Source organism: Hevea brasiliensis, chromosome 18 (assembly GCF_030052815.1).
Source record: "Hevea brasiliensis isolate MT/VB/25A 57/8 chromosome 18, ASM3005281v1, whole genome shotgun sequence".
Classification (NCBI taxonomy): domain Eukaryota; kingdom Viridiplantae; phylum Streptophyta; class Magnoliopsida; order Malpighiales; family Euphorbiaceae; genus Hevea; species Hevea brasiliensis.
The window spans coordinates 45,997,778-46,057,373 of record NC_079510.1 but is presented as its reverse complement, the minus strand read 5'-3'; the positions used below and the strand labels follow the sequence as shown (position 1 = coordinate 46,057,373).

General features: G+C 33.6%; 5 protein-coding genes across 11 annotated transcripts; 3 read left to right on the top strand and 2 right to left on the bottom strand.

Annotated features, from left to right (window-relative positions):
* Positions 1 to 6,857: 6,857 nt before the first annotated feature.
* Positions 6,858 to 9,140, bottom strand: LOC110668561 (PLASMODESMATA CALLOSE-BINDING PROTEIN 3). The gene is made up of 4 exons (XM_021829865.2): positions 8,946 to 9,140; positions 7,990 to 8,508; positions 7,561 to 7,603; positions 6,858 to 7,470 (listed from the first exon to the last, which is right to left on the bottom strand). Exons 1-4 carry the CDS (start codon positions 9,004 to 9,006, stop codon positions 7,257 to 7,259), a joined length of 837 nt encoding a protein of 278 aa, XP_021685557.2. The 5' UTR covers positions 9,007 to 9,140; the 3' UTR covers positions 6,858 to 7,256.
* A 2,652-nt stretch (positions 9,141 to 11,792) lies between these two features.
* On the bottom strand, positions 11,793 to 19,156 carry LOC110668565 (carboxyl-terminal-processing peptidase 1, chloroplastic). Of its 2 annotated transcripts, XM_021829881.2 has the most exons (12): positions 18,701 to 19,156; positions 18,453 to 18,572; positions 17,557 to 17,694; positions 16,683 to 16,787; positions 16,417 to 16,585; positions 15,829 to 15,905; positions 15,533 to 15,577; positions 13,392 to 13,475; positions 13,149 to 13,187; positions 13,004 to 13,066; positions 12,428 to 12,557; positions 11,793 to 12,339 (listed from the first exon to the last, which is right to left on the bottom strand). In XM_021829881.2, the coding sequence occupies exons 1-12, from the start codon at positions 19,088 to 19,090 to the stop codon at positions 12,269 to 12,271; spliced, it is 1,431 nt and encodes a 476-aa protein (XP_021685573.2). In that variant the 5' UTR covers positions 19,091 to 19,156; the 3' UTR covers positions 11,793 to 12,268. The 2 variants fall into 2 exon arrangements, with proteins under 2 accessions (XP_021685573.2, XP_057996686.1); XM_058140703.1 differs by lacking the exon at positions 18,701 to 19,156 and having other exon boundaries at positions 17,557 to 17,737.
* Positions 19,157 to 24,533: 5,377 nt separating this feature from the next.
* On the top strand, positions 24,534 to 33,856 carry LOC110668563 (uncharacterized). Of its 4 annotated transcripts, none has more exons than XM_058140756.1 (10): positions 24,534 to 24,946; positions 27,054 to 27,097; positions 27,363 to 27,477; positions 27,578 to 27,707; positions 28,706 to 29,346; positions 30,100 to 30,376; positions 30,462 to 30,738; positions 31,233 to 31,397; positions 32,524 to 32,988; positions 33,233 to 33,856. In XM_058140756.1, the coding sequence occupies exons 1-10, from the start codon at positions 24,736 to 24,738 to the stop codon at positions 33,518 to 33,520; spliced, it is 2,613 nt and encodes an 870-aa protein (XP_057996739.1). In that variant the 5' UTR covers positions 24,534 to 24,735; the 3' UTR covers positions 33,521 to 33,856. The 4 variants fall into 4 exon arrangements, with proteins under 4 accessions (XP_057996739.1, XP_057996741.1, XP_057996742.1 ...); XM_058140758.1 differs by having other exon boundaries at positions 24,537 to 24,946; positions 31,236 to 31,397; XM_058140759.1 differs by having other exon boundaries at positions 24,538 to 24,946; positions 31,236 to 31,397; positions 32,527 to 32,988.
* Positions 33,857 to 34,261: 405 nt separating this feature from the next.
* LOC110668564 (uncharacterized) lies at positions 34,262 to 47,950 on the top strand. Of its 3 annotated transcripts, none has more exons than XM_021829880.2 (8): positions 34,262 to 34,999; positions 35,419 to 36,326; positions 42,921 to 43,109; positions 43,228 to 43,319; positions 46,119 to 46,178; positions 46,266 to 46,335; positions 46,901 to 47,139; positions 47,221 to 47,950. In XM_021829880.2, exons 2-8 carry the CDS (start codon positions 35,628 to 35,630, stop codon positions 47,237 to 47,239), a joined length of 1,368 nt encoding a protein of 455 aa, XP_021685572.2. In that variant the 5' UTR covers positions 34,262 to 34,999; positions 35,419 to 35,627; the 3' UTR covers positions 47,240 to 47,950. The 3 variants fall into 3 exon arrangements, with proteins under 3 accessions (XP_021685572.2, XP_021685569.2, XP_021685568.2); XM_021829877.2 differs by having other exon boundaries at positions 34,266 to 34,920; positions 46,901 to 47,104; XM_021829876.2 differs by having other exon boundaries at positions 34,266 to 34,999; positions 46,901 to 47,104.
* A 4,548-nt stretch (positions 47,951 to 52,498) lies between these two features.
* Positions 52,499 to 53,950, top strand: LOC110668600 (transcription factor MYB41-like). The gene is made up of 3 exons (XM_058140786.1): positions 52,499 to 52,876; positions 52,965 to 53,657; positions 53,750 to 53,950. Exons 1-3 carry the CDS (start codon positions 52,614 to 52,616, stop codon positions 53,784 to 53,786), a joined length of 993 nt encoding a protein of 330 aa, XP_057996769.1. The 5' UTR covers positions 52,499 to 52,613; the 3' UTR covers positions 53,787 to 53,950.
* The last annotated feature ends 5,646 nt before the right edge of the window (positions 53,951 to 59,596 follow it).

The window sequence follows — 59,596 nt, the reverse complement described above, 5'->3', positions numbered from 1 at the left end:
AGTTGTACTTAACAAGGAAAGACACAAATTCATAGGTTAAAACATACTTTAAAAATTTTGCTCTGATACCACTAAAACATGCCACACCTTACCTCTTTGTAAGGCATAACATGATCTAGTAGAATACCTAATGAACTACCGAACTTCACCTACCGATAACTCATTAAGTACCCTACAAGGGATTTTAAAATAATTTTCTTATTTTTGATAAGTGGTGAGCATTTTCTAATAAGTATTTAAAACATTTAGTTAAAATTAAAACTAGTTAATATTTTTGGTCCATTTTATTTTTCCGCAAATTTTATAAAAATTTTGACAGAGTTTCCTCTGTATTTTGAGAAAATAGTTCTTTAAATACTTGTAAAAAGCACTTCTAAAATTTTTTCTCAACAACTGCTTCAATTTCATACTCAATCTCAATCAATTTCTTAACACATTTATCAACTTTCAAATTTCAAATCCACTATTCAATGATCATCAAAATACTAGCAATCCATTTCATTCAAATTAAATAAAATAGTTCCATTCATATTTCATTAGAGACAAAACAATTTAGATACATCATTACAAAATTTACATTAAGAGAATTTTAAACTACAATATATATTACAACTTTATACAAATTTTATACAAACTGCTCAAGACCCATTTTTACATGTCTATACATTTATGTGCAATATATACATCAAAAGAAATATTCACAGTTAGGGTATAAATTATACCCGAAGACTTCAAGCTGAATGATCCTCAATCTTCAGCAGCTCAGTCTGCTGCTCCTCTAGTCTCTAAATCTGCGACAGCAATAAAAGCTATCGCTGAGTACTAGGACTCAGTGGTGCACAACATACTAAAATAATCTTTATGCAGAATATAAATCACATTTATTCAAAAATTTGACTAAACATGAGCATTAAACACAAAATATGAATTATGAAATTTTAATGCAAACCAAGTTCATTTCGAAGTATCAAAACACATTTCATAAAACCCACAGTTAGATCATGCCATTCGAAACAAATAGAATCTCAATAACCAGAGGCTAAAGAGAAATCATATCACAAGGCTAGCTAGCTCAAATATATGGATATCCATTCACATCCTCTTCTACTAGCACACCTCAACACTTCTCCAGAGAAGGAATCAAAATTCAAAACTAATTACCCCCACTAGTCGTGCTAGTGAGGTGTTCAAATATATGGTCATGACACTGTGGTTTCAAAACTTATCTTAACAATTTGCTAAACATTGTCATTTCAATATACATAATAACTTTCAACAATTTAAATCAAATATCATAAGAATGTTATAATCCAATATTTCACATTATTCAAAACAGTATGCAAAAGATGATTATAAAAAGTATACGTTGTGCACAAACCTCAAACGAGTCGCCTGTTGGCCTTGACTCGACTCCTCGGGTTCTGTTCCGATATTCTTTTCAACTGAAACACACAATTTTACAGTGTTTCAGTACCATAACTTAGCATAAATCCAACAATAAATTTAACTTCACTTTTACCTAGCTCTAACGTGCTAAACTCGACATTCTTGAAATTTTGTGTTTTGGGTTACTATTCACTACACTATTTAAGTCAAATTGTTGACTTTCTAAGGCTTAATAGGTATGGGAATTCCAACTTCACCCACATACCACATTTTGGTCACTAAAATTGTTGGTTTTTGGTCATTTTCTAAAAACTTAGGTCTTTTAGGCAAAATTGCCAAATTTTCAGTTTTGGTGTCCCTAATTGTACTGTTTCATTGGTCCGTTTACTGCTGGAATTTGGCAAAACTTTCTTCATAGAAAATATTCCCTATTGTCTTAAGTTTATTCTCCTTTTTGAATCACTCAAATCGGAGTTTTTTAGCTCAAGTTATAGCCATTTGAACCATGGATGCTGGATTGGACTCAACCTAGTTTTCTGGGCAAATTTTGGTTCTAGCAGTTTTAGGTCACCAACTTTGGGTTGTCAAATGACTTGGTTAATGACATAATTTGAGTTGGTATTCTTCATGAAAGTTTTAGGTATATACCTCAACTATCCATTGGTAAAATTTCAAGTTATTTAGACCTGCCTAGCTCAAGTTATGGCCAAATAAACAAACACTGTTCATTTGGTCAGTTTGTACATGGCAGACTGAGATTTTCCAAGTTTGGTCAATTTGTTCACTAGGTTTTGGTCACTTTTTGGGCCTGCTTCCTAAATTAAAATTGTGTCATTTAGTGTCTATTTTCATTCCCAATTGGTCTCATACCAATTGGACTTGTAAATTTTCATTTTTGGTCCCTTAAAGGTAACTTGGTCATGCTGCATACTCAATCTGAATTTGTTTTTTATTCAAACACTCCTAACACACCTCATTAGGTCATAATTGACCATTTCTTTCCTTAAACTAGGTCCAAGACATCATTTATCAATTTTTCACTTTTTTTGGTCTCTAAACCCTAAGTGTCCAACCTGTTCACAATTTTCTTATATTTAGCTAATTCAATGCCTTTAATTATAATCATTCAACTAATTAAGGTTCATATACCCATTCAAACCAATCAAACCATGCCATAAAACTCCCATACACATGCTGGCTGAATTTCAGTCATGGTCCCTCGATAAATTTTTTCTTTTCATTTTAAGTTTATTTACAAGTTAATCAAGCTAAAAATGTAGAAATCAAACTAAATTTATCAAGTTTGCTTACTAACCTTTCTTAGAACTTCAATTCCTTCAAATCTCTATCTTTTGTATTTCTTTCCTCTTTCAATCTTTTTCTCAAGTGACTAAAACAAGCTCTAATGAGGATTTTATGGAAGTTATTAAGGTTTAGTGAAGAATTTCAAGCTTGAGTGCAAACTTTAATGGAGGTGTATCAATGGAGAGGAAGAGAGAGATGGGAGACGGCAACATGTGAGGAAGATGACTTTTTGTCTTTTTTTCTTTCTTTCTTCTTTTATGTATTTTGTCTTATGGAAGACCCAAAAATCCATTTAATCAAATTTATTAATTATAGGATTTATGGCATCATGCATGATGTCATCTCCCCTTCACTTTTTCATTTTCCTTCTTTTTTTTTTCTATTATTTCTTTAATTTAATTCTCGATTCTGAAATTTTCTTTTCTCCGATTTTATTTGACAGTTAGGTCAGGAGTCAGCTCTGGGGGTCAATTGACCAAATTGCCCCTTGCCGGTTCAACTCGGTTTGCAAATAATTCAATATTTCTTCCAGCTTACTGATCTAATTATTTGACTGACTTAACAATTCTTTTTCATGATTTTCTCTTTTCCACTGTGTTTGTAAGGGTCCTAAGGACCGCGGCGTCACATTTTACGGTTTGAAATTTGAGTTTAAAATGACTTCGCAGTCCTTCCCGAGAAGGTCACCCATCGCTGTGACTCTCGGCTCGTTTAACTTCTTATGTTCTGTTCTTCTTATTTATACTTAACTAATTGGCAATTACTAATTATTTGTGTTTATGGCTTATCTAGTTGTCTTAAGTGTAGTTCTAATCCCCTTAATTGTCCGAACCGACTTCGATCACCGGAACAGTGAAATATATCAGGCTATGCAAATAAGGGTGTTACACCACGTGGCAAAACTAAAAATATATTTAGACTCTACAAATTTTTCTGAGTTTTCTAAAATTTTTTGGAAATTTTTGGGCCTCATTTTTTATCTCAAGGCAGAATAAAAATTCAATTTCGGGTATCTTGAATCGAACTGAATTGAATCAAACCAGTCGAATCGAACCGATCCCCTTTCCTTCTTTTCTTCCTCTTCCTTCTCTCTCCCCGACGCCCACTTCTTCCTCCCGTTTCTCTCTCCTCCCTCTCTCTCCGCGCTGGCCATCGCCTCCCCTCCCCTCCCTCCCCTCCTCGCATCGCCAGTGACCTTCCCCACCCCTCCTCCGCCACCGATTAGCCTCCAGGTCAACCAAAAACCGCGCCAAAAACCCCCCCTACGCAAGCGCGCTGCTTCAGTTTCTCGAGCCAATTCCGGCCACCAATTGGGCTGGGTCTTGTCTGGGTCTTGTCCCAAAACCCATCTACACCTCGAGAGTTTTCCATAGACACCAAGAACACAAAAAATTCATCGAGCAGTTTATCCAATTTTTGAAGTTTTAGCTCATTTTTATTTTTAAACTAGATTTCTCACAAACCGTGAGCCCCACGAAAAATTTGAGAGTACCGGAGTGCTCTCCTAGACAAGAGTTTCGCAGCAATATCCATTTCAAAATTTTTCAATACTGTTTTTCGGTGGGTCCCACTGAACTTCGCAGTATTTTTTCGGACATTAAATGAGCTTAATAAATTTCATAAAAATTATATACTAACCCCCATGTTATGGGCTTCGCGTAGGTATATTAAATTTGTGAAAATTCAAATATCGAACGGGTCTGCATTTTCAGACCGGACAATCGGGCGGCCGAAACTACGTCAGAATCAAGTCAAGATTATAAGCTACCTCACCATTTTCAGACGTCTTGGATACATTTGCAATATCCGAATTGGTGTAGGTAAGCCCAAACCCTAAGTTTCCTTAATTATTTAATTTCAGATTTAGATTAAAAATCCATAAAATATTCATGGGTAGTTGAAAAATTATAATTCCTTTTGTATTAGCTTAATAATATTGCTAAGGACCACGGGGCAAAGTTTTAGAATTTTTAAAGCTCATTTGGGCAGTTTTTGCAAAAGGGTTAATTGTAGGGACTAAATTGTAATTTTTTAAATTATTTTTGTTGACTGTTTAGATGGGCTCAGGAGGAGCCATGTGATGTGATTGAGATATGGTTGTATAACTTGTGGATATAGAAGTGTATTTTGAGCCCTTTTGTAGGTTAGGTAAGTCATAGGTATAGGGGAGAACTTTGCCTTGTATTGAGTCAATTATATTAAATAATTGTAATAAAATTGTCAAGTGAGCCGGGATAGCTTTCCTCCTCTGCCCAGCCGCCACAGTGACCTCGGTTCACGTGTGTGAGTAAAATATTAATTTTAATTATAATTTTAATATTTTTATATGTTCAGACATACTCATGCATCACTTATAAATATATATACCCATGTAGTTAAACACTAGTTACGTTTTATATTGTATTTTTAATTGATGAAATGCTATGGATGTTATTTTATGTTAATTTAGAGCAATGTGCATGTGTTGGGGTACGTGAGGTGTATGGTATTGGATATGGACAGAACGGGTAGATATGGCTGGAGCTTGACTCGCTTGGACCCGATCCTTTTATGGATAAGTCGGGATAGGCACGGCTTGAGATGATCTCGCTAGCCCCCGCATTTGGTCTATTAAGCGAAAGTCCAGCTTGAGATGTACTCGCTTGTAGAGGTTGGATTAAGAGAGTTGTATAGGGGATCAGCTCCCATATATATACTGTTTGAATATTATATAGGTGCGTGAGTGCTCCAAATTACCTTTTTACTGTTATGATGTGATTTGTATGAAAATTATGAAGGTGTTGCATTCCACTCTTTAGGATGTATTAGCTTTAGATAGCTATAGAAATTGTACTTAAAATTAGTATTTTACTCTCTGAGTCGAACGCTCACTCCTGTTCACTTTATTTTTCTAGGATACAGAAGAGTTCTTGTTGAGTTTTAACCTGATTCCCTACTTCGCAGGTTATTTAGTAATGTCTGTTATGTTTTATATAAGTTTACTAAATTCTAGAAATCCGCATGTGTTAGAAGTACTTTATTTAATTTGGGTCTGTATTATAATTGCCTCGTTGGGTCTGTATTATAAACCTATTAAATGCATGTATGATTAGATTGGATGAGGGAGCTGAGCTCCAATTTTATTTTATGATATTATGAGTACGTGGAGTGTGAGCTGAACTTCTCAAATTGTTATATATATTATGCTTATAGGTAGAAACTCCCCGTTGTATGGTCCATGTTATAATCGGACTCTGTCCGGTTGAATTCTCGAAATTGAGCTTAAAATGGGCCTTAAGATTGGGTTAAGGAATAGTTACTACAGGCCTCAAGAGCTTTAGGCTGGCACAGGTCCTAGTACCGGTCAGGCCCATAGGTTGTGTCGTGAGAGTAATTGTGGCTCCTTATCAAGTACTGAACCCTGAGGTAAGTAGATACATTATGTAAGGAGAAGCAAAATTGTAATTTCTTTTTTATTGTCTTCTATGTATTTTTGTCACTTTGCCTCGACAGGGGAACACAAGAGGGTGCTATTATTGCCTTGGTGATTGCAGGCTATTTGGCTTTCCAGCATTTTTAACGCATTGGCAACTTGCAAAAGGCTTTTGAACAAGGTTCAGTTTTTGTCACCTTGGCCTTCATTTGTATCGCCATCATCTCATGCTTGTTCTTAATCTAATTTTAGCACAGATAGTAGTGTGTTTTATTATTGATCATCTGTAAATTACTGGACTCAAAGGATGACAGAATAAGAGAATAATCATTAGTTATGATCGTTTATTCTCATGTTATGTAAAGGGATGAATTCTTCAACAGAAACGATAAAATGTCTACAATTTAGACCTGTATTAATAAATTGACTAGAAATAATAATGACTAGTGCTTGCCTTTGAATTTTATATTCATTTGTATCTTACTTTTTGGAGGCCCAAGCATGTTCCTCTATCTAACAGTCTGGTGCTTGTTCAGTTGTTCCTTCTAGTTGTGGAGCCTAACTGCATAAGCCTGTCATCTTCATCTGTTCTGAAGTAATAATTCTATCCTTATTGGTAATGCGATACATTCTTCTAATATTTGTGCATGGTTGGGCTTATTATAGTAAATACCAGTTCCAATAACTAGGTGCTGAATCTACTCTTTGTTTTTATTAGGTTAATAATTATGTGTAGTTCGAATCATTATTTTCTGAAAGTTTATTGTTGCTCTTGCTCATCTCATTCAAAAAGTTCATGTGGTAGCCAATAACAAATATATCTTTCTCCTCTGTTTATGTAGTTCTAAAGCCATAGGATCTCATCTAATACTTTATTATGCTAGAACTGAAGAGAAAATGACTAATCTAACTTGCCTACAAGTACAAGAACCTAAGACATTCTGTGCTCTACTTCATTTTTGGGGGCTTCTTAATCAACTAATATGCATCCATAGAAGGAGTATAGCAAATAGATTTTATGGTGACAATGAGGCCTTGAGAGAACATCTTGATGTTGATACTCACTGCCTCCTCAGAAGCTGACGATATTTGGTGGCAACCAAGGAAACTGCCATCTCATTTAAGAGAGCAAAAAAACATAATTCCCATATGGTTAGAGATGATTTGCAGCAAGAAGTGATCCCACGGTAGCCATTGTGGAACAGAGGAGCAGTAAGCTGAATGAAACAGAGGAGGCTGAGCTGGGCAAGCCTGTTGGTTCTGCCACACCGTAAATTGTTGATCCACCAGGTGTGGCTGTTATTGGTGGAGACATCGTAGTTGGAGTGGCTGGAGTTGTTGGGGTTGGGTTCACTGGTGGACTTAAGCTGTATTTGCAAGAATGTCAATTAGCCCTCTATGGGCATCAATTTGGTAAAGAATAATGAGTGGTATTAGAGATGAATATAAAAGATTACCTGGGTGTTGATTTGGGCGAAGCAAAGTGACAGTTGCCATTGCCTGCAAAATGCAAATGGAGAAGTCAGTAAATCTCACAGGATAGGCTTTATGAGTTTCAGAAATTTTCATACGGTGAGCTGGTGGCAGCAATGAAGCTAGGCTTCTATTATTATTAATATAAACATTTAGGACATAGTTTCTGAAAACTTGGGTGAGATCTGCTGCAGCAATTATAGAAATGATAAGGTAAATTTTGGATAGGGAGAGGAAGTTTCTTTTGAAGAAGCTTTTTTTTTTTTTTTCAGAAATTGTTATTAGAAGAAAAACTTACAAGTGGTGAATTTTTAGATTATGCAAGGCTAGCGTCAAATTTCTTGAGATCTAGAAAATATACTCTTAATTCTCAAAGATGAATTGAATGATTATGCATCAACAACATTTCTTACTTGGGTCAGTGTTGATAAGTTGTGCTGTTCCTCCGAAGACACAACTTGTAGGAATTGGATTCTTCTGGTAGTAATCATTGAAGGCATAAGAAGCATGGTCCCGGACAGTGTTTGGGTTATAACAACTTGCACCTGATTGAACGGCTGAACAATCTGCACCACCGTACCCGCAAGCATAGTCAAGAGCTACCTGTAAAGCAGTTTCTGAAGCAGTTGGACTTGCAATACACCATGAACCTCCTGATGAGGATGGAGTTGTGGTGGCTGGAGGTGTTGGAGTAGTGGTGGCTGGAGGTGTTGGCGGTGTTGTGACTATAGCTGGTGCTGGAGGTGGCTCTATTGGATTTACAATAGGGCTTGTTGTTCCAGGAGTTGTTGGGTTGACAATGGGAACCGTACCTGTAGCGTCAAATTGAGTGGTGAAGACTGGAAATGCAAAAGGTATTTGGTTTTCTTGGTTGTCTGCTATTCTGGCTTTCTGGATTTCTTCCAGTGGAGGTGTTTCTGCAACGCTTGAACCTGAGGCAATCAAAAGTTTAGATAAGCTTATCTTTCTTCTATATGATACTTGAAGCAGAAAATGAAACAAGATCAATCAAGAACATAGAACAGAAAATTGAGTTTTACGGGCCAATAAGTGGCCAATATTTGAAAAATGAAAATGAGGGTTACAAATAACAAAATTTAAAATGGAAAACAAGCTAGTGGTCTCTGTATTTCTACTGCTACACTAGAAAGAAGTCAATTTCTATACGTTGATTGTTTCAAAGAGAAAGAATTGTTATCCAGTAAAGTAGACTAACACATTAATGATATGAAGCTAATTATCTCCATTCATATTCAAATTCAAGATATAACAAAGAGAAAAGCACAATATCATGTAAAATAGATGAACAAACAATATTATCAAAATGTGCTAAGAAAATGAAATTCCTTTAAGAATGAAAATTAATCACCTGAGGCGAATAAAAGAAAGGAGAGGAAGATTGTGAAATATTGAACAACTTCAGAACCCATGTCTCTGAGCTGCTTGTAAATTTTTTTTTTTTTTTTTAAAACTTTCCTTGCTTGTCAAGAACAATGACAGAGAAGCTAGGAGAAGCACCAATGGTGTTAATGCAAAGAAGAGTTTAAATATCATTCTCGCATAAGTTATATAAAATAAAACTTGAAGAATCAAAGCTTCCTTGGTGCGTAGAGAGAAGGAAAGAGAGAAGGCTTGGAATATCAGAAAACTTCAGAAAGGAGGCATTGGGTAGCTAAATTTTGCAAGCAAGACAAGGTGCAAAGGAAGTTGACAAAAAGTGCATAAGATGTAAAAGGCAAAAGCTTGATATGTTGGGGTTTAAATCTGATGTTTGGGATTGTTATATTCACAGTTTAATAACACAAGTTGATGTTTTGGCATTTTCTTTTTCTCCTTTGTGGCTCCTTTTCTACTGTTTATGGTACTGAATCAAAAGTTAAAGGTGGCTAAACCTAAGATAGATTTTTTATGTTGGATTACGCTTCATTAAATTGTAATAATTAAAACCCTAATCTACCAACTGGGTTTTGTTAGCCAATTGATTGGGTGTCTACCGTTTAGCCCTTGAAGACATTGCCCAAGGAGAAAACAGGGATTCCTTGTATAAGAATAAAAATTAAAGTTCAGGATATTGCCTTATTTAGCATAAACCTGGTAAAAAAAAAAATTGAAGTATATTTGAGATTGCCTTATTATTACTATTATCTTGTATGTGTATAGGCATGTACCTCATCTATGAAACTCTTTTATATCCTCTTCTGCTTAATTTCCCTTTAATTAGTATAATTATTCCAAAATTACATATTTACAAGTTAGTCTCCATTCAATTTAATTCACATACTATAGTTATGTTAATTCTTTATATCTAAAATCATGTCATATTTTCATTAATCAATGTAAAAATAACAACTAAACCACTAATGTAAAAAAAAAAAAAATCATAGATTAAAATTTCAATTCCATAATTGTCAATTGATTAATTAATATATGTAATTAAAATATAAAGATTAAATTATTTCAAATAAAGAAAGCATATACTAATCATTAAATATAAGTTAATTTCAGGGTAACTATTACAAATGATCTTATAAATAATAAAAATATAATAACCAAATAAAATTTTTAATCGTTTTATTATATTTAAAAATGATATAATTATTATAATATTTCTAAAATAAATATAAATATTTTAATGAAATTAATTACAATATGCCCTGCAAATTCTGCCAACTAGTATTTAAGGTTTTATTTAGCTTTAGTAGTTATTAATTATTAGTAATTAATTATTAGTAATTAATTATTTATGTCTTGATTTAAAACAGAAGTGTTCAGTAAAATAATTGTTTAATTAACTGTTAAATGTAAAAATAATAATGTTATCTTGTTAACCTTAATTAAAACGCTCTTTTAATTTTTAAAAGTTAAAAGAATAATTTTTTATAAATAATTTCTTTAATTTCTAAATATTAATCTAAATATTATATTACTAAATAATATAAATAAAAAATATAATATTTTAATTATAATTAAAATATTAAATATTATCTTAAAAATTATTACTGAATAAATATATTTTTAATTATAATTAAAATATTAAATATTACCTTAAAAATTATTATTAATAAGTTATATATACATATGCACTCTAAAAGTACAGTCTATAATTTTATAGTCACACTATTTGAGGGACGAATGTTTGTTTTTAAAAAAATATAAATTAATTTATTTTTTAATATTTATATTTAAAGTTTCGTAATTTTATTTGTCTACTAAAGAAATTTATTCCACAAGTTTGTATAATAAGCCAGCCCATCTTCTTTTCTCTTCGGTTCATTTTTCTTTCTTGATTTGCAGGCCCAAACTCTAAGGATCGATCACTTCAATGGCTCTCTCTATTTTATGCTTGTATCTTCACATTTTTTTAAACTGAGATCTTCATACTCAAATTAAGGTGCATTATTAGTTAGTTTTGAAGATAATTTCTGATTTCCTTCTCTCTATCCTCCTCTTCCATAACACCACCATTTTACTGTTCATGATGCAATACCATGTTTTGAAAATGGTTTAAGTTCCAACTTTTCAAATATTTAAAGAATTGTTGATAAAGATAGTACAATGTGACAATGCTATGCCCCCCCATAAATTGATAGTATGATAAATTTAAGTTGGAATGGCACGGAATATGAGAGATTATTTGGTATATTTGAAATAGTAAATAAAGAGAAATTCTTGTCTACATTCAATTCAATCTATCATAAATTCAATATATAAATATGCAAATATTCATATATTTAATAGATAAATTCAACCATATATCTTATGTCTTAAATTTATAATGAATCAAATTTAAGAAAAAAATACATAAATAATAATATTTTTTATGCCCATTTGCATGTGGGAAGTGAAGAAGTACTGCAGTGCATGATATAATTTCTCCAAAAATAGAGAAAATTTCATTCTCGTTAGTTGCTGAGGGCAGATTGAGGGAATTGCTGCTTTTCTTAACCATTTTTATTCCTAGAACGAATAATAAAGAAATATGGTTGAAATTTTGTCGAAAATCAATTGGGAAGTATATATTTTGTGTAGCTTTTAACGCCCAGGACAGTCAAGGAAAATTAGTGCATGAATGGACGTAACGATTATTCTAGCTTGAGTGCATTTGGCTATTGACTCTTACTCAAAATGCAAGTAAGGAAGTCAAGCTTTGTCTCATTCACTCTCCATCTTCCACTTATATTCTTGGGGCATTAGAAAAAAAAAAAATAAAAAAATCAAACAAAGAGGACTCACATGCGCTTTTCCATTTTCAAATGAAGACGTTTTGGTGAAATCCTAACCTATCACAGGTTCTAAGAAAGTGAAGAATTCCATTTCTAATCACATTTGCAAGCCAAGGAAAGAAATGAAAAACTCATTTGTTCTCTAACATCATAAATGGTAGAGCTGATTCAACTGCTCCTAGTCACTCATTTTTTGCATCTTCTGAAGACAAATTTTCCATTGTTAAGTGCAACTTCAAATTGTAAAACTATTCCAATCTCGTTGTGAAGCAAGTTAGCTCCGTTGGAAAGTATGCAGAAGAAGTAGATGCCTACAGTCATCATATGCTTTTCCGTTCACATGAATTAGATGCTTCTCGCCTCCAACTTGTATGTTATCTTTACAAGCACAACAGTAATTGTGCTGCAGCTGATTATATCATGGCTTTGCTTCAATATGCATAAATATTTAAGACAGAGATAAGAAGCTTTATCCTTGCGACTTTTGTCCTTGTTGATTCATATTGCATTGTGAGAGATGTCGTGTAACATCAGCCCAAGCTGCATATAGAGGTTTCTTCAGATTATACATGGCCATTTTCATTTAACTTCCAGAAGAGGAGGAGGATGAAGAATATGGAGTTTTAACCTGGAAAATTTTGATAATCAGGCTCTATTCCATTGCCATTTATGTCCATGTGATTCGGCGTGACATACTTCCCAACAGTCACAACCACTCCAGATCCATCAGGAAGCTCAAAGACAGATTGAATCAAACCCTGAAAAAATTGTCCGCATGATAGTATCAGAGATATTAAAAGATCCCAGCATTAATTACCATTATTAATCGCTAAACTGTTAGGACCTCACGATCATACAAATTCAAAGATTTGGATCCTTCAATAATTAGCGATTCCTACAGATAGGAAAATGTTTGGATATTCAATTGATTCAACATGCTAAAACCACACCAGAAGCAACTTATGGTCTAAAGAAATGGATCCAATTCCTGTGCTGATACATGGACAGCCAGCTTTTGTAATTTCCCCCATCCATGAAGAAACACACAGGTATGGAAGTTAAATTGAATGGAAAAAGAGGTTCTAGATGGGCTTTGTTATAGGAAATGTGCGACTTGCATGATAGAAGTACAATGTGGAAACATAATAAATAACATAAACCATTGGCAAAATAAACAACATAAACCATTGGCAAAATAAACAACCTTGCCATAAGTTCTTTCCCCCACAAGTACCGCTTTACAGTTATCATGAAGTGCAGAGGCAACCTGAAATAAGAATCTCAACAACAATATTGCAATAGCAAATGCTAAACAATCACATATGATTTGGTAAAAGTAAGTTGCTCACAATTTCACTCGCACTAGCAGTTTTTTTGTTCACCAAAACCTGCGTAAGAAGTGATTAAGGCCATGGTCACAAGCAAGATTATAAGATCTATTCAAACAAACAAGCCATGGTCAATGATAAGCAACATAAATAATGCTGCTGGAAGAAAAATTCATCAATTCTTATGGTGACAAACCTGATTTGTTTTATCAATAAAAACAAAAAGATTTACTGTTGTTTATATCATAGATATAAGAGGCATACAATAACAGGAGATGTAACCAACGGTTGACCATCAGCAACTATGGTGTTTTGATATTGAGGATCCCTTCCAACAGTATAAATCACCTGTTCACACACATCAGGATAAACACCAATCAATAAAATCATTCCTAAGGAACTAAATCCATGAATTTAATGATAGACATTACTGCCAGATAACTGCACTTGACATCTAATTATCTTCAAAATATACTTCATGATCCAAACCCTTATCAATTCCGTTATCTAATGGTTTTAAACTCCAATAGGAAGGATACAAACTCTTTAGTTACATAGAAAAAAATGGGTGCTGTTAGAGAAGGAAACCTAAATAAACGAGTATTAACATTTTTGAAGTGCACTGTCACCACTTCTATCAAGGAAAAGTGCATATGAACACATAAAGCATCATTTAACAATGGTGTCACTAAATAAACTTAATAGCTAATTTGATAGGAATGAAAACTCTTTTCATTATTTAGTCATTAGTGCTTTGGCATGGGCAACCACTGGAAGAATTCTTCTGGGATACATTGGGCCTTTAGTTGAGTACCTATCATAGTTGGAAAGAGATAGTCCCAGATGTAAAAGTGAGAATTAAGGTGAGCATTATTTAGTTTAAACCAAAATTTGGTACGGTTTTTATTTTTGTATAATTTTGGTTTATTTAGTTCGGTTTGTTTTCATAGTTAAAAAAACATAAAACTGAACCGAATATATACTTGGAATATGCTGTTTTACCTCTGAATAAACCTAAAGACAGTACAAGACTCCACAGTTCTCTTGCTCTGTTCTTTTACTCCCCCCTGGCACATTATTCATCTTTTCTTGCTCTCCAGCCAAGCCATCTTAGGCTCGTAGCCAGTAGTTCTGTCTCATAAGTTCTAAATGCATTAAGTGTCAAGACCTTCCAAGATTCCAGCCTGTCAAGGCTGTTTTTTGGTACAATTAGGTGTTAATTTTGACTTGAGAAACCTGGTTCTTTCTTCACAACAAGAATATTCCATTGCAATTACTAGCCATTGACACTTCTGTAATGGTTTTGGGAGATTGTAAAGTTACCAAAGAGTGCTACATTTCCAAGGATAAAAAATAGCACATTCATGGCCACTGTTTTTCTTTCTTTGTCCAAGAAAAGGTGATTCTACCTTTTGTTCTCCTTTTCACCAATTTATTTTTGGTCTGTTGTGCAGATTCAATTGTGGATGTACTGTTTGGTTTGTTTAAATTAGAATGGATTTTTTTTTCTATTTTGTCAATAAATAATGGCTTCTTGGCCAAATATTTTAATTTACCTTTGAATTATTTACTTCACAAGCATACCCCTAAAGCACACCCTAGTGCGATTATTCTATCTATAATATGTGCCAAACAAAAATGACAAAAACCCAAGTACTCCAAGTCAAATAACATTATAACAAGCAGACAGAACATATCATCAGATAGAACAGATTACAATGCCCTAAGCAACTTTGTTTCACTTCAGGTTCTTAAGAAAGTCACTTTCAAGCATGAAAAAAAAAAAAGAAAAAGAGAGAGAGAGAGAGAGAGAGAGAGAGAGAGAGAGATGGCCAACTCTTCCTTGATGGCCAATGCCACAAGTAAAGAAGCCTCTATGGCTTAAGTAGGTTTTCAATGTAGTTACTAGAAAGGGAATTTTTTAGTCCTCTTTCCAATAGAAAGTTTACATGTATAAATCAAAAATTAATTTTACTACATAACAGTAAATACATCAGTGCTAAATCCATCATACACCACCTTTTTTTCCATTTTTCACTCTCCAAGAGCAATCAAAGGCAGCCGATAGAAAACTAATTCCAAAGATCTCATTACATTTAATCCCAATCTCAAGACAATGCAATGTTGTTGTTTAATGGTATAGACTAAATTCATATGCTACTCATATGTTTCACAGATAAATTGTATAATTCAGTCCTTCATGATCTAATAAGAGATTACCTAACAATTTACCTGAGAGAGAGAGAGAGAGAGAGAGAGAGAGAGAGAGATTATACAAGTAATTCTAAAATTTGGAAGACAGAGAAAGTCCCAGAAAAAAATGAAACGAAAATGAATGATAAAAATTTTAGGTGTATTGTGTGAAAAAAAAAAAATCAAAATTCAAATCTTGCGAACCCACATACCGTGTTCCCTTTATTCAAAAAGAGCTTGGAAATTTCAATTCCAGCCTGAAATGAGCAAAAAGATTCAATCAAACTAAAAAAATTACACTCAAGACTCAACCATAAGAAATAACAGAAGTTTGCAATGCAGATTATGATCATCAATTCAACTATTAACTCACAGCACATTACATAATGTGTTTGAGGCCAAATAATTAAAAAAAAAATAACATGTTTATGAATTATCAATTTTAGCTTATCCTTTTAATTTTCTCAATTTTACCATTGCAAGTAAAAGGCAAAATAGGTAAGGTAACCTGCACTAGTCCACCAAGATTATCTCTAAGATCCAGAACAAAATAGGAGGCACCCATGTCTTGAAGTCGTTTCATTGCTGCAACAATAATCATTTACTTGATTCCATTAGGCCAAAAAAAAAATACATAACTTTGAGCATACCCAACTGAACCAAATTTAAAAAATGTTTTGAACTACACAAAAGCATTATCACCCAAGCTACCCAAACAGATGTAACCATCAAATAGAGCAGGAAAAAAAAAAAAGAGCAGAAACTAACATAAACTTAGGGGTACTTGGAAGCTTTTTACCATTTCAGCTTCAACCATTCAAAAACAATGTTACAATTAAAGGCTATTGCAAAGCCATGTGTTGCATCAAATTATAATTCTTCTTCTTTTCTCTCTTTCTCTCTCTAAGGTAAAAAAAGCAGGCATGTGAAAGAAGATAAAACATTAACTCCATTGTTCTTCAATGGACCTAATTGTTGTTCAAACTAGAGTATTCATAAAGAGGGCACCAAAGATAAATCTATGCATGTTATAACTTATAAATGCATTATAATCAATAAAACTTGTATCACTTAGACAAAATACATAAATATTTACCAATTACCAAATCTTTTCTGGCTAATGCATTGAACTCTTTAAGGTGAATATACCCAACAGAAGTAGTGCCGTTGTCTACTTGCTCCAAGCGGTAAAAAACTGGTGTGCGAGCAATGAGTTGTCTCTGAACTTCTATAGATTGAATAGGCCCACAATTGCCATGCTTCACCTATAATTGATCACATGTATTCTCAACAAATAGTGAAACTGCAATATATGATAAAGCTAACATAGCAGTGCTCTGTATCTCAAGCCAACTTCAAAACCTTAATAGTCACAAATGTTTCATGTGGGCCTTGCAACAAAGATGATACTTCAAATGCTGATTTCCCACTGACATCCTCTCCATTAACGGCTAAGACTTCATCCCCCTAGAAAAAGAATATATAACATAAGGAATCTCACCAATATGTATCATCAAAAAATAATAATTAAAATTAAAAAAAAAAATATATATATATATATACATATATATATGAATAAAACTCTACTTGTGTTATTCAATTCAAATGAACTAATAGAGCCAAGGAAATTGTAGATATAGATAAATAATAAGATCACACAATTCAATCTGCCACACCATCATAATTTATGGCAGCCACTTGCCATTAAGGATATGAAACACTAGAAATAAGTAGCGAGATCATGTTTTCAAATGCTAATAGCAATAAAATTAATCACATAAATTTTCGGCGTTGCAATTCGTAAATTGATGGAAATTCAAAAAATTAAAAAGGAAAGTTTGCTAAATTCATATTCTATATTTAACGGATACAAAAAACACCAGATGCATGCACCTATAAATGGTACTTCAGTATAAGAAATATAACAAGCCGACTCCAAAATTCAGTCGAACCACCACAAATTCAATAGATTATTCATTCAACAGGAAAAATGCATTTGATAAATGTAGATATAATTACACTTGAAATAAGATTACTTGTTTCATAAAATCGCAATAAATTCTAAAAGTATGAATAATCAAAGCAGAAAATTATCCTCCAAACAGAAAATCAAATCAAAGATAACAAAGCACATATTCTAAGAATCAGTGGAAAATTAAAACATTATATAAAAGGAGCAGCAAAAACCAGATAAGACATTGGTTCGTTGTATCTACTGTATTGGCTTCATAACTACCTGTCTTACACCAGCAGTATGTGCGGGCCCATCCAGTAGGAGCCCTAGCACCATCAGTTTCACTCCTCCACTCTCATCTGGAACTTCCCTAAGGTTTATCCCAATACCTGTAATGTCATACCTTGCCATCTTCGAGAACTTTCACAGTGACAAAGTTGACACATGCCATGCAATAAGACAACTGAAAAGTATATAAGTAAAGCCATGCACACATGCAATAGATAAGAGCCAAGTGCATGATGTGTCATAAAAGCACTACATAAAGTTGCACATTAATGAACCTTGCAAGAAAAGATAAGTTGTTAAGAAGAAATAATTGAGTAAGATGTATGCACTTAGAAATTATATTCAGTTCATTGAAGTCTTAAACCCAATATATGGATCATTTTCATTCCCTTCTACTTTAGGATCATATTTACAAAAAGGTTTAATGATGCTAAAGTAAATCCTTTATAAATACTTCCGTCAATGCCATTCTAAGTTTACCTCTCAAATAATGATCACTTAGAAAGGCATCTATACATAAACAAAATTAGGAATATTTGTTACTTGATTGCCACTTAAATGCTTCTCATGTCAAGATGGCAACAGCATTGGCCCCCAAATCATATCTAGACATCAGCAGCACATTTTCTATTTCCCAATATTATTTCAGGGATTTTTTTTTTAATGAAAAAAGCTAGTACTAAACAGTACATCCTTGTATGGCCCTCAGAATGAAGCTACCACATAACAACTTCTTCAACGTTAGTGAGTATTTTTAACATAGGAACCAACCATTACAAGCCTTAAGAAAATGATTAACGAAACACAACTCGAGGAACAGTAAAAGAAAATGCTCGTTGAAAATTATTTTAAAAAAAAACGGAAGAATGAAAAACATTAAACACAATTACCTCAGCAGGTGAAATAAAGCGTGTATAAGGGTCACCCAAGCTGGCTAGCATCCTCCTAATTATATCATGAGCCTTCGATCTACTCTTAATGGAAGTGCTTAAAATATCTTCCCTTTTTTGCTGTAAACAAAAACAAGGTTTCTCATGTCAAACACAGTCCAATATTGTTCAATGCTAAACATATGAACAAACATTGAAATGAAACAAAGAGAGAAATAAATTAGTAGTTACATGAATCTGGCTTTTACCTGCCAAGATTCAGGAGTCCAGCTATGGCGGCCAGCATCGAGAAAGCTGTCATTGACTATCTGCCAAGCTTCCTCCACAATTCCGTCATTGGTCACCGATTGAGGTCCGGTAATCTCTTCCCTATTCTCTTCTTCTCGGCATTGCTCCGTCAAAGAATTAGAAGGATAAGAAGGCGATTGTGGTTGTAAAGACGGAGATTCAGATGCAACTGAAAATGGAGAAGATAGTAAAAGGTTCAAAGAGAGAGCTCCGGTGAAGGCTCCAAGCAAGGTTTTCTTTGCCCAATTGTTGGTGGTAGTGAGGATAATTGGGGATTTATGGGTTGGTGTTGGTGGAGATGGTGATGATAGGAGGAGTGAAGACGAGGAATTGCAGAGCAAGATCCTCATCTTTGTTAGTGGTTTTGTCCGTTTGGTTGGTTGGTTCAAAAGTGTTTGGAGGTTTTTTTTTGCTGTAATCGGATGTATTTTTTGATCTATGGAAGCGCGTGTTTTAAGTTTTGATCGTTGACGGTGATGTGATCATCAAAGTGCTGGCTGAGTGGCAACCTTTTTCCTTTTTTTTTTAATTCGCATCAAAAAAAAATTTTAATTATTATTTATTTTTAATTATTTTATAAAGTTTAAATAATACAGATAAATTCATGGAGAGGACTTTTTTTTTCAGAAAAAAAAAAAGAGACCTATGAATTTTTGTTAAAATAAAAGTTAATTTAAATGAAATTAAATATAGTCATGAACAAATTTAAAATTGAATTTTAATTGCAATGTAATCAAATTAGCAATTTATTGCAGTGATAAAAAATAATGAGTATTTTTTTATGCTTTGAAATTAAGTTAACCCTATCTAGTAATTATATTAATTTAATAATTAATATATATTATTAAATATAAAACTCAATGGAATAAAATTTACAGTTAAAAATATCAATTTAGATTCAATTATCAATACAGTAAAATAGATAAAATAGTATATATATATATTGTTATTTAATTATTTTTTATTTGAATCCATGAATTTTATGGTCTTTTATAGATGATGCATGATGAGCTATGTTAAAACTGTTTTTAATTTCTGATGCGGTAAGATTGATGTAGATATAAAAATGAAGTAATTATCATACGTAATTATTTAAATTTGTAAATATTTTTATAAAAATTATTAAATTTTAATTTTTTTATAAAATATATTATTTTTAATTTAATTTTATAAAAATTATTATGATAAAAAATTAAATATTTTTAAATTAATTTATTGATGTATCAATTATTTTATAAATAAAATTATTTAATTATTAGTTATCGGTAGAAAAATAACAAAAAGATTTGATGACGAGGGTAACTGGATACGTTTTATGCATTATTTTTCTTTTTCCTTAAGAAATGAATGAAATAAAATAAAATAATTTTATTTATAAAATAATTAATGAGTCAATAGATTAATTTGTAAATCTTTAAGTTCTAATTACATAGACTTTTATAAAATTTAATTAAAATTCAGTGAATTTTAGATAAAAATTAAAATATAATCTTTTTATGAAATGCCATGTGTGATATTTACCTTAAAAGAATACTTAAAAAAATGTCCAATCTTAATTAAGGGATAATTTTCTTATATATATATATATGTGTGTGTGAGTGTGTGTATGTGTGGGCTTGTGTATTTCATATATGAATTTACAAAATAATGAGTTTGATAAAAATTAAATTCACTTAAAGTTGAAAAAAAATAAAATTTTATATTTGGCTCAAAATACATTCACTTTGCAAATTTTAGGCGACAAACAAATGGACCCTATTACATAATAGCTTTTAAGATAATGTTAGCATTTTATATTTTTGGCTATAATTAAAATATAATTAATTTATACTCATTGTCTTTGAACTTTACTTTAATTTGTGTAAAAAAAAAACTCTTAACTTTAATTTAATACAATACAAAGTCTTTCAAACAATTTTTAAATGGATATTCCGCCAAATAACAACAGGCATTGCCATTATTTTTGCTTCTTTAGGGACCCCTCAATGGCGTTTTTGGCAGTTAGGTTTCAAACCACATGGTTTTAAGTTCGTTTATTGGCTTTGAAAAATAAAAAGAGAGAAAAGAAGAGTCGTAATTTGTGAGAAGATTGAGTATAATTTTGTAGGTTAGATAGAGTAATAGTTGAAGGAGGAGGAGAGAGAGATCATGTAAAGACAAGAAATAATTTTTTTTATTATTAAAATGTCATGTATCATAGTGAGAAATTTTTTTTTATAATTTTTAATTTATGTTGGCACGTCTGCGTCAGAAACTAACCGGAATATCCATTGGAAGATGACCTGAGGGACTTTGTACTATGTTAAATTAAAATTTAAATACATTTATAATACAAATTAAAATTTAAAAATGATGTTAATATAAACTTTAAAATTTAAGGATGGTGAGTAAAAATTAGTCATAAAAAAATTATGATCTCCTATTTAGGGCCTGTTTGATGTAACTTTTAAATATAATGGATAACTGTTAGTCGATAGCTGTTGATAGCTGATAACTGGTAGCCGGTAGCTGATTTATATTGAGTATTTAGTAAAATTATATTTAGCTGTTGCTATTGATATATAAAATGACTAATAAAGATATATATTATATAATTTATTTTATTATTAAAATAAATATAAAATTATAAATTTATTATATTATATTATTTTTTATTATTAAATTAAATATATAATTATTAAATTAATATATTATATCATTTATTACGTTATTAAAATAAATTATTTTAATAAAATTGAAATACATTAATTAAAATGTTAAAATTATAAATAAAAATATAAAAATATTAATAATATTAATTTATGGGTTTAATAAAAAAGAATGATATAGTCAAAATAAAAAATAAAATCAAATCAGCTATCAGCTGATAAGAAACAGATATAAAAATAAAGCTGATACAACTGCAGCTGATGGGTACTATGTTAACTACTCATCAGCTATCAACTGATAAGAAACAGTTCTAAAAATAAAGTTGATACAACTGCAGCTGATGGGTACTATGTTAACTACTCATCAGCAACTGCAGCTGATGGGTACCATGTTAACTACTCATCAGCTATCAGTTTTATTTTTTTAAACCTACCAAACACTCTAGTTCACTTATTTGGATATTTATCAGCTATCAGCTGCACTCAATAGGTGAACCAAATACTCCCCTTATATTTGTTCAATGGCATGAGCATTTATAATAGTATTTAAAAATTAAGGGAGTAAATTATAAAATGTTATTATTCTTAATTTTTAAGGTAGTATTTAATATTTTAAATATGATAAAAAAATATAAAATTATTATTTTTGTATTCAACAATTAACTCAATACTTATCCTTACTGAATATTTTTATATTAAATAACTATATAAATAATTAAAATACTTAATTACTATTAAAACAACTAATATTATTGAACAAAATCTTAATGTAATCCAAAATTGACAATGCTACAAAGTGATAGCACTTGAATTGACTTAAATAACTCTTACTATGTATTATGTTGGGTTGGAATTATGAGCATACATTAGTTTTTAGAATATATTTATAATGATATGGGTTGAAAAGAATACGAATCTAGTAGGATCGATCCATGTCATAAAAGAAAATGTTTAAAGTCGGGATCCAACAATATTAATACATTGTAATATATTATTTACTTTAATCAATAATTATTAATATTAATATGGGTGACATGATTAATCTTTATTTATCTATAAGAAAAAAATTTTAAGTTCGAATATCTTTAATTATTTATTTAATTATTATTTGGTTCATTGAATTAAAAAAATTCAATAATTGATATTGAAATTTAATTAAAATAACAATAAAGCAAATTCAAAAGGCACTCTTCCATTAGAGTTGGGCATCGAATTCCATTGATAAGGATGTTAAATATTTTCCAGAATTTTTAAATAACAATAATAATACAAAAGCATATATTTCAGCTGTGGCATCCTCTAGAATTATTTAGGGAAAGGGTAGAAATGGGCCAAAGTCCCATCAAGTGGCCCACAAGCGTAGCCCACCCAAATTCCATGAATAAATCTGGCTTTAATTAGTGCAAGCTGTGCGTGTCAGCAATCAGGTAGGTCATCCACTCAATCCGCCTAGAAAAAGTACGTGGACAGTCTTTATTTGTACACGCCAGAGCCGATACTTGTTGGATAAACACTATCATCCCCCTTTTTTCACTCGCTCTCTACACGCCAGTCTTTATTTTTTATTTATTAATGTTACGTGTAAAAAGGTAATCTTTAATTTTATTAGTTATAATAATATTATTTTTTAATTTTATATCATTATTTATTAACTTTATTATTTGTAGCACTTTATCTCACAACTTTACATTATTATAACATTATTATTATTTAAAATTATATTTTTATTGCTTCATCCAGTATAGATATATCATTGAATTTTTAATCTTAATTTATTTATTGAGTAATATATTTTTTTAAAATTTTGTTAGTATATTTAATTTTTTTTATATTTTTTTTATTATAAATACATGTTGTTCAAAAAATAAAGACTAATTAACAATAATTTTTTTAATAATATATTGTTTATAATAAAAATGTAAAAAGTTAAATCTATTAACAATATTTTAAAAATTATTAAAAAATTATATTACTCATTAGTCAAATTAACATTAAAAATTATATATTTATATTAAATAAGATAATAAGAATGTAATATTATAAATGATAAAATTAAAAAATAATAATATTACAAATTATAGAGTTATGACTAATAAAGTTAAATGAGAAATAGAGATAATAATAACTATCATATTAAATTTATTTATATTTATTTGTAATCGAAACTGATAATTAAATGTCAAAAAATTCTATTATATAAAATTTAAAATTTAAAAAAATTTTATATTATATTTTTCAAATTAAGAAACTACAATGGATATTTGTTCAGCTTTAATCTCATTTCAATGTCAATAGCTTTTATTTTATTTTATTTTTTTAAAAAAGGAAACCACATTATTAACTATTATTATTTTTAGTTTTTATATTATTTAAATTTCAAATGAAAGGTTACACTTATTTAACTTTATGTTTTAAAATGTTTCTTATATCCAACTTGACTCAAGTGCACGTTTTTTCATCTTCAGCTTAAAATTTATCCATTTATCTATACATAAAGCATATAAATATTTTTTTAAAGACATCATGTGTCGGTTATTATATATAGATAAATTAAATTATCTATAATAGCTATCATCTTTTGTGTTAAATAGTTTTTTTTTTTAATTTTTTAAATTAGTTTATTATATTATAATCATTGTCTTAATTTCATAATTTAAATAATTATTTACTAAATCTTAAAGTCACAATAATTAAAATTATTAAATTATTTTTAATTTATTAAAATATAATTAAATTGTTATTTTCTAATAATTATAAATAGTTTATATAAAATTTAATAAAAATAAAATATAAATTAATTAACAATAAATTTAAAATAATATTTTTCTTTTACCTATTAAATTTTAAAAAATATATAAATTAAAATTATTATTAACAACATATAAAAATACACTTTCATTTAAATATGTGTGTGTTACAACATTTATATATATATATATTTTTAAAAAATTTTAGTGTAATAAATTTATTTTGAATTTTTATAATTATAAATAATAAAATTTGTATTATTAAAATTTATAAAATAAAAACCCACGTTTAATTACAGTTAGGAAGTGGGTTAGGGTGTGACGATAATCAAAGCAAACAAATAACAAATTTCGTTCTTCCAAAAAAAAAAAAAAAATCCACTCATACGCAGAAAGAAAAAAAAAATAATAATAATAATAAAGAGAGAGAAAGAGAGGGTTTTCTCGGGGCTAAAAACACAGAAACGAGCTTACATATCTTCGTCTTCTTTACCTCCGTTGCAGCGTACAAGAGACAGAGCAGGAGTTTGTGTATCCAACGAACGACATCGTTTATTCTCAGATCTGAGGGAGACAAAGAGAGAGAGAGAGAGAGAGAGAATGAGCGGCAAAGGAGGAGGAGCAGCAGCCAGCTATAACAGCAACAATACTGGAAAGGGTAGTAGTGGAATATCGGGTATTCCGGCGGGGTCGAGGAAGATGGTTCAGAGCTTGAAGGAGATTGTGAACTGTCCAGAGTCCGAGATCTACGCTATGCTTAAAGAGTGTAATATGGACCCTAACGAGGCCGTTAATCGCCTCCTCTCTCAAGGTTTTTCTTTTCTTTTATCGTGTTTTCTATGTGCTTTCTGGAAAAATCGATGACAAGTATTTTGTTTTTTTCCCTTCGGGTGGTCAGGGAGATGAACGATTTGCGTTCTCATGGTAAAATAATAAAAGTTTTCTTGCCATGGAGTGAGCGATAGGCTTAGTGGAGTAAAGTTAATATTGTTGCGTGGGTTTCAATTTGATCGGAAATCTATATTTTTGATTTGAAGTTTTTTGCTTGCTAGAGCTGAAATTGCACGGCTTTGATTTTCTTCTCTATAAATTTTCCTGTGGATTCTGGTTCTGCTTGTGTGTGCTTTGTTTCTCCAGTGGTAAACTGAAAAATATTGCATTGTTCTTCTTTGATTAAACTGCGTGGTGAAGTTTCAGTTTTAATTTTTTTTTTTCCATCCATTCACTCTATGCTTGTAGGCCTTTCCCTGAATATGTAGCTAATTGTTAAAAACGTTCTTCTTTTTTGTCCCACAATTAACAGTTCCTTTCACAGATTGAAAGTTTTAATCCAAATGCTTGATGCTGCATAAACTTGATGATAAAAGCACTGCTGTGGAAGTTCTTGATAAACACAAAGAAATACTCCCTCAGTCCTGTAAAATATAGACGGACTTCTGTGCCATCCACTAATGCTGTTTCATTAAAAACTAAATGAGTCATGCATGTTACTAAATTATTCTTGAAACTAATGAATTTTAATTTTTCAATGTGTATAAAATACAGGCACATTAGTAAACTAATAAATAAACTACCTGATGTTGCTGTGGATATATCCTGAGGGTATGGATGTGCAAAACAGGCAAGAGCAAGGGTGAGTTAGTTGGTTAGCTTAGTAACTTCTCCAATGCCTAAGTCAATAATGACACTCTAGAGCAATCTTTTAATGCACTAAAGAGAGAATAACATACTTGGTTGTGAAGGCGTGAGTTCCTTTTATAGGCATCTGATGGACACTTCTACTGCGAGTCTGCTACCAAGAGGGCAGGTAGGATGGATTGATATTGTGATGGAATCCTATTAGAATTAGGACATGGAGTCCCCCATGGATAGAGATGAGCATATGTAACAGATAGAGTTATACTTCGACTAGGACTCTACCAACTTGTTAGGCGAGTCTTACAGTGTCCAAGCCACTATATGTGGAGCTAAACGATAGTCTGAATCATGATCATGACCGAATCATGTACATGGACCAAACTATGTATATGGTTCAGGGCACCGGTATCCGAATGTCTGGGTCACAGGGTCAAGTGCATTGATATTTTGGAGAGCTATATCACTACAATTTCAAAAGAGAAAGTGGCCTACAATTTCAAAAGAGATGAAAAAAAGAAAGTGAGCCTACCTTTATAGGACAAAGGGAGTATATCTGAAGTTTAGAACTTTTCAACAACACGCATGATAAGAGTTGACTTTCTTTTGTATAAAAGAAAACTTAGGCCACCAATTCAATAAGTTGTAGCACAACCCAAGTATGTAGACACACTAACAAGTGTCTGTGTGAATACATGCATGCATACATGTTACATATGCACGTGCATGTGTGTGCATACTGTCCAACTTTTCTTAATGGAAAATTAAAGTAACAATGTATTTTTTAGCCTACTGAGTCGTCAATAGCATTTACAGGAAACTAAGGTCAACTATTTGTTTATGTATATTAGGGGAACTTCTCATTCTTCAACCTTCTAAATTACTTAAGATATTATGCTGCTTTTGATGACTTTGGAGGTGGCCCATTGATTCCCACCATTCACCTTTTTGACGGAGAACGTGAAAAAATGCTTTCCTTTTTGTGAATAAATCTTTGCATGCTGCTATAATATCTAATGTTGCTTTCATCGTCAACCATTTCTTTTTTTTTTTTTTTTTTTGGGTTTCAACTGATCTTGTGAGAGCATCAGTTGTTTTCATTTGAAAATGATTTTTATAGTGTTATAGTATTTAGTTGTCTGTTAATGTTCTCATTCTGATTCTCATCATTAGTTTTTCCATGCCTTATTTGATACAAGTGTGGGACTTTTCCTGGAATTTTTGTTTCATCTGTTACCTTCCACTCAGATTTATTTTTAACTTGGAGATTTTTCTTGCTGTAGATCCTTTCCGTGAGGTCAAGAGCAAACGAGAAAAGAAAAAAGAGGTGAGTGTATGCATGATATGCAGATATTTGTCTCATATGATTTCCTGAATTTGTTCAGTTGCTCATGATAAATTTATTTGTCATTTCTTATGACCCCTTTAATTGAGAACCTACCATTGTGACCTGTTTTCTGTTCTTCTATTGAGCTGTCAATGTGAGAAAAGTAGCTTGTTAAACCATTTCTAATCTGTTATTTGATTGTCTCAATTGTAGTTATGATGTTTCTTTTTATCTGTTTTCACTTATCTTTCTGTTGTTGATTCAGAATAAGGAGACAACTGATCCCAGGTACCGTGGTGCTAATAACACAACACATCGTGGTGGCAGAGCTGGTGCAGACCGTTATGGACGTGGTGGTTCAACCCAGTTCAGCTCTAATGGTATTTATTAAGTCAGCAACACAATTGAATGTTGATAAACGTAGATTACCCATCAGGTTTTTTCTTTTCTTCTCCAATAATCTTTTGCATGTTTCTCTAGAGACTGGTGTTTCACATGCTAAACCTGCATACAAGAAGGAAAATGGAACACATGCTTATGTTGGTTCTTCGTTTTCTGCATCTGGTATGGCAGGAAATAACATTAATCGGAGACCACAAGCATTGCACAGGTCATCCCTTTAAACTTCGACATTGATGACTCACATCTTTTTTATTGTTTTGGTGGTTGAAATGGGACTATGTTTGTAACGCTCTGAAATCAGAATGGTGTAATGACTATGTTTATTTGTGTTTTCACAATGGTCCATACATATCTTTTGACTTCTATCTTGCATGCGATACAATTCATGATATTTATGACTCACTTCAGTCATGATGTTCTAAAATAAGTTGTTGATAGGCTTCTGCTGTATCAGAATGCTATTTTGAAGTTTACAGTCCTGTGGCGGTGTGCTTCAAAAATGTACCAATCTTTTTGTAGAGAGTCGTACCAGGGGACATGGCAACTACCTTCTCTTATCATTCTAGTCAGTTGTTAGATATAGCTTTCATCTTTTGGTTGATAAAAAGAACATTCCTAATGATGTGTAATCTTGTGAAAGAAAATATGTTACTTCCACACAACTTTTTCGGGTTTTGATGGAGTACATCCAAACACAGAATTTGTTGATCAGTCAGTTGTTAAGCATTTAAGCTTTGTTATCTGGAACTTGAATGCAGCAATAGGAAGAAGTTCATAAGACTTTCTAGAATTAGGAAATAGTGAAAATGAAAGTTAATAATTTAGTTGTTATATACTTGTGTTAGATATGTGTTGTTCTTCTGTTTATGTAAAATGTTTTTCATGTGGGTTTTCAGTCATCTAGATTTTTCCTCCACTTGAAACTGACAGGCATGCACATTTTGTGTGCGTGTGGTTATAAGTGCTGAGATGCGTTACCTTGTTATGTTAATACTGAAGAAACTTTTCAATAGTTCTGTTAATGTTGAAGAAGTCTCTGAATTCTTTAGAAACTGAATTTTCACATAGGCCCATCTTGGGTTGGGATAGTTTATTGGTACATGGGCAGTACGTACAACTTATTTGGCTTTATTATATTCAACAATATTGTTTTATCTGTTATGTGGAATTTATTGTTCCTCATGTTTCTTTATTCATTTCTTGCAGTGATTCTTTGGCCTCAGAAAATAAAATGTCAACTCTAGGTTTGGGTGATGGAGTTTCTTCATCGTTACAACCTCCTTCTGGATTTCAATCTCCCTGGTTGGGGGTTCCAGGTCAAGTATCAATGGCCGACATTGTGAAGATGGGGCGGCCGCATAACAAGGCATCTGCTATGCCACTTCACCACGGTGTTAATCATCACCATCCTGCAGCACCTTCTTTAGCTGCATCAAATCATGATTTGCATTTGTCAGAAAATCATGTTGCCAAGATGTCAGAAATAGATGCAGAGCCTGAAGTTAGTGCAAGCCAACATGTTCATTCCAATGATGAATGGCCATCTATTGAGCAGCCAACAGCTTCTAGTATACCCTCTGTTTTAGAGGCACCTGCAGATTTTGAACTGTATACTGATCCATCTAACTTGCCCTTGGATAGAGTTAATCAACATATGAATTCTCAGTTGGATGATGTTCAGCCAGCAGAAGATGGTCATGTTGAAACTCTCACTGGAAACCATGTTGGGCCTGCTTCTGTATCCAGTAGAAATATACAGGAAGATAGTCCTGTAGCTTCATCTATTTTTGATAATAATTTGTATGGGAGTTCCTACCAGCCTCCCAGACATGCTTTTGAGCATGAAGGTGAGTATGATGCATTGTTTACTTTTGCTTGTATGTTGCATTTTCACTTTGCTGCATCTTCTTCTTTTAATTACTATTTTTCTAATAGGTTTTGGCATATTGACTTCAATTATAGTGGCCAGGGGTTGTCGTAAACATTGAAACTTTTAAAGATTGCTTTGATTTCTGATAATTAGTCCTTCATATGAGGAACTAGTTGGCCATTAACTATATTTTTGTCTGCATAGTGCATACCGAAAGCAATGGAAGGCGGTAAGACATATGCTGGAAGTTTGATAGTCTTGGTTTGATCACAATGCATGTTTATGATCGGCAATGAATTTCAATGTTTATTGTTGTAGCATCTTTCCACCTTTTCATTTCATTCAAATAGAGTGCAACTCCTTAACTGCAAATTCTTGTATTTTTCTTGTTTCTGATGTGTGTTCATGTCTGCTTGGAGGTCCTTGAGCCTGGAATATGATGTGAATAAGTTTAATCTAGGGAGATTGGTGAGATGCTGCTTCATTCTCACTCTCTCTGTCTCTCTCTGTGGACATGTCAAAACTGTTTCTGCCTTCATCCATTGAGTGAATTATTGATTACGGTGTTGGTTATTTTTCCTCATATGTTATACCAACATTCTCTTTTTTATGATATACAATTTGTTTATTTATTTATCCTTTTGGTTCATTATCCTTTTTAATATCCTTTTTAAGGAGTCATCAGCAATACTTCTTGTTATTGATTGCCTTTCATATTATTCTATTTCAGCTGAAGATGGTGCTTCATCTGTGGCTGCAAACTTTCAGCAACTAAATTTGCAGAGTGATGATCAAGGGGCACCGCCTGAGGAGGGTAATCCTTCTGTAATAATTCCAAATCACCTGCAAGTTCATGCTCAAGACTGTTCACACTTGAGCTTTGGTAGCTTTGGATCTGGCATTAGTTCAGCCTTTTCTGGGCCATTTGCATCAAGGCCTTTAAAAAATAACCTGGAAGAGACATCTGAAGTGGTGGACACCTCATCAGCAACACACCCAGATACTAGGTTTTTATTTTGTTCTTATGGTAATGTTGTCTTTTATCTTGTGTGGTATTTCTGTATATCTAATTACAGCATGTTTTTCATCCAGAAATCCTGAGTATTATGGGGATGAGCATCTCAGAAATACTGCAGATGAAAATTTAATACATGGACCTGGTATGAGTCCCGGCAATTATGATTCTCCTTCAGTTCCACAACCGGAGGTGCTGGAGGAAACCCCTGAAGCAGCTCAGGTGAATCAATATGCATTTCCTTCATCTGCACCTGGATATACTTATGACAATGCCCAACAGTTGAATGCTGCATTTAATAACCCACAGACGAGCTCTCAGATGCCAAATGTTGCTCCTTTCTCAAGTGTAATGGTAATATGACAAACTACACATTTTTCACTTGAGTATGTGAAATTTATTGTTGCTGAGTTGTATGTGAAATTTTTTATGTGATTGAGTGTTTGCTGAGGGCAAATTTTTATTAAAAGAATGAATTGGTTTTGTAGCTATGGTAAAGGATTCTGGATAGGCTATTTGTTTTGCTAAATGGTTTTATATTCTAGAAAATTTTTACTTTTCCTTTTCTGCATGAGAGGTGTAGAAGTATTAAAAAATTGCTTAGATGAAATTATTGGGGAAATTAAAAAGGTTTCATAATATGAACAATATCTTTGCCATTATTATACTGAAGTTTTATTTTCGTTGTCCTTAATTTGCTTTTGCATCTTGAGTGTGTGCATGCAGGTCTTTATGCTTTTTTTTTTCATATGTGCTTGTCTATGTTTTGTGATTAAAACTGGACTTAGAAGACTGAGCTACAAACATCGGGTTGATTGAATTTCTTGCTTAATACATTGTCATTACAGCAGGGATATACAAATTCATTGCCAAGCACTTTGTTGGCTTCAACTGTTCAACCTGGGAGGGAGCCGGACCTTCCATATTCACCTTTCCCTGTGACGCAATCAATGCCCACCAAATACGGCAATACAGCTTCTCCCATTAGTGGTCCCAGCATGTCCATGCCAGAGGTATATACCGTCTATTTAACATCATCAAACTTCTTGAATTTGTTATTTCTGAAAGATATTTATTTGTGTGCAATTAAGATATGTGCAACTCTTTTCTTCTTAAAATTTCTTTTGTAGAAATAAGATACGTCCTTACCTTAAAATCACATTGAGGTTACTTGGGATTTGGGAATCTTAGCCTTGCTCTTTTTAGTGACTATAATAGGCTTTCCTGGCATCTGGCAATGTCTTACCTTGTAGCATTAGAATTTTTGTCTTTCAGCCTAATTCTCTTCCTGACTTGATATCATTTTTTATGATGGTCGTAAGGCTTCTTAATGTAGCAGCAGTTTCTGCCCTGCCTGCACACATGGCTGAAGAATCATATATGAGATCTGCTCATTTTCACCTCATTGGAGCTTTCTTTAGCTTTTAAACAACCAGTGATTGTGGCTTTTTCCTTTTATTGACTTCATGTGTGTGTTTTATTCTGTACATGTGGCATGTGCATGCATACACAAGTGCTGAGTTTTCATTAATTCCATCATGTCCATCTGAATGAGAAAGTTCTTTGACAACCTTTTCGATTTGTAGAACAACTTGGCAGTATTGCTTACTTCTTGGTTTTGAGTCTGGTGGAAATTCCTGGGTTAGTTTGAGGGTAATTGTCTTTTACCAGGAAACCTGAAGTTTTTATCATTTTGTCCACATATTGTTGGGGACATCGTGATTGATGTTCTTTAGTGATTAAAAATTATAATTATAGTCATAATTCTTACTTTCGGGTACCTCTATGGCCATTTTATTATGTTATTCTCATCTGAAATCATCAGATATATGTATTCCTTTTGTCATAGCATAATGGACCGTTGATATTGTGAGATATCTGTATTTTTTGTCATGTCATTACCAAAACGTGTGCGCATCTTTAATTATGAATTTTATGAAACAAAGTAAATAAATAAGCAAGTAAATGAGATGTCAGGTCATGTAATGATAACAGAGTATATTTAATAATGCATTATCCAATTATGTTACTCAGTTGAGTTTTATGAAGATGGTATCTGGGAATATATGTTGAGAACAAGCTAATTAAATCCTTGTTTCTAATATCATAATCGTCTTCTGATTTATCTTCTACATGTAGCAGGCTCTGAGATCCGGTAGTATTTCTACACCTCAGCCAACTCTGCAGACACTTCCTGGTGCTAGTGTTGCTATGGGACCTACTCTTCCCCAACATCTTACTGTGCATCCTTATTCACAACCTACCCTTCCATTGGGCCCTTTTGCCAACATGATTGGCTATCCATTTTTGCCACAGAGCTATGCATACATGCCATCAGCTTTCCAGCAGAGCTTTGCTGGTAATAGCACATATCATCAGTCTCTGGCAGCAGTGCTCCCACAATACAAGAATAGTGTTTCTGTAAGCAGCTTGCCTCAATCTGCTGCTGTTGCTTCAGCGTATGGGTTTGGGAGTTCAACAAGCATTCCTGCAGGAAACTTTCCTCTGAATCCCCCCACTGCTCCTGGAGGCACAACCATAGGCTATGATGATGTTTTAAGTTCTCAGTACAAGGATGGCAACCATTTGATCTCTTCTCAACAGGTAATGTTCCAACTGAGAGTTGAGAAAATCTCATGACCATGAATGAATTGATCTGCTTTCTTGAAGTGATAGTGAAAATGTGTCCAAGATCTGTTTAGTTCTATCTTTTGTAGTTGACGAATATAGTGTTTGAGCTGCATGCTTTGAACAGTGGCCCTCAATTGTTTTTTAGTGCTGGTGAATATTCTGTACTCCTTTTCTCATGGGAAGCTCAAGTGGGTAAATTTTTTGGTTTGATTGACAGAATGAGAATTCAGCCATGTGGGTTCATGGGCCTGGTTCACGAACGATGTCTGCTGTTCCTGCTAGCACATATTACAGCTTCCAGGGACAGAATCAGCAGCCTGGTGGATTTCGGCAAGGTCAACAGCTGTCACAGCATTTTGGGACTCTTGGTTACCCAAATTATTATCATTCCCAAACAGGGATCTCACTTGAACACCAGCAGCAAAACTCTAGGGATGCTTCCCTTGGAGGTTCTCAGGGCCAACCATCAAAGCAGACTCAACAGTTATGGCAAAACAGCTACTAAAATCACCTTACCTCCTGGTTTTTCAGGGTATTGTAGTGAGTTTGAAAATGAGGCCAATCATAGGCATTCCTGTGGTTGAATAATTTATGCATGATTATTGGCGGGTCTAAAGAGACCCCGGACTGGCTACTGCCCTCCCTGTGCCATGAGGTTGTATTTTAGATATTTATCATCCGTTTAACTTAGGAACAAGTGTGCTAATTTGGGTTAGTGGACTACGTTTCACTTTGATCTCTTTGTCCTCGATCTCATTATAGTGAAATTTGCCTTTCACTTTTACTGTTGATCTACTAACTGTGTGTTTATACGAGTAAATGGGAAGTATTGGACTCTCTCATAGCCATTGTGCACTGATGGTTTTACTGCTTGTAGCCTCAAGTCATCAATGGATTTTTGCTGATCATCCCTATACCCTGTGTTTTTAAGTTGAAAAGAATTTTTGGTTTAGTATTTCCTTAAATTTCGCTGCTATGGCCAATTGGCCATAACAATAACACCACCAGTATTCCATGAACCATGTAATCTAAGGAGAAGCCTTGTAATCCAAGCAGATGTCTTCTGTGAAGCTAAACTCCATGCCATTTGGAGGAATTAGTTTCTCTTCTTTGTATTGTTTCGACGGTCATGTTGCTGCTCAATTTGATTCTAATCTTGACTCAAACAGAATGGCATCTAATTCTCATACTGCTCTGGAAGCCAAAACATAAAAAAATGGTAATGGAATCGATGATCGCATCATTCCTTTTATATCGATTCTTTTAATTAGCAAATATATGTAGATCCGCTCACGGTTTGAGTTAGCTTCGCTATCAGATGCAGAATTGGCCGGAGCCGGAGTAAATTCGTGATTCGAACCTATCAATACTTCCCAGTCCCCACCCAAATCGAAATTGTAAATGAGGAAGGGGAGTCTCGTTCCCTTCTCTTCTTGAGCCAACCAGTCCTAATTCGCAAAAAAATTCAGACCTACAACTAGAATAGAAATCTAACCCTGAAGTGCCACTAATCCGAATTAAAATTGAACCGAAATCATTGAAATTGGAACTCAGCGATCGGTTCAGCCGTTCAGGTTGATTCCCTACTCTAGGGATCAAAACCGCGGGTTCCGAGTCCAGACAGCATCGTGGCCTGGGCGGGTCTGCGTATATATCTGCTCAGCATGATTGTTGCGTGTTTTTTAAAAGCCGAATGCTTTCTCGATCTCGATGCTATGCAGCAGGAAAACGACTTTACTTCGTCTTCACTTCTGTAACGTCTCGTCTTTTGGTTCTTTCCCTTTTACTCTCTTTCCCCTGTTCAGTCTGTGAGAGGAAATTCAAGCTGCATTGCTTCTCATCTATGCAGCTTTACCATTTCTGAATCTTCGGGTTTAATCCTTTGATTACCTTTGTTTTCTAATGGTAATATTTTTAGCCTTTTGTCTTTCTTCAAAGCAATGGGCCATGGCAATAGCTATTGTCAGGGTTAGATGGAATATTGGTATGTTCTGTGTTTGGTCTATTTTTGAATTAAATTGTTATCTCTCTTTTGAATTTGTTCTCTGATGCTTCTTCATATACATGGCGTATTTGCTTCTGGGTTTATTTTATTTCATATTTTGGCTGCGCATGCTCGCTATTAGATTGGAGTGCATGATTGCAGCTCAGTTTCTCTAATACGTGTATTTCTTACTACTATTTAGTGTAGTGATGGAGCTTTTGGAAAGAAATTTTGATGTGTCTTTGAATTTCGACTATTTAGGAGTTGGGAATTGTAAATTTCAAATGGAAGATTGTTCGTTTTCGTTTGGACTTCTTTTTTCTCTTTTATGATTTTGGTTTCGCTAATTTGTCATTAGAAGACTAAAATTATGTTATTGTCTTTGATTTTTCTTTGCCTCCTCCTCTTAACCATTACAGCATGAGCTTGGGAAGACCGACTGGTTGCTTGCCTCAATGGACAAGATGCATTAGTTATTTAGTTTATCCATCTTCTCTCAATCTTGCTTACATAGCAAAATAGATGCCTCCTTTTGGATTTGATGATATCTGCCTTCACCAAAAGAAAGAACATATTGGAATTTGTCATTCATTATCCTGTGAAGCTTGAGGCTAGGGAATGTGCATAGATGGAACACAATGTGAGTCTAACGGGTGAAGACCACTCCATATCACAGAACAATAACATGAAGAAATCAGACATCCACAGAAGTTATGCTAGTAGTAGAGATATTATAACTGGGAATGAGCTTTGGACAGATGGGCTTATTTGTGCCTTTGAATTTGTCCGAGGACATGGTAGGAGATCAATAAATTCTAAGTCTACCATAAGCAAACAAATAGACAGCGTGCATGCAAATGGAATAAAAGAGTCTTCTTCCCCAAGACTGGATCGGAACAAACTGTTGGAATCCTCGTCCATTTGTGAGTCTAGGGGTAATCAGAGTGCTCCTTTAAGTGAATATAAAGACAGCCTGATCGATCAATCAGGACAATATCATGCTGTGGAAAGATCTGGGGATACTCGTTGGGTACCCATTGGTTGGGCTAGAATCTCAGAACTTGTTAAAATGGTGCAAACTGATGCAAACTGGGCTACGCAGCAACTGGAGTTGATGGATGAAGAAGATGGTCTTACTGTTGCAGAATTAGCAGCTCCCTACTGGGAGCGCCCCGCAGGGCCCATATGGTGGTGCCATGTTGCTGCAGGTCATCCCTCTATCCAGGCCTGGCTCAGCAATGCTCAGTGGTTACATCCTGCAATTAGTTTAGCTTTGAGAGATGAAAGTCGATTGATAAGCGAACGGATGAAACACCTTTTTTATGAGGTAGGTCGGTTGTTTATTTTGACTGAATGATTTTATTCGAAGTGTAAGTCAATGTCATGCTAGACTATTCTGTGGATCTTCAGCCAAGTGGTAAAGTTCTCAATTTCATTACTTTTGAGAGCTGAATCAGAGGCTGGAATAATTGTGTAAACTGTTGAGACCTCATTGAAAGTGTTTTTTTTTTAATCATTATATCAGTATTTTTTATAGAATTTCTGGGAGAAGTACCTCCTCATTATTCATTATTCTCTCTCTCTCTCTCTCTCTCTCTCTCTCTCTCTCTCTCTCTCTCTAGACACACTATTCCCCCATCCACACTTTGTTCTTAAAAACTTTGTTCTTCAATAAAATATTGTCCGTCCTAATTTTTCCTTTTATTTTATCTATTACACCATTTATACTTTGCATATAAGGCAATCTTGTTTGACTAATCACGATTGATAATGTAACTTTGTGAGCCTGCACGGATAGAACTTTCACTGGGAAAAAAAAAAAATAAAAATGAAGGTCACTAAGGTCAAATCTATACTTATAAATGTGATGCATAGTAGATTGCATTTATACTCCGCAACAAATAAGGATGCTAAGAACAGATAGATTTTTAGAATATCAACTACATTACTCATTAAATGGATGGGGAGCAGTGCTCCATGCCCACATCCAGAATGACACAAAATGTTGGGAACCACTTAATAAAGTAAAAAATTGTGTTTGTTATAACAAGCACGCAAATCTAAGTTACACACACAAATTGCACAATCACACAGTATTGAAAAGAGAAGAAGAATAACACAGGATTTAACATGGTTCAACCGTAAGGTTTACATCTACGAGCAAGACAAGAGAAAAAAGTTTTACTATGGTGAAAAGAGTAAGATACAATCAATCAGAACTTTCAAACCCTACCCCCAGTGTGTTTCCCGAATATCAAATAACTTTACCGTAAATGGTATAATATTACAATATTTATACCGGTTCATACCACAGATCTCACTTTTTATCCCAATAGGGTCGCAGCGCGAAACTTTCGGGTTTGGGTCATAATTCGGGTCCATTAAAAAATATATTCAAAATTCAAGCTAAAAAAAATAACAATTCTTCCCTTTGGCTTGAATTCCCTTTATCATCAACAAAATAACCATAAAAATACTTTGTCTTGCCATATGCCCTCGCAAGGGCATTACTGAGCATTGCAAACACCAACCAAGTCTAGGCAATGCCTAAACTTGCTGACTGGGACTCCCTTGGTCATCATATCTGCTGGATTATCATGTGTAGAGACTTTCTGCACAACTACAGTCCCCTGGGATACAATGTCCCAAATAAAGTGATATCTGACATTAATGTGTTTAGTTCGCTCATGGTACATCTAATTCTTTGTGAGATGTATTGCACTCTGGCTGTCACAAAACACTGTTGCCTTGTTCTATATCAACCCAAAATCAGCAAACCTTGTAACCATAAAACTTCTTTTACTGCCTCTGCGAAGGCCACATATTCAGCCTCTGTGGTAGACAAAATAACTGTAGCTTGCAATGTTGCCTTTCAACTGATATCACTTCCAAAAAGAGTAAACAAATAAGCTGTCAAAGATCTCCTCTTGTCTAAGTCTCTTGCAAAATCTGAATCCACATAGCCAACAACTGAATCACTCGTTTTGGCCCTATCAAATGTCAGACCAACATCTGTAGTACCCTTCAAATACCTCAAAATTCATTTCACTGCCTGCCAATGCTCTTTCCCAGGATAGGTAATGTATCTACTCACAACACTAATTGCATGTAAAATGTCAGGTCGGGTGCATACCATAGCATACATGATGCTACCAACAGCACTCGAATAGGGAACACTGGACATGCGTTCCATCTCCTCATCTGTTTTGGGTGACATATCTGCAGATAACTTGAAATGGGCAGCAAACGGAACAGTCACAGGCTTAGCATTATTCATATTGAAACGCTTAAGCACTTTATCAATATAGGCCTGTTGAGACAAGAAAAGTTTCCCAACACTTCTATCTTTAGTAATTTCCATTCCTAATATCTTCTTTGCAGCACTCAAATCTTTCATCTCAAACTCTTCACTCAACTGCTTTTTCAGAATGTTAATTTGTTACGTGCTTTTAGCAGTAATAAGCATGTCATCCACATACAATAACAAATAAACAAAGGAATTATCTGAAAGCCTCTTATGATGTACATAACTGTCATATGAACTACGATTAAAGCCATTACAAATCATGAATGTATCAAATCTTTTGTACCACTGCCTAGGAGGCTGTTTCAGACCATATAAAGATTTCTTAAGTAAGCAAACACGGTTTTCCATACCTAGAATGACAAATCCCTCAGGCTTACTCATATAAATTTGCTCCTCCAACTCACCATAAAAAAATGCTGTCTTCACATCTAATTGCTCAAGCTCTAGATCATGAAGAGCAACCATAGCAAGTAAAACTCTGATAGAATTGTACTTCACAATTGGAGAAAATACTTCATTAAAGTCAATCCCCTCCCTTTGAGTAAAGCCTTTTTCTACCAACCGTGCCTTATATCGAGGTGCTTCAACTCCTAGAGTGCTTTCCTTTTTCTTGAACACCCATTTGCAACCTACCACTTTTTGTCCCTTAGGCAATGTTACAAGCTCCCAAGTTTGATTCTTGTGAAGAGATTCAATTTCTTCACTCATAGCACCAACCCACTGATCTGCATCTGAACAAGAAATAGCTTCTCTATAATTGCTGGGTTCATGCACATCAACTGTCTCAGCAACTGACAAGGCAAACACAACTAGATCTGCATATGCATATCTCTGCGGTGGTCTAATTTGTCTTCTCTCTTTACCAGTTGCAATGCTATATGGTTCCAGTTGCTGTTGCTCAGGTGCATCCTCTTGTTGATCAGGATCTTACACCTCATCCTTTGAATTACTGGATTGAACTGCTGAAGTATCAATATCAAGCTCCACTTGTTCTCTGACACCGTGATCTGATTCTGCTATTGACTTCTTCCTCTGACTATCCAATGATGCAGACTCATTAAATGTCACATCCCTGTTGATGATTAATCCTAGAGACTTTGGATCATTGCACCACAACCTGTAGCCTTTCACTCCAGATGCATACCCTAGAAATATGCATTTTCTTGCCCTCGGCTCAAGCTTACCATCTCTCACATGAGCATAAGCAAGGCAACCATATACTCTCAACTGAGAGTAATCAGTGGATGAACTAGACCAGATCTCAAAAGGAGTTTTGCACTCAATAGCTGTAGATGAAGATCTATTAACCAAGAAACAGGTTGTATTAATTGCTTCAGCCCAGAAATCCTTTCTCAATCCTGAATGTGAGAGTATGCTTCATGCTTTGTCACAAAGCGTTCTATTTATGCGTTCTGCAATACCATTCTGTTGTAGTATCCTTGTACAAGTGCGATGTCTCATTATACCTTCATTGCTGCAGAATGCATCGAACTTACGATTGCAAAATTCCAACCCGTTATCAGTTCTAAGACGCTTGACCTTCTTTTCTGTTTGCTTTTCAATCATCGTCTTCTACTTTACAAAGGTTGAAAATGCCTCATCTTTTATTTTCAAAAAATACACTCACACCATCCGAGAGTACTCATCAATCAAAGTCATGAAGTACCTGGCACTGCTCTTGGAAAGGATTTTGTTAGGACCCCATAGATCTGAGTGGATATAATACACTGTTCCTCTGGTCTTGCGTACTGTCTTTTTGTCGAACTTTACCCTGATCTGTTTGCCAGACATATAGTGTTCATAAAAGTCCATAGATTCTGTTTTCTGCCCGTCCAACAAATCCCGCTTGCTTAACACAAATAATTCTTTTTCACTCATATGACCAAAACGCATATGCCACAATTGAGTCTGATTCTGATTATTGCTTCCGGATGCTATTGCACCTTCCCCTGAAACTGTACTGCCCTGAAGAAAATATAATCCTGAAATCAAACTGCTCTTCATAAGTACCATAGAGCCCTTGCACACTTTGAGAACTCTATTCTCTGCATGGTATCTGAATCCATGAGTGTCAAGTGTCTCAAGAGAAATCAGGTTCCTCTTTAGGCCTGGAACATGCCAACACTCTATAGTTCTGACAACGCCATCAAACATCTTCAATCTGATGTTACCATTCCTTCAACAGGTAATGCACGATCATTGCCCATAAACACCTTGTCACTCATCTGTTTGTAAGTGACAAACCAGTTTCTGTGTGGACACGTGTTATAAGTAGCACCAGTATCAAGAATCCAGGAATTTTGTCCTTGATCTGAACTCACGGATAAAATTTCTCCAGCACTGTCATCATCATCAGAATCAATAAAATTATCAACCACATTCGCAAAACTTTTTAGTTGCTTTCCCTTTTTATTTTTCAACTTGGGATAGTCTCTCTTGTAGTGACCTTGCTTTTCGCACTCAAAACAGTTGGCTTTTTTAATTCTTGACTTAGATCTGACCTTAGATTTCTTCCTGCTGGAAGAACCCTCTCTTGAATGTGTTCTTTCCCTGCTCACCAAACCTTCCCCCTCAAATCTTTCTCTATTATCTGGAAATTTCTTTTTCAACTCCTTTGATTTCAGAGAATTACTAACATCGTCTAGTTAAATACTGTTTTTCTCATACAACAGAGTATCAACAAAAGTTTCATAGGAGGGTGGCAAAGAACATAACACAATAAGGGCCTGATTCTCACTATCAATCTCAATATCAATATTCTTCAGATCTATAATGATTGAATTGAATTCATCCAGATGTTCTTTAATTGGCGTACCTTCGCTCATTCTCATATTGTAAAGTCTTTTCTTCAGATAAAGGCGGTTGGTCAGCGATTTGGCAGAGTATAACTCCTCTAATTTCTTTCATGTCATAGATGCTGAGCTTTCACCAGCAATCTTGCGTAGGACATTATCAGTTACGCTAATGAAAATCGCACTCAAGGCTCTCTCCTTTAGATCAACTTTCTCCGCCTCTTTCATACCTTCTGGAAAGTTATCCTCGATTGCCTTCCATAGACCTTGTAGGATCAAGGAAGATTCAATTTTAATCTTCCACAGACTAAAACTTGATCTACCATCAAACTTCTACATCTCATACTTCGTTGAAGACGACGCCATCTGTAAACCCTAGGTTTTGCGCACAAAACTCTGATATCAGTTTGTTATAACCATAGTTATTAAAGGTGCACTTCAGGCACGCCTCAGGTTCAAGGCTCACCAGGCTCAAACCGTAACGCCTTATGCGCCTAGGCGTGCGCCTTTGTTCCAAGCACAAGATTCTAGAAAGAGCATGCTTTCTTTATTTCCATCTTTAGTGAGCACTTTTATTAGCAAAAAGGACTGCCGCTTAAACTCAAACCAGCAAACCCAATTCAAGATATATGCTAAAGAAAAAAAAAGAAAAGCATCACATTTGTTTGACTTTTATAGATTTTTTAAATTATTTACTTTTATGCCTCACCTCGCTCAGGTGCGCGCCTGTACTTTGCGCCTAGGCTCTAAGACTCCTTGGCGCCTTAGTGCGCCTTGAGCCTTTAATAACTATGGTTATAATAAGCACGCAAATCTAAGGTACACACACAAATCGCACAATCATACGGTATTGAAAAGGGAAGAAGAATAATACAGGATTTAACGTGGTTCAACCGTAAAGTCTACGTCCACGAGCAAGACAAGAGAAAAAAGTTCCACTATGATGAAAAGAGCAAGATACAATCAATCAGAACTCTCAAACCCTAACCCCAGTATATTTTTCGAATATCTCACAACTCTACCGCAAAGGGTAGAATTTTACAATATTTATACTGGTTCATACTACAGATCTTATTTTTTATCCCAATCGGGTTGCAACGCGAAACTTTTGGGTTTGGTCACAATTCGGGTCCATGAAAAAATATATCCAAAATTCAAGTCACAAATAATAACAGTGTTATTTGCTTATTTTAGACACGTGGATGCACAATTTCTATTTCATCTCTTACATTCATGCGAGGAAGAGATTGAACCACAGACATGCTACTGTGACCTGCAGTTGTGAGTTTGTACTTACCTGGACAATTTTTTCACTTCTGCAGTGCATGAGTTGTAGGGGTTGCCTATCGTACACTGCCTTCCTTTTACTTTTTTTTTTTTTTTTCCTCAGAGAGATTGTCTCCATGACTCAAACTCCAACCTTCTGATCAATAAGGACTAACCTTACCGTTGCACCAAGGCTTGCCCTATTACGTAGAGTTTAATCCATCTAATTTAAATTTACTGTGTTCATTATTGGTTAAGTGAATTGAGGTTTACTATAACCCTTATATGAGATATCATATAAAGTTGGAATGACGGATACTTGGCCTAGGTCCAAGCATTAATTATGAAAAAAATTAATTATATAAAATTTAAGCATGCATCCTGGGTTTACATTTTAGTTTAAACATGTTGTCAGGCAGATTGTTGTGCAGTTGAAGGATTTGCTATCTTTCCTTTCCACCCAAATTTGGAATGAGACAATGAACTTCTTTCTTCTTCTTCTTCTTCTTCTTGGTGTTCTGTTGGATTATTTTTTATGATTTATGTTTCTATCAAGGTCCCAGTAAGGGTTGCTGGAGGGCTGCTGTTTGAACTCTTGGGGCAATCAGTTGGTGATCCATTTGTTGAAGAGGATGACATTCCTATTGTGATGCGCTCTTGGCAAGCACAAAATTTTCTAATCACTGCATTGCACATAAAAGGGCATGTGTCAAAAGTAAATGTTTTGGGCATCACTGAAGTTCAGGTTGGTTGTGCTTAACATGATATTTTCACTCGAGTAGAGTGCTGGAATAGTTATGATGCAATTTGAATTATAGTCACTTGATCATTCATACCTTCCTTTTGTTCTCTACTTTCTTTAGGAGAATCTTTCTGCTGGAGGTTATAATTCTCCAAGAACAGTGCATGAAATCATAGCACTACTAGCATGCCGCCTTACTCGGTGGGATGATAGGTAACTGAAACAATGGAAGTTTGTAATTTAACTCAGTTACATATTCCTGGTGTCTTTTAATCTTTTCCCTGAATTTACTTGACATAAATATGTGCACGCATTATTGTTCCCCTGTTTCTGTATGGTGCATTGTGACGCATTTACTGGCAGCAGTTGTCCCACATCTGTACAATGTCTCTATCCTTTTGTGGCTCACCTGGTTTCTTTGTTTTTCATAAAAGATTACCTTATCTTTGTGTTACATATCAGCCTGCACACTTACTAAAACAGAGGAATAGGGAGAGAAAGAAATAGAAATAGATGAGAAAAGAATAGAAATGGATGAGTAAAGAGAAGAGAGAGTAGATGAGAATAGAAATAGATTGGATGAGAACAGAAAGAGAATATTTCTGAGATGAGAGAGATATCTTTGATTATTAATGATCTTGGATAGTCTCCTCTTTACAAGCAAGCTCCTATTTATACTTCTTTAGATCCTATAGCTGTTCTCTACAGTTACAACTGACTGGAGGGTAATTACAATAGACTATTACAATAGAATCTCCCTATTTAACTGCTGGACCAACCCCCTTAATTGCTTACTCATAACATTCCCCATTCCTTGAAATCATTTTTGTCCTCAAGAATGAAGAAAATGCTGAAAATGAAATAAATTTCAGGTGCTGCCTTCTTGTCAGCAGACATAATGTGAGAATCTCAAATAACATCTTCTGTTGGCCAGTCAATTCCCTGAATTTTGGAATACCAAATATTAACTTCCATCATATGCTGTAGTTGAAATGTCCCATAGAATTGGCTAAAAGTTGCAGGTGATAGTATGAACCATTAATTAACAAAGAATTCATTTTTTTTTTCTTTTTCTTCTCCAAATTTCTCATGCTTATTCCTTCAAGATTATAATACTATTTGATGGCTTAACTTTTTTCCTATCCCTTCTTGATTTTTCCCATTCATCTTCTATGAGACTTAAAGGATCACAACAGCTGAATTCACCATCTTGGCTCCTAAAATTCTGCCACTTGCTTATAGTATCCACATTTTTTGTAGCTCCTTTATCTTTCCTGTTTTCAAGAATATCCCCAAAAGTTTTTGCAGCAAGAATTTCAGGTTTAACTTCTGCATTCCCCATAGCAAACTCTAGTTTCCTATCATCAATATCTTCATCTTTGTCCTTCTCATATTCCTCTCTTTCACTAGACAATTTAGAAACAAAATCTTGCTTCTCCTCCGCATCAGTGCACGTCTTCCTTATTGGAATTTTCATCAAGGACATCCTGTTCTTCACTTGACTTTTCAAGAATGGGATCCTCATTATTAAAGACTGCAACATTCCCCTTTGCCACTTGAATTGCTTCAACCAATTTGTCCATTCTCTTTTGAAATGACTTCGCATATTTCTCTAATTTTTGTAACAGCAATTTTTCTTGCCTTTTTAATCCTCTGTTGACAATTTCCATAATCCTATTAAGTAACTTTTGTTCCCAAGATTAGTCTTCCATGATCCTCTTGTAGAAGGCTGAGTAGGATGTTGGAGAATTTTGCTTCTTAGAGAAGAAAATTTATAGGGACAAGGGAAGAAAAGTTGAGGCAGAAATAAAGATTTCAAGAATTTCAAGAAAGAATAGAGAAAACCCCTAACAGAGCTCAAGAATTGGAAAATTGGGAATAGGAGAATTTAGAAGTGATTGCAGAGAAAGATTCTGAAGATATAGTCGCAAGAAACGAAGAATATACGAGAAAGAGAAATTAAGGGAAAAGGAAGAAGAACAGAAAAGAAAACTGAATAGAGGAAAGGAAAGAGAAAATAGAAGAAAGGAGAATTTCAGGAATTTCAAGAAACAGGTCTCTGGAATTGAGAAGACTCCCATTTATCTGCATATAATTGCAACTTCAATAAGAAAGTTTGGAAGCAATCCCACCTCAGAACCAAGCTCTGATACCATTTTGTTGCATGTCAGCCTGCACACTTGCTAAAACAGAGGAATAGGGAGAGAGAGATAGAAATAGATGAGAAAAGAATAGAAGTAGATGAGAAAAGAGAAGAGAGAGTAGATGAGATGAGAAATAGATTGGATGAGAAGAGAAAGAGAATATTTCAGAGATGAGAGAGATATCTTTGATGATTAATTATCTTGGATAGTCTCCTTTTTACAAGTAAGCTCCTATTTATATTTCTTTAGATCCTATAATGCTCTCTACAGTTACAACTGACCGGAGAGTAATTTCAATAAACTAATACAATAGAATCTCCCTATTTAACTGCCAGACTAGCCCCCTAATTGCTCTATTCCTTACTCTTAACACTCTGTTATATGATTGAAAATGCATATTCGGAGTTCCTTAATAATTTTTTCTAGTGACTAACAGTTATTAATCTACATCTCTCTATATAATTGTAATACATACTTTTTCTGCCTGAGGCATCATCTTTAGGACATTCAAAGCTAGCTTGAAAGGATACTCAAATATTAGCAACCGTTAATTGGAATTTCAATAGAGAAATTTAACCGAATTTTGATACTACAGTTGTCCGCTGCTTATTCTATTTTATTCTGGTTTATTTTTTACAGGGATATTTGTTAAGTCAATTTGCTTTTATTTTTTATTGGTGCAGCCATTAAAATGTTTATGTAGTAGGAAGCATTGGTTACAGCCAGAAAAATTATAAGCTTTGAGTATACATGTAACTAGACATGCTATCATAATTTTTTTATACACATTATGCTTGTCCTATGGCTCCAAAAGTGGTCCCCTTCTTTTCTAACTAAAGGTTTTGCTTTTATTGTTTGATGTATTTAGGTTATTTCGCAAGTCCATATTTGGGGCAGCAGATGAGATCGAATTGAAATTTATGAACAGGTTCTGTTAAAGATACATGCATTTGTCTAAAACAAATTTATTACTTTCATTCACCTACAATTTAGTTATGAATAAATCATTGAACAGGAGAAACCATGAAGATATGAATCTCTTCAGTATTATTTTGAACCAAGAAATCAGAAGGTTATCAAGACAGGTTTGTCGTTCATCTCTGTTTATTGAAGCCTGCTTTTGTTTGGAAGAACTGCTGTCAGTTTAACAGCTTGAATGAGATCATCTGGAAATTAAGCCTGTGAAAGTCACGTAGTTCTCTACTTCTCTTAAGCTTAGAATTGACCCTCAACTCATTTTCCACTACTGTTTTTTCCCCATTTCAGTTGAAAGTGGTTATATCTAGTTATGATGTTGATTGTCCACTGCCGCTGGCGCCGCCCACACCAACAACCCCCCCCCCCCCCCCCCAACACACACACACACACACACACACAAAATGTTTTTAAACATAAATAATATACATAAAATAAAGAAATTTGTATACAATCTTTGAAATTTTAACAAAGAAGTAATATATGCTTAATGAATTGATAACACAAAAAGTGAAGTTGTCTTCCCTTTCCAGTGGGATATGCCAAATTTAAATTTCTGTTTGTTAGAATAGAAGGCTTGGTAGTCCAGAAAAATTAAATGGTTTCTTAAGCTAGCATTATGTATATGTGTCTTATCCACAGGATCACCAAAGCCTGGGGCATGTTGCATTGCAGGTTATTAGAGTGAAATGGTCACTCCATGCAAGAGAGGAGATTGTTTTTGAGCTGCTTCATCAGTTGAGAGGAAATGCAACAAGAGCATTTTTAGAGGAAATAAGGAAGAGCACTAGAGAAATGATGGAGGAGCAAGAAGCAGTTCGTGGTCGCTTGTTTACCATTCAAGATGTCATGCAAAGCACGGTTCGGGCATGGTTGCAGGTTTGTACAGGAGAAAAAGAAATGGATAGACAAGGGTATCTTCAATTTCTAAGCCAATGTGGACATACCCTTCCTAGATTGTTTTGATAAGTTCTTTACATCTTTGATGATTTCAGGATAGAAGCCTACGTGTAACCCATAATTTGGCTGTTTTTGGAGGCTGCGGCCTTGTTCTTTCAATCATTACTGGGTTGTTTGGAATCAATGTGGATGGGATCCCTGGAGCGAACAATACACCATATGCATTTGGTCTGTTTGCAGCTCTCCTGGTGTTCATAGGTGTGGTGCTAATTGCAGTTGGGTTGCTTTACCTTGGTTTGAAGCAACCCATCACTGAAGAGAAGGTTGAAGTAAGAAAGTTGGAATTGCAAGAACTAGTGAAGATGTTTCAGCATGAGGCAGAGACTCATGCCCAGGTTCACAAAAATGTGTATCGAAGCAACTTGACCCCTACTTCTGGAGATGACGTGGATTATCTTCTCGTCCAATGAAGACGTGGATTATTGTAATCAGTAAAATGGAGTCTTGAACGCTTTGACGGCGGGAGTAACATTGGTGAATTGGCAATGATCAATTTCACTTGTAAACATGGTCTTGGTTCCCTAGGCTTTAATGGTTATAGTCCAAAGAAAGAAAAAAGAATAAATTTCATACATAGGAATAAGCTTATACATAGTTAGCATCTATATCCATCAACCACTGAGATAGAAAAAAGCGATTGTGTACTTTCAACTTGACAGAAGAGAAATGGTACTGTCGCCCAGATCCTGAAACCTATCTTCCTCTTGTATTAGATACAAAGCTTGTGATGATCTTTTAATTTCTAGATGGTTTGCTTCTGTCTCATATTTACTAGCTGGGGAATGAATTTGCCAATCTCTGTTGAAATGGTTCCTGAAATGAGGAAAAAAAAAACAATAAAAAAAAAAAGTTGATTTGGCCAAGTCTTAAAAACCAGATCATGATGTGAACCAAATGTTCAGAAGAAATACTCTAAGAAATTGGAGAGGAAGAAATTGAGAGAAGGCTGTGACTGGACTTTATTGGTTAACAACTTTACTCTTCCTTAGTACATCTTGACTATTTATATGAAAACTAGATTACAATCAGTTGATAATGGTGCAAGACACTCTTTTTTTTTCCCCTTTTAGTTGGCTTTTGAATTTTGATATAGAAAAAAAATTGTTTTGTAATAAAAGTGACTTTTTTCCAATTAATTTCAAAAAAAAAAAGAGCTTTCTTTCCTATTAATTACTCAGCAATCATCCATTATTGAAGAAATCTAGCATTTTAGGTCCATCACAGGGAAATGTTTTGATGAGACCTATTCAAATGGTGAATATTCAGATGTTTGCTCCCATCTTCTATTCTCATGAAATGAATACACGACTTGCCATTCAATTTCCCACTAAAGAATGAGAATTGAATACTGTAGAAGATAAACAGTAGCAAAAATGGAACTTTCTAAGGTTGTAAGCCTATATGCTGGGCTTAAATCATATGCCTATATTGGCCCAAGAAATGTCGTGATGATCATTTGGATTAACAAAATTTCTAGCAACATCTAAAATGGAATCTATCCACAAGATATTCTCAAAATTTTATTTTAAATTTAAATATAAATTGAAATTAAATGAAAATTAAAAATAAAAATAAAAATTATCAGCTTGTGAGTGTGGATAATATTGAAGCCATCGGGAAACATTGTCTTGACATCCTATGGGCCTTAGACTGGCATGTTTGAGCCAATAATTGTATGAATTAAGTCAGCGTAGCAGTGGGCAAATAATTAAATATTAAACAAGTGATTATTAGGTGGTTAAATGGGGACACACAAGTCATCATAACTTAATTAACAAACAACAACTCTTATAATTATTAAGTTTAAATTTTACTTTTCAGTCATATGAAATTAGATAAAATAAAAATTATTTAATTCAAAATTAAAATAATTTGAAATGGCTTATTTAATTTTAATAATTTCTTAAAAAAATTTAGTCAATTATTTATATAAAAAAAAAATTGAAGGAGAGAAAGTTTGATAAACTACCGTCAGAAACTTTGTGCGGTAAATGGTCAATGGGTTCATCGTTATTCCTTTGAATTTTTTTTCACTTTGCTTATCTTTTAGGGTTTATCCAACCATCGTCTATAAAAAGGAGGAGGAAATATAATTCGTCTGTTCTCTTTGACAAACAAAACCCTTTCTGATTATAGCGAGCTAAATATTAAATTAAATTTTAAGAGTCAAATATATACTTAGTCGAAAATAAAATTTAAAATTTTAAAAGTTAAAAAAGAAATAAAATGAAGAATTTAAAGTTTATTCAAAGAGCTTATAAAGTTGTTTTAGCATGCATCAGATATTTATGAAGATGTTATAAATCAGATATATAAAATTACTGATTAGCACAAAATTTAGTACAAAATTACTATCTCAAACCATGTGCTAGAACAATGTTATTTTCCTCTTCTAATTAATATGTGTAAATTTTCTTTAAAATGGTAAAATTCTATTGTTTATTACTAAGGGGAATCCTTTATAATAACAATTTTGTTTAAAAATTACTATTAGCAACAACAATAGCAAACATCCTCTAACTCCAATTTAAAATTCTATATTAAAAGCTTCCATAACAAATAAGGTTATTTTCATTGTTCTTGAATTCTTTCTTTAGAAATATTAAACTTGTTGTCTCACATTGATTTAGATGAGAGTTTTATGCTAAATGTAAGATTTAGATAATTTTTTTTTTCTTCAAAGGTAGACAATGCAAATACACGGATTATGGGCAAGACATGCACCTTAACAAAACTATGTCAATTTTATCAAGGCCCACTAACCCATATAACCCACATACGCGCATTTCATAATCGATGTAGGAGCCCAAATACTCAATCTCATCAGGAAACTTATGCGAGTTGAATCACACTCACACACATTGACTCACTTTTCTTGACATTAAATTTCTTTTTCTTAAAGATAGACAGTGCATACACATAAATCAAGAACATGACACACACCTTGATAAAATTATATCAATTTTATTAAGACCCATTAACTTAAATAATTTCACGCATATATTTTTCACAAACGATAAGAGAATTTGAAAGCTCAAATCTCATCCTTAAGTTAACTTTTAAGGTAGGATTGCATCTGGTACAGGCAACCTCCACTTGTGAGGTCATCCATATCAGAGTAAGATCTTTGAAGTCATTTGAATGGAGATTCAAACTTATGAATTGTGATGCAAGACGTATTTGCGTACGCCATTATTGTTTTGGTAAAATGGGTGATCAACCATTCATTGGACACTTTCCAAGAGCAGTTACAAAAAATAACTACCAATTAGAAAAAAAAATTATACAATTCATTTGACCTTCAACGATAAATAAATAAATAAAATTCAGAGTTAAATGATGAGTAGGTAATTTTTTTTCCAATATTGCAATACCTCATATGGAAAATGCCAAGATATCGCACAACAAACTTTCAATAATGATACTTGTTTTTTAAGAACACTATATATATATATATATATATATATTGCATATTAGAGTTTATAATGTAATTAACTGTACAAAGGTTAAAATTCTTTTTCTAGTTAAATTCAGTGATTAAAAATATATTATTCATTCAGCAAATATCAATTTCGAGTCCCGTTCATCAATTCCTCCTATCACACTTTAAACACAAATTGTTATAAACTAATTAACTTGACTTGCAAAATGAATATCTTGAAACTAATCAGTATCTATTTATTTCAGGAAAAATATATAATTTTTTTAAATATCTTTTCTATTTTTTAAATTTTGAGGGTATTCAGGAAAATTGACTAATAATTTTTTTAGTTTAAGAGAAAATTAAGTATGTTTAAAGGAAACTGAAAAAGGTATTTATTTTTTAAATTTCTTAAAACTTATTAAAATGTGAATAAATGTACTATTTTTATATTTTTTATTGTTTATTTTTTGTATTTTTTATAATATTATTAAAATAAATTATTGTGCACTGCGAAAGCATATAGACTACAAAAAAATAAAGCAAATATACAATACACTAATATTTACGTGGTTTATCATCTCAACATAGATTTATATCCACCGGCATGCTATCTTCTACTATCATCAATAAATAAATCATCATAACAAGCTCATAAATATATTCACATCAACCCAATAATACCCAAGAGAACCCATATAACATCAAATTGCTCATAGTAAATATATTAGTTAGTCCCTTTTAGTCTCCTTTAGACACACCCAATATATTTACTATTACAACACTACACCACAAAGGGTGCCTTCAACTAAATGGGCAAGAGCCCTTTCACCAATCGACAAGAATCCCTTCCTCTTAAATTCTATGTTTTTACTCCACGTTAGGCGAAAATCTCTCTCCATGTAAGTGCCATTCATCAATGGGCAGAGTCAAATCCTCAGTAATTGGTAAAGCCCCTCTCTACAATGGGCAACAGCTTTACTCCAAGAGCTGAAAGCTAAATAACCTTTTCCACCATTGTTCTATTTATAGTGTTAATTCCCTCAATCCTAGGAATAAAAGTTTTACTCAATACAGGAAATATTCCTCCATCCAATTGAGGAATGTTTCTTCAACTCAAATTGGGAAAAAATCTCTTCAAATCTCACTAGGATTTTGAATCATAATTCTAACACAAATATTATATAATATTATAAATTGAAAGAAAGAAAGTTAACATTTTTAATGTGTACTTCAAACATTAGAAAGTATTTCAGTGTTCAACAAAATAATAATAAAAAAAAAGTTATTTTCTTAAAAAAATATTATTGACAGATAATTTATTTTTTACAAAACAACAAAGTCGCCTAAATTTAACATGCAAATGGTTTGCTAATCTTGTCTTTATTAACATCGTAATTATTTGATTTGCTGGTCTTAGATGTGTTTCATTGACATTTGCATCCTTTAATTCTTGGCCTCATCTGCAAACCAAACCATTTTAAGGTCAACCCAACAGGTGGATGAGATTACACATTGCAAGGAAAAATTCTTTGCTATACTCGAAGCAATACTATTAACAAATATAAAGTATTTTTCATGTCATTCATTCATTGATCAAGTGTAATACATTCGCACTGTGCAATAATCTGAATTAAACGAAGGCCTTTTTTGACCCAGAAATGAATTCTCAACATTCATCCATTTTTACCGACCTTATTTTATCACACTTGCACTACCTAATCCTGTTTTTAGTGCCATAATCAGTTGCTTATACGCTTCCTCTTTGCTTTGAATATGGGCTGCTAGGTGACTTTCTCTATTGTTGCCTCGATTTTGGAAGTTTAATTAGAATAAATCTTAAAAGAAAATGACGTTTTCTCCCTTGATTTTCTTGTACCATGCATCTATAAAGCCATCGTACTTGTGTCTTCTAGAGTAAAATCAACTGTATTGCTCTCAACTAAGGTATCCAAAACCTGTCCTGCATTGGTCACTGCATAGAATAGTACACACTGCACAGACATAATGGTTAGGTCTCCATGTTGCTTTGACAGTAGCTTGAAGAAGGGTCCATGGACACCCGAGGAGGATGAGAAACTAGTTGATTATATCAACAGAAATGGTCATGGAAGTTGGAGGACTCTGCCAAAGCTTGCAGGGTTGAACAGGTGCGGAAAGAGTTGCAGACTACGGTGGACAAATTATCTGAGGCCTGATATCAAGAGAGGAAAATTTTCTGAAGAGGAAGAACGACTCATAGTTAATCTTCATTCAGTTCTTGGAAACAAGTACGTATTAAGATTTTTCATAGACGAATGAGTCTTGAAAATGTGTCAACTGTTCTTTCTTAATTTTAAACATGCTCTGGTGTGGCAGGTGGTCAAGGATAGCTACACATCTTCCAGGACGGACAGATAATGAGATCAAGAACTTTTGGAACACCCACATGAGGAAGAAGCTCCTCCAAATGGGAATTGACCCTAACACACACAAGCCTAGAGCTGATCTCAATCATCTTTTGAATCTTTCTGCCTTACTATTTGGCAATTTGACAAGTCCTTGGAACAATATCGTTAAGTTACAACTGGCAGACGCCACTCACCTAACCAACATTCGATTGTTGCATAATCTATTACAGCAGATTATGAATACAAGCACGTTTCCTGGTGTTACTGTTTCAGCAGGAACCCAAAATCTTTACCCACTTGAACAACTACTCAATAAGACTGCTACAACCTCCTTGTACACCAACGAACCATTTGCACGATCCGAGGATCTTCCCTCTCAAGCACCAACCATTGGAGTCATAGATAATGCCAATCTATGGGCATCCCTTGAAGGTGAATTACTGGGCCTTAACATGGAGAATAACAACTTGATTATGAACAGTTGCTGTGATATTCAGACCGGAAACCCACTTCGTCATCAGTTGGTTCCAGCCTCAAACTCATCCTCTACTGGGACTTCCATGGTCAATCAAATGGAAAGCAATGCTAACCCATTAAACGATGTCGTTGATTCTTGGGATAAGCTAATAGATGATGATTCCTTCTGGAAAGATATTCAAGAGTAAGTTCGATTCTTCCCCTCCTTTCTTTTCCAATTTGTATACGCAAGCATTAATTAGTTAATTAATGATAAGTTTCCTTTCACTTTTGCAGCTTAACATCCTTCTCACAATCACCTGCCTCCTGCTAGAGATTTGTTGAATGTGGAGAGATTAGCATATGATGAGAAAGTTCATTTGACCTTCATCGTTATTATTGTTATAGTTTAAGATTTTTCTCTTTCTTTTTCAAATTTTTTAATTTATTCAATCTTGATGTAGATGCTGGTTATTAATTATAATACGTTACCTGTAAGGATACATGGCTTCAATTACTTTTGTGTGGATGGGAATTTTTCTTATCATCATGGATAACCAAAAATTCTTCATATCCTTACCAAAACATGTATAATCATAAATATACAAGCTAAAAATGTCAATAAAACAAACCAGCAAATCTTGAAACTAAACAATCAAATCCTCAACCTTAAAGTCAATGGAGCATCAACTGACAAAAACAATAAGTTAATGTGCATAATTCAACTCAACTCAACTAAGCCTTTATCTCAAGAATTTGGGATCGGCTATATGGATTCTCTTTTTTCATTCTAAACGATTTTAGGTTAAATCTTTAGAAATGTGTAATGCTTCTAGGTCATTTATATTACTTTCCTCCAAGTCAGTTTAGGTCTACCCCTTCTTTTCTTTCTATCCTCTAACCTAATGTGCTCTACTTGTCTAACTGGAGTCTTCGTATGTCTACGCTTCACATGATCAAACTACCTCAATCTCCCTTTTCTCTACTTATCCTCAATTGGCACCACTCTTACCTTTTTTCTAATACTCTCATTACAGACTTTATCTAGTCTAATATGACCACTCATTCACCTTAACATTTTCATTTCCGCAACTCTTATCTTAGACACATACGACTCCTTCAGTGCCCAACACTTACTACCATATAATATGGCTGGTCGTATGGCTGAACGGTAAAATTTTCCTTTCAACTTATTGGGAATCTTGTGATCACATAAAACTCCCGTGACCCTTCTCCATTTCAACCATCCGGCTTTAATCCTATGACTAACATCTTCCTCACATCCCCCATCTACTTGAAGGATCGAGCTGAGATATTTAAAGTGATTACTTTGGAGCAGTACGACTCTATCAAAACTAACTCATTCCCTATCATCAGTTTGATCTTCACTGAACTTGCAATGCATATATTCTGTCTTTGTTCTACTTAACTTAAAATCCTTTGACTCTAGAGTACTTATCCAAAACTCTAGCTTTCTATTGACAAGTTAATGTGCACAACTAAAAGAGATATATTATTCAGTGCTTTCCATGCATTCTCATTAACAATTATATAAGATCTGTTTTCTTATTTCATGAAGAGCTTATATTTTTATGGGATAAATTTTAACAACTGTCCATGAACTTATATAATTATAACACTACAGTCCTTTAATTTTAAAATGTAACATAAAACCTTCTAAACTTTTAAATTTTGCACAGTAAAATTTCTCTGACTTTCAATTACTGATTTTTCAGTTAGAAACTGATGTGAATAGCTTCTGCATGGCATTTAGTCAATATTTCTCTCTTCTCTCTTATGCAAAGTGTAAAATTATTCTTTTTAAGCATTAAAAATTATTCTGTCTATAGAGAGAAAAATGATTCAATTTACACATGGCTTAAGAGAGAAAAGAGAAATACTAATTAAGTTTCATGCTGGAACTGTCCATGTCAGCGTCTAACTGAAAAACTGGTAATTGGAGGTTAGAGGGATTTTACTGTGCAAAATTTGAAAGTTGATGGGATTTTATGTTACATTTTTAAGTTGAGGGACTATAATGTTATAATTAGATAAGTTCAGAGACAATTATCAAAATTTATCCTATTTTTATGAGTTATTAGGAAGCACATGATCTATCCAATGGTTAAACTATGATACATTGATTAATGGGACAATCAAATCCCTACCAGAGAGGCAATTGAAGGGGAACTGTGGGAAATCTTAACAAGTTTGCAGACAATAAAGTAGTAATATCATCTTCCTAGTAAAGAGAATTTCCATGCACAAACAAAAGAACAACTCTCACATGGTGAAACTGCTAATGTAAATAAGTTTCAAATCCTACAGGGTTGCAGAATTGATGAGGGAGAAGGGGGAGGAGCAGAAATGGAAATTTGAACCAGGGCTTCATATAAATAAGATAAAAAAAATAAATGAAAATTAAGGTAAAATTAATCCTTAAACTTTTATTTACTACTCAATAATGTCTAAAATTTAGTTTAAGGTTGAATTAGAATCAAATTTATTTTGCCTCACCTTGATCCTTTTTTTATAAAATAAAATAATATTTTTCATAATAAAAATTAGTTTACATTTTATGTTTTAATATAATTACAAATTTATTTCATTAGATTTATTATCTATAAAATATATAAATTTCAATGGATGAGCTTTAGCTCAGCAGTACTAGAGTAGTCTAAACTACGAGATCTTGAGTTTGAGTTTTAGTCAGACCCAATTATATATACTAGTTTTTTTAAACTTAATATGCATATTATTTATACCCATTATTCGTGATTTAATTTATTTTTGCATAATTTTTTTTGTTAATTTTTCTTATATGATTATAAGATCAAAAATTATTATTTCAATATAAATACTAATAAAATCAAACAAATAAAATATAAAAAAGTAATAGTTGAATTTAAATAATAAAAATAAAAATATTATAATGATAATTACCTTTTGATAATAATTATGACATTTTTTTAATTATATCTTTATATTTATATATTAATTTGATATGAATTATTTTAGCGAGTTGTGAAAATTAAAATAAATTGATAGTTAAAATTTTGACTGAAAGAGAAACCAATAATTAAAATTACATTACGTTAACTGATTTAACTCAATTTTGACTGTAGATTAGAAAAACATACCTTTTATTAAAAAAATAGCTATAATTATAAAAATTTGAAAAAAAAATATTAATTCTTTCAATTATATATTATCATTTTCTGTAACACCCCTTATTTTTAAATTTATTATTTTATATGTAATTATTAATATTTTATTTTATTTAAATTTTGGGAAAATTATTTGAAATTTTTTGAATTTTTGAAATCGGGTTTGATTTTTTGAAAATATAAAACTTTGATGATTTTTAAAAATTTATTTAAAGACCACATGGTAAAACTAAAAATATATTTAGACTCTACAAGTTTTTCTGAGTTTTCTGAAAGTTTTTCAAAATTTTTGGGCCTCGTTTTTTGTCCCAGAGCAAAGTAAAAAATTCAATTTCGGGTATCCTAAATCGGACCGATCGAATCAAACCGAATCGGGTCGGACCGATTGAATCGGACCTGTCCTATCTTTTTCTTCTTGCTCCCGCGTCGCGCCGACCCTCTCTTCTTCTCTCCCCGTTTTCTCTTTCCTCTCTCCTCCTCACCCCCGACCATCGCCACCAAGCCCTCCTCCACATGCCGGCGCACCACCTCCACCCTTCCTCGCCACAGACGGCCCTGATCTCCGTAAAACTCTCCCTTTCTCCCCTTATGCGCGTAGCGCGCCGCTTCGACTTCTCGGGCCAATTCCAGCAAATCTGGCCACCAATCGGACCGAGTCTTATCTCAAAACACATCTACACCTCGATAACTTTCCATAAACATCAAGAACACAAAAATCCATCGAGTGGTTTGTCCAATTTTTGTTCAGAAAGTTTTAGCCCATTTTGACTTTTGAGCTAGATTTCTCGAAAACCGTAAACCCCACTAAAAATCCGAGTGTACCGGAGTGCTCCACTCGTCGAGAGCTTCGCGGTAATACCCATTTCAAATTTTTCTGACACCGTTTTCTGGTGGGTCTGGCGAAACTTCGCAGTGTTTTTCTGAGCATTAAATGAGTTTAGAAAATTTCGTAAAAATTATATACTAACCCCCTTGTTGTGGGCTTCGCGTAGATACATTCAATTCATGAAAATTCGATGGTTGCTCGGGTCTGCAATTTAGGGCCGGGAAAGCTTTAGAATCGGGTTGAGAGTATAAGCTACCCCAACATTTTCAGACATTCCAGACGCGTTTCCAAGGTCAGAATTGGCATAGGTAAACCCGAACCCTCATTTTTCTTAATTATCTAGTGCCTAATTTTGATTAAAAATTTATAAAATATTCGTGTTATGTTAGAAAAATATAATTCCTTTTTCATTAGCTTAATAATATTGCTAAGGACCGCGGGGTAAAGTTTTAGAATTTTTAGAACTCAATTGGGTAGTTTTTGCTAAAAGGGATAATTGTAGGGATTAAATTATAATTTTTCAAATTGTAGTTGTTGACTATTTTGATGGGCCTAGGAGGAGCCATGTGAAGTGATTGAGTTGTGGATGTGTGACTTGTGGATATAGAAGTGCATTTTGAACCCTTTTGCAGGTTGGGTAAGTCTTAGGTATAGAGGAGACTCTGGCGGATTTTCGGCATGACTTAGGGTGTCTTTTGTAACACCCCTATGTTCGGTAATGCATTCTACTGTTCTGGTGACAATATCTGTCCGGACAGCTAGGATGCTTGGAATTATATTTAAATGTTAGTGAGGAGACATAAAATAATGAAATACAAGAAAGGAAAATACAAGAAAACAAAGGAAAAATAATAGCAATGAAATGAAACTAAGTTAAACGAGCAGACATGGCAAATGATGGGTGATCGCAAGGGAAGTTACTACAGCAATAGTGACCCAGACTGCGAGGAACCCTCGGAATTTAGTTTCGAGACATAATTAAAGACTTATTGAAGTATAAATGTCCTTAGAAATATCAAAGAAAAATTAATTAATTAGTACAAAGAAAAACGAGAAATCGAGAAAACGACAAAACTCGGTGTTACCGAAAAATCGGGAATGCAATCCGAATAGGGGCATTGTGGTCATTTGACATCCCAAGTTGCCTTTTGACCTAAATTTCCATTAAAAATACATGATATTACACTAGGAAAATGTCATGAAAAATTAAAATGGTGGTACATAATCTAAATAGCAAAAGATAGGAGGAAAATGTGAGAAATTAGAAACTTTGGAATAAACAAACCTTATAATTGATTTTAGTGATCTACTAACATCTTCAAAGTGGACCATTAAGCAGATTTGGGCAAGAATATTCCTTCATCTTCTCCATTTATTAAACTAGCCGAAACCTTTAGGAGAGAAACCTCTATGGCCGTTGAGTGAAGCTCCATGCAACACACTTGAAGCCCTCCTTTCCACTAAGTCTCTTCTTTAAAGTTAATCCTTACCTTGCAAGGAAGAGTTTGACAACAATTTTAAGAAGTTTAGTGAGGTTTTGATCAAGCTTCAAAAGTAGTAAGTGAGTGTTTTCAATTCTTGTTTCATTAAAAGTGTAACCAAGGTTATGGGTAGTTGATTTATGGAAGAATTTTTGAAGTTTGATGTTTTAATGGAGATGTACATTTTGGTAGCCATGGAAATTCAGTATATGTAGCTTGTTTTTACTTGTATATGGATGTTTAAGATGTTGTTATTGATAGCAGCAGGATATGTGTATAATAGTTTGAAATTGGATATATAAATGGGGTATGTTCATTGGGTTAAATGGTGTAAATGGACTTTGAAAAATTCTGTGTTATAGTGTGCATATTGAGAATAGTTACAAGCTGTCCAAAATGACCAAAATATGTTGTTAAATGTGTTAATGGTAAGGTACAAACCAGAATTGGCATGAAGGAAGTAGTTTGGTAAGTGTTGAATATGTAATTGGTAAGTGATGAGAAGTATGTAGTAGGGCAGTGTGTGTTTTGGCTTAGAACCTTAAGTGTGTGACTCCAATTGGTATGAGACCAATTAGAGGTGAAACTAGGCACAAAATGTGCTAACTTTCATGAAGGAAGCTTACCAAAATTCTACCTAGAAGGTGACTTGAAAAATGACCAAATCTGG

Bases quoted from the DNA above. Each gene is read 5' to 3' on its own strand.
- LOC110668600 (XM_058140786.1), top strand. From the start codon at position 52,614: ATGGTTAGGTCTCCATGTTGCTTTGACAGTAGCTTGAAGAAGGGTCCA. The intron at 52,877-52,964 runs GTACGTATTAAG...CTGGTGTGGCAG, and splicing joins CATTCAGTTCTTGGAAACAA to GTGGTCAAGGATAGCTACAC. The intron at 53,658-53,749 runs GTAAGTTCGATT...TCACTTTTGCAG, and splicing joins TTCTGGAAAGATATTCAAGA to CTTAACATCCTTCTCACAAT.
- LOC110668563 (XM_058140756.1), top strand. From the start codon at position 24,736: ATGAGCGGCAAAGGAGGAGGAGCAGCAGCCAGCTATAACAGCAACAAT. The intron at 27,098-27,362 runs GTGAGTGTATGC...TTGTTGATTCAG, and splicing joins AACGAGAAAAGAAAAAAGAG to AATAAGGAGACAACTGATCC. The intron at 32,989-33,232 runs GTAATGTTCCAA...TTTGATTGACAG, and splicing joins ATTTGATCTCTTCTCAACAG to AATGAGAATTCAGCCATGTG.
- LOC110668564 (XM_021829877.2), top strand. From the start codon at position 35,628: ATGGAACACAATGTGAGTCTAACGGGTGAAGACCACTCCATATCACAG. The intron at 46,336-46,900 runs GTTTGTCGTTCA...GTTGCATTGCAG, and splicing joins TCAGAAGGTTATCAAGACAG to GTTATTAGAGTGAAATGGTC. The intron at 47,105-47,220 runs GTTTGTACAGGA...TGATGATTTCAG, and splicing joins CGGTTCGGGCATGGTTGCAG to GATAGAAGCCTACGTGTAAC.
- LOC110668561 (XM_021829865.2), bottom strand. From the start codon at position 9,006: ATGGGTTCTGAAGTTGTTCAATATTTCACAATCTTCCTCTCCTTTCTT. The intron at 8,509-8,945 runs GTGATTAATTTT...TGATTGCCTCAG, and splicing joins CTTTCTTTTATTCGCCTCAG to GTTCAAGCGTTGCAGAAACA. The intron at 7,471-7,560 runs GTAATCTTTTAT...TTGCAAATACAG, and splicing joins TCGCCCAAATCAACACCCAG to CTTAAGTCCACCAGTGAACC.
- LOC110668565 (XM_021829881.2), bottom strand. From the start codon at position 19,090: ATGAGGATCTTGCTCTGCAATTCCTCGTCTTCACTCCTCCTATCATCA. The intron at 12,558-13,003 runs GTTGTTTATTTT...CAATTTTTTCAG, and splicing joins GGGAAAGAACTTATGGCAAG to GGTTTGATTCAATCTGTCTT. The intron at 12,340-12,427 runs GTTAAAACTCCA...CTCTATATGCAG, and splicing joins TGATTATCAAAATTTTCCAG to CTTGGGCTGATGTTACACGA.